This window comes from Pinus tabuliformis, chromosome 8 (genome assembly GCF_031772625.1).
Source record: "Pinus tabuliformis cultivar Carrire ecotype Pingquan chromosome 8, CPIR1, whole genome shotgun sequence".
NCBI classification, from domain to species: Eukaryota; Viridiplantae; Streptophyta; class Pinopsida; order Pinales; family Pinaceae; genus Pinus; species Pinus tabuliformis.
Genome location: NC_142294.1, coordinates 902,271,826 through 902,343,914, shown reverse-complemented (window position 1 = coordinate 902,343,914; position 72,089 = coordinate 902,271,826).

The following is a 72,089-nucleotide window of genomic DNA, read 5'->3' as shown; positions in this document are numbered from 1 at the left end:
AAGGAGTGATATGCATCCAAAGGCCAGACTTGGGAAAATCATAGTTGGTATGTCTTTATGAGGATGTTTTGTTTGATCATGGTGTTTTCATCAATTCCAAAGGGGGAGAATGTTAGAAGAATGTTTTCAATGATGGTAACAGATGGAAAAATATGTCAAAGATGGCAAAGAAGGACACAAGTGTTCAAGATTAGGCACAAGAAGAAGAATGAATATCAGCACTAGTGGAGAGTGGTACAAAGACTTTGGAGTTATTTCTTTGATAAAAAATCATCTCAAACACTAGTGGAACCTAAGTAGATGGATAAAGGTTTGAAAGAGTTTTCTAGTGATATGCAGAAGTCTGAAAATGCCCCCTTGATCATAAATTATGCTCAGTCAAAGCTAAGGTCCCAAAAGTAAAACCTTGAGAAGCTAAAGTGTTTGGAGACCCTTTTGGAGCATGGTTAGTTTTGGATCACAACCAAACATAGAAGAGTAGTTGGTGGAGCTTCTATTTAGAGGATTGGGTTGACTTGGAGTAACAATACAACAATAGGAAGCATGGTCATTTTCCAAAGGTGGAGCGCACCTCACAGCTCAACCCGATGGATGTACCTAAAAGGAAATCTTGAGCAACACATAAAGGATAAAAGAGATGATTCAAGAATTGAGTTCAACAACATACAAAATTGGAGGCAAAGTGGGTACCACACATTCCACATCGGTGCATCAGAGGAATTGCATGGGTGTCCACATGTTGACCATTAATATGTAGTGTGGTCGCATAATGGATGGGTTTTCTGAGACAACCAGTCGGAGATCAAAAGTAAATATTCATTGAGGGGGTCATGCAAAAACCACAATTGGTTTTCCAATGGACCAAGCAACATGGAAGCAAGAGATAGTTTGGGACTCATAAAATTTTATAAAAGAGAATGGCACAAAAACAAGGCTCATCGACCCTTTCTCTCTCCTCTCTCATAAAAGGATAGGTGGAAAAATATTATTTTTCAGAGATGATGCTAGCACCAATCCACTAAGAGGTTGATACATGGAAAGTATTTTTTACCTTTTTAGGTACCCAAGTGATCCATTTTTGGGTAACACATTAACAACTCCAGAAGCAACACATAGCATGAGTGAGGTTAGCATGATTCCATACTACAAGATAAACCTCAAAAGGTTTAAGCATTACATGTTAGGAAACATGTGGGCTGATTGGGCATTGTGCTAACAAAGCAGTTATCAGAGCCAAATCTGCTCGAAAAAATTGTGATTGGCCCATGGTTCTGATTGGCCCATTGCTTGTCTCTATTTGTTTGATTCATAAACCATAGACGGAGCTTGAAGTTAAGCTAGCTAGCCTTCGAACTGCATTTTCTATGCAAGTGCAAAGTAGATCAATGCTGCTTCAGTCAATCTCCGGGTTTGTTTATGAACTGAACAATTGACTTGCAAACATCCTAAGTGCCCTAGAGGTAGCTTGAGTAACCTCATTAGATCAGCCCCTGTACTTTGTAGTTACTGACTATCATTTGCTCGGCCTAAATCCCTGAACTAAACTGCAAACTGTGACCAAAAACCAAGTTAAAGTCTCGTCCCTGGACCATTGCACCCTGTCTTCTTGGAAATTTGGATGCATCGCACCTCCCGTGTGCAGTAGGTGGGATGCATCCCTGTTTCCCTGTGTTACAGGTGCGATGATCAGACAAGACTAAATCTGCCTCTAGATTTTGGTTTTTTCTTCACTCTCTTCAGTTTTATTCAGGAGTTTTGTTGTCTGTGATCAGTAGACCACTATTGAAACCCCCTTTCTTTGCATCATCCAACCTCCATTGTGCAAAGATTTGTGAATGTTTTTATGTATTTTTCGCCATTCACAGTTCTCATTTACAAAATGGTAACTTAATCGAACTATCATCTTTGGATTTGAAAGTGTCGCAAGTGTCGTTTTCAGTCAAAGAAAAGAATACTTCTATTTTTGATAGTCACTTACACTGTTACTCTTATATTTGATCTCAATATATAAGTATTTCAATTGTCGAAAGCAGTTTTCAATTCAAAATCGCCAAGTGTCGTCTTGCCTTTCTGTTGTTTTTTGAAAAGAAAATCGTTAGTACTGTCGCTTTGAAAGAAGAGATAATTCAGATTTGTATTTAGCATTCTTTTTTTCATTCACACATTAAGAAAGCGGAAAACAAATAAATGCACGTGCATTTGCATTTAGATTGCTTGTTGATTTTGGTTTAGGACAGTGCATCTAGTGTGTGCTCTCTGCTCTATGTTGAAAGAATCTCATTTCTCTTTCCTTAGTAGCTAGGATTTTCATTGCAACAAGAAGATTAAACGACTGTTTATCATCTTAGATTGCATTTTAGGAATTGTATATCTACATCACGCAGTGAACCTGGAAGGAAAATTTCTTAAGAAAGATCAACTGTAAAATAAATTCAATGAACATAAAAACGTGTTGGAACCTAATGCACAACATCTAGAAGTCTAGGCTAGAGACGTATTCCAGTGTCGTAAAGCCTGGTAACTGTCACTTTCATCGTAGGTTGGGTGGTTCCTCCTCTTTGAGACGACAAGTGCCAGTACAGACTTGTGCTCCCACGTACCATCGAGTATATATTAGGAGACCACAATAGGATATATCCTTTATCCTTAAGAAGCTGTGTCTATCGCCCTATCGATTGCAATGTACTAAACATAGAATTCGGGAAGATTGACTGTCGTACCGTAAAAAGTATTCTGCAGTTTTGCGATTGGTTTGGTAATCCCTCTGTCTAGATTTCCAGAGTAGTCTCTTTTGTTCCTTTTCAGACTCCTTAAAAGAAAAGGTCCATTTGAGCACTTGTCACTTCAGGCTCATTAAAGATCGAAGGCGACTAAAGTCATCTTTAGCTTTTTCTCGACTCTTAAAAATTGAAAAAGCAAGTTGTGTCAAAGCGTCTAAAATTTATTTTAATCAGAATAATGTCACTGTTCCCTCATTGGTCTTGGGTTGAGAAAATGGAGTCCACCAACCAAGGATTTCCCCTTGGGGGAAATCCTAGTCCTTTCTCCTCTTGGGGAGATGTTGGTGCACCTCATATGGCCACATTGTCCCTTCCAGGACTGACAATTGGCCTGCCGGTATGGCTTTTCTCGACTTCTGTCGTTCAAAGCACCATGATTCTTGAACAATCAAATCAGCAACTAGATGATACCAGGGTTCCCCCCAAACCTTCTACTTTGTTTGTCTCTCCCTCTCCTTCTTCCTCTTCGCTTGGTGAAGATAGTAAAACTAAAAACCAAGTAACTGAGAAGAAGAAGAAGGGGAAGGAGAAGAAGAAGAAGGAGCCAATGACAAAAAGGGCTAACTATGCATCGTCTAGCGAAAATCCACACACTACACCGTCCAAACCTAAATCTCCATGTGTCATCTACAAAGGAGACCACTATCACCGAGATTGTCGTTGCATCCCACGAATCCTAATGGACTGGTCTCCCCGCTTGCATAATCTGGTGTCGCCAACCTCTGACGATCATGTTGAAAGTACACCATCAACTAGTGAAAGCGAAGTCACCAGACAGAAAGGAAAATCTAAATTTACCTGCAGACTATGCGAAGGCGATCATGCCCTCCACCGTTGTCCCTTCCTGGATGAAGCTAAAAGAGTCTTGGATAATTGTCCTGCATCACCGTAACGACTCCCTCCTAGGTACAAGAAACTCTTGCCGAATCCATTGCTAGTTGAAAATCCGAATGACCTATCTTTGGTGTCGATCAAAGCACCTATTATTGAAGATAAACCCTCTGAGTCCACATCAGACCAAAGTCAACAGGTCGAGACCATAGTCGACCCCATCTTGACTTCAAAAGATTTACCTTTAGATGATACAGTCACCAAAGAGAATGAGAACGACACCGTTCAAATTCTTTTCGTAAACACAGACTCCGATGAACATGGGGGAAATCTGCCCATTCCTTTACCGCGGGAAGGAAATTCGTCAGAGTTGTATCCAGCTGTTTATTCGGTCCCACCTCCAAGAAACCTAGTCATTTCCTTCGATTGGAATCTACTAGGCAGACCCAATTTACCATCTAATGTACCATTTCGAATCATAGTGCAAACTTATAGAATGGTCATGGTTGGTACCATCATAGATGAAGGGGCTTCTCTGAGTATCCTTTCTTCGACTGCTTGGAAAGCACTTGGTTCGCCATCGCTTTTGTCTGAGATGCGAAATCTGACAGGCTTTGATAAAGGAACCAGCCAACTGTTAGGGATCCTTCCAAGTTTACCTATAACTTTGAGAAGGAAGACCGTTTATCTGAACGTAATGGTAGTCCAAGGACCTTTAGATTACAATCTACTCCTTGGGCATGACTACATTTATAGCATGGGAGCCATTGTCTCCTCACTCTTTCGAGTAATGTGTTTTCTGCATGAAGGCAGAGTGGTCCAGCTCATAAACCAGCTTTCATTCCCCGGTTCACACATATCTAATAGTCAAATGCCATCCCTAACAAGTCTTTTTGCACAAGGAATGTCTCATCAATCTCTAGTCCATCCACCTGATGAGCGCGAGTGATTCGATGGCTAAGACTGAAACCTAGGAGGCATGCACCCTGGTCTGTTTCGGTAGGGAAACTTCAGGTATAGGGTAGGTTTCCATAGAGTATATATGACTAGTCTGACACACCCGTCCGTTTAGGAAAATGGGATTAGATTGGAATAAGATACCTCTATTAGAACGTAGGCCTTTGCCGATAGAACAGATGTTTTGTCTGCAAATTGAAGGGTAACCTGAAGAAGGTAGGCCTTTCCCGATAGAACAAATGTTTTGTCTGCAAATTGAGGGGTACCCTCGGAAACTCTACTTCGCTATACCTAGGGGCATGCAAATCGTTTTGCGTGAAAGTGAAAAATGACCATTTATTTTCTTAGTTTGTAGGTTCTTAACCCTTTAAACTCGTAGGATTGGTCGTTTCTAGCTTACATAATAAAAGGAGTCGGAGCATAATTTCGAATGGTGCAAGCTCCCTAAAAAATGAACCTATCGATGAGACATCCTTATTATACAAATGGCACGAGTAGTTTTACGCAAAGTTCAAGCTCGTTAAAAATTAAACCTAGCAATGAGCATATGTTCCACCAGAGTTTTAGCTCATTAAAAAATGAACCCACCTCCGGTAAATAACCATTGTGAATGATTATCATCAGCTTTTGAGCCTTGGTCGTGTTCTTACCATCACCTCCACTATGTTTTAAGCCAATCATTCACCTTCATTTTATTGTTTACCCCATTTGAGGAATAGCTACGACGAGTGATCCTATTAGCCACCTTCTTTACACTGCCATGATTGGAAAGTTCCAAAACTTACCTGGAACCAACTGCTATCTGAAAACATCACTCGTTCCTCAAAAAACGAGTCTCCTTTAAGCTCTTTTCCTCTGACTCATAAAATATGAAAAGATTGCCGAGAAATTGGCCTCTCCAGCTCATTAAAGTGATTGGAAGTGCTATCCTTCCTTTAGATTTTAATATTTTTTGACCTGAGGGATTATTACACAAAAATATCGAGCATTTGTCTTGTTCGGCTCATTAAAACTATCAAAAAGTCATCCCTTTCGCATTATTTTATACTTTTTCAGACTTAAGGGATTATATTACGAGAAAGGAATATTGGAGTTTTCTTTCCGTCTCTTTTCAGACTCTCTAAAATTGAAAAGGACTGAGTTATCCTTGTCGTTAAACTCGTTAAAACAATAGCGACAAAATTGTCCATTTAGACAAGAGTGAGTTTCACTATCGCTAGGCTTGTTAAAACATAGTGACAGGTTTTCCTGAAGGGAAAATTATAGAACAATCATATGTTATCCTCCTCAAGCTTGACAAAAATAAAGAGGTACTGGTCAGAAATGAATGGGGAAAATTGGGAAGAAAACTTGAAGAGAATTTATTGGTAGCAGGTCACTTTTGAACATGACACTTTCACTCCATCACCATGATTGAGTCTGGTTGGGTTATTCCGTTCACCAGTCATATCACCATTGGTCCACCGTACCATCCTCTTTTGGGGTTAATGCTACCAATCCATTTCAGTGTCGGAGATATGTTCAAGAGAAGTCGCTCAGAGAATTCACCTACCTAGCTTGTGTCTCATCTGTTACAATGCCTTCACGCTTCATTCTTTCATGACCGCCACCTCGAACCTTGTATCATCAGATCGTTTTCACCTCTACAAAATAATTTGCTCCGTCTCGTGTCATAGATGTGGGATCCATTAATGCCGTCCTACGATGGGTCACTTCTTGTCGACATCAGCTCATTATCAAAGAAGCCGACCTAGGGACAACCCTTCCAGTACTTTGAAGCTTGCATGCCTCAATGGCAAGTTTTTCACTTCCAGAAACAACTTTACACTAATGGCCTTCGACCGAAAGATTTTGCGTGGTGTTTGACATCGACTCATGTATTTGCACCACGTGAATTGTACTGCAGTTCCTTGAGGGTCATCATCATTATTGGTGATTCCTCTCACGCCTGTTAATAGCTTACATCATTTGCTAGTAATCAAGTGATGTCTTTCCATGTTCGACATCAAAACATCTATTCACATGGGTCGACTTGTACTTCGGGCAAAGATTGAACAAGTTTTTAAGACCTCGGATCTAGTTTCATCCATCCGGGCTGCGAATATTCAGGAAAATAAAGACATCGAATGTACATCATTGCTGCATAGATAATCATCCAAACTAAGGGATGATGGCTCTACCAGAATCATCAGTCTGCACATAGATGGTTGTCTATCCTATGTACATGAAAATGAATTTATCAAGCTGAGCATGGGAATTCCCACCTCAGCTAGATCATGAAAATATTATGAAGATAACGTATTGTATTGTATCTTATTACACGTCACCTTCCAGTGCAAAAAACCTTGGATCCTCATTATAAATCATTTCACTTGACATCAAAAGATTTACGACCTCATGCTTTAGGGGCCAACTGTTATAGACATATTTGGGCACTGCAACCCCAATCACATATGTCCATAAACCAAGGGCTTCTAAGACCCTAAAAGTGTTGTTTCATACCCTAAAGAAGCAAGGTCAGCTGATTACATCATCTCCCAGAAGTTTTCCATGGAAAACCACTCAGAACTGGTTAAAGCAGGACCATACAGACTGCCCAGTGCAAAGGGTGTGATGCATCTCACTTGCCACATGAAAAAAGTGTGATGCATACTGGAAAGCCCTTCTATAGGGTGCGATAAGCGAGAGCAGACAAATGGCACAAGCAGTTTGCTAAGTGGAGAACTTGAGAATCTTCTAGAAGCTGCTCATTTGACACTTGCCTCCTTGAGTTTGCCCAAGGATGAGTAAGAGATCATGAAATATCCAAGTGGAACCAAGAACTATCAGAGAGATGACAATAATCAAAATCCTAGAAGCTGACTCACCCCCTGCAAATATCTATAAATGGATCCCTCATCCCGGAGATCCAAAGGTTGGAATTTGGTAATTTGCAAAGAGGTGTTGTTGGTTTCTCTTTGAAGACATTGTTGGGCGATCTTGCTTTGTGTGAGGTGAAGAGGGCTTTCAAGCTGGGAGGATGGCGCTGGGTCAGACCAAGTGGTTGTAGTCCTCTCTTCTACTACTTTTACTAATAAAGCTATTTGAGTTTTCCTCCATATTCTTGTGTATCTCTGAATATTGTGTTGATATATGCATTTGTATGGTCAATATATATCTGATCCTATATTGTTTACAGTGAAAGATCTTATGCTTTGATGGTATTATGCTGTTGTGAATCTACAGGTGCTCTTTGAAGCGGGACAAGTAAGGAAGCAGTGGCGAGATTCTGTCAAAGGAGAAAGGAAACAAGCAAGGAGACAAGCGGAATACTGAGGTTGGTACTCTTTGCGTCTTTCTCATCTCTCTCTAGTAAACGAAAAACAAGTGACTTTAATCTGTTTGTTTCTAAGATAGCTACCCATCTTAGTGGGACTAGCAGCTCTGAATAGACATTAGATTTCCATATAACACCAAGCAACAAGGAAGCAAGAGACAGGTTGGGACGCATAAAATTTTATAAAAGAAAATGGCACAAAAACAAGGCCCACAGACCCTTTCTCTCTCCTCCATCACAAAAGGACAAGTGGAAACATAATGTTGGAAATAATACTGAGAGGGGGGGTGAATCAGTATTATCAAATCAATAAAACTTTTTCATTTCCATATTCAAATTCATAAACACTACTTCAGTTAAGGCAAACTGCGTGTATACGCAACTGTGATTAATGCAACCAACGTATATCCAGTAAACTTATGATTCAATTAGTTGATCCTTAATGAGTGTATCAAAACATTATTAACCATATGAACATTAAACAAAAGCAGTAAAACAGAATAGATCATCACACACAAGAAGCACACATGAACACCATGATATAAGGTGGAAACCCAATGTGGGTGAAAACCACCTGCTGCAAGTCGTCTCTATCTTCTTTTTAATAAGAAACTTTTTAAAATAGTTCTTGTACTGGTGCAGTCCTATACCAGTACGCAGGCTTCTATCTGCAGAAGGCTACAACCTTCTCTTGTTCTCCACACTCTCCTGAAGGGAGCTACAACCCCCTTATCTCTTGTACTAGCCGATCCATTTACTAGTACATAGGTGCCGGCCTACTAAAATGCTCCAACCTTTACTCGTTTTCCAGCTGCTACTGGAAGGGAGCTACCACCCCCTTAGCTCTTGTACTAGCTGATGTACTAGTACGTAGGTGCCAACCTATAGAAGGCTACAACCTTCTCTTTCTTCCTCCAGGTACCACGTTTCATAAATTTTCAGACTGGATACACCTGAAGCATAACACCATAATCTGAGGGCCACGTTTCATCCAATTTTCATACTGGACCCATCAATACATAATCAATCATCAATCTCTGAATAACCCAATACTAAATCACTGAAACCCTGTCAACAACATAGTCACCAGAACACACAACAGAACTCTGCAACAATAATCAGATCCAACTGCAACTTTAAATATCATATCTCATAATGTATACGCTACTATGATGAACCAAACTGGCGTACATAAGCGCTTTTACCAAAGCCAACCCACGTACAGATCTGCAAATATTTACTCATAATTTTGCAGTTGTTCCAGACATCAGACATACCCAGATCATAACATTCATATAGTAAAACATGCATCAATAATTTAGATCTAGTCTATCCATAATCAAACCATATAATGATAAACATTCCAAGCATTAAGATCTCGATCCATCGTTCATCATCATCCACACGAGTGCATCCTCGGTTCAGATCAAGCAAAGCATCAAAAACCCATAACCAGCGTACTAGATCTCACACTTCATCAGATATTCCTCACTTGCACACTTTCCTTTGCCTAATGATCTTCTTCTCCTTTTATAGTCTTAGGCCTTACTTAAACCATGATCCAAAACCATAAATAATCAATACCCTGGACCAAATACTTGGGTTCAACATTTTAGATGCAATACCAAGGACCAAAACCATAGGTTCAAATATGTCGGACTAAATACCATAGACCAAACATAAGCTTTTCACATGTACGTGCTTTTCTGTGCATGAAATTGCGTGCATATGCATACACGACTTTTGATTAGCAATCTCACGTGTATACGCACCTTTGTATATAGTGAACCTGCATATATACTTTCCTTTCTTCATTCTTGTAATTTCATCATCAATTCCTTGATATTGACCTGTTGCACTATGATTTGACATCTGTGTGAGTTGCCATCAAGGACAACACTTGTCTCATAATGCCAACAATCTCCCCCTTTGGACTTGATGGCAAAGCTAACTTGTCATATTGAGAACTATCATCCTGTCACATCTGATATCTCTTCTGTAGAACCATCTAGTTATATATTGTTCTTCTATGGGTGGGTTTCCATCAAGTACAACACATGCATGATAATGCCAACAATCTCCCCCTTTGGATTTGATGGCAACAACACCAAATCACTCTCCCCCTTTGACATCAAGGGCAAAGGGCGGACCAAGATATTCTCTTTCCTTGATAAACATTCTGTTGTCCATACTCCCCCTGAGTACCTGTTGAAATCTTTGAATGAGCTCCCCCTTTGTATATACCAAGGTGTACCAATCTGACCGTGCTCCCTCTGAGTACATGTTGAAGTCTCTGCTCTACTGAAGTGTGTCATTCATGCTCCCCCTGGCTATAAGCAAGGTCTGCAAAAAGATGTTCTACAAGAAGAACATGACTCTATCATAAATGACCCTCCTATCGCCAAGGACTCATACATACATCCATCTCCCAACCCAGTGGGGATATACCAATATTGACTCATCCACCCAACCAAGTGGGGATATGTCAGATACCAAATGTTTATACATGACTGAACTATTACATCATCCTTCGCATGCATAGAGGGGGTATAAAATACATCATATGACCAAAAGGGATTCATCAAATGACTACAATAGATAGAGACAAACTATTACATCATGAGTCTTGATATGACCTTTACATGACATTTATAATAGAGACCGAACATCTAAATAAGATCATGATAGTCATCAGCAACTATCATATACAATGTATGATCTGCTCCATAATCATCTTACAACAGCATCTAGACCAACAACAAGGTATGTCTGCATCAACTCATCCTTTTGAACAGAATTCTGCATATGACATACAGAATCATTCACATTATATCATATGTGAAAAACACCATAGCCATCTCATCAACATCAAGATCTGCATGATCCAAGTATCATCACATGGGAACATTTGCATCAATCAACATATGTAAGTATCAACCTATCATCATATAGGTAAGAACTTATCATCATCATGTCTCCAACAATGCAACTTTGAGTAAACATTCATGTATCCAACACTATGTATCTTGAGCTCAAGATCATTTGTCAAGACTTCTTGATATCATCAATAGCAACAATCCTCATCCACATGAGCGCCAAGAACTATAGGAATCCTGCATCATAATTGTATTATATGATCTTTATGCATATGACGATAGCAGCATATGAGTGACTCATCATCAACTGTATTCAAGCTTTGTACTTCTCCTTATCCTTATGAAGATCACCATGTAAGCACCATATATGCATCCACAAATTTGATCAAAACACCAACTATGTAAACCCAAGAATCATATGAGATTTTGTTATGGACAAGTCATAACCATATCATAGCAAGATGTATCATTTAGCCATATAAGCATCATCACTAAGGACTACTAACCATAATGCCAACAATGTATTATCAAAAGCATATGCTCCCCTGAACCTGTGCCATCTTGCTTACTGTCAGATCTGATCATGCATATATCAGCAAGAAGTATCATCATCCACAAGTTAAGATCAAATCATTCCTAAACATCTTACAAGTATCAAGAAATTTCCACACAACATCAACGGATTGTAACCATTATGAAACAGAGCAAATAATGGACTGAATCATATCAGGCCCCTTTTCTTGTGCCTGTCCCACTGCTTTTCCTCAAACTAACATATACATGACTGTGCAGTAACCAACTCGCATATATACACGACTTCCCTTTATTAAACTTGTGTATGAGATTTAGGACACTGAATTTTTGCACTTTCAGGTCCCTCTGAGTCTGTTATGTCTGTATATTATGTTGTGCCACATCTTTCTGACTGTACTTCCTTCTTCTTGCATATCTTCAAGTGTGATGATGTTTTCTCCTTTTGGCATGGTGCCCGTACTTTGTTCCTGCATTCCTTTGTTGTATGTCCAAGCTTGTTACATGCATAACATCTTACATGTTTCATATTCCTTCTATAGCAATCAACAGCTCTGTGACCAAACATATTGCAAGAAAAGCAATATCCCTTAAAGTACCTAGAACGTGATGATCTTTCTGAGTGATAGTCTTGAACCATTCTTCTTCTGCATCTGGCTGCAACATGTCCAAGATTATGACATACATAACATTCAACATTATTCATTTGAGGAATTGACCGACTATTATTTCCATAGTTAGGAATAAAATATTTTCTTTGAAGAATTTCTTTCCTTGGTTGTTGATGGGATTGACCTCTCATCTCCTTGTTGAGCATTTCAGATTTTACATTAGAGTCCCTTGTCTTACTTTGTGAACTAGATTCTCCTTCAATAGATTCATGAAAACTAAGAACCGTTTTGATAGTAGGAGACCTTTGATTACTAAGAATATCATCCAAGATCTTAGTACTATCTTGAAATCGTAAGAGCTTATCCTTTTCTTCTAAGTTATCTTTAAGAATATTTACCTCAACCTGATGTTGCTCCTCCTTTTCATGATACTGCTTCTTCATGTTTTCTTCAGCTTTTCTTCCTTCTTCCAACTGATGTCTTAGTTCAAGAACTTCGTTTTCTTGTTTTTCAAGAGCTTGGAGTAGTTCTTTATTCTGCCTTTTTGATTCTTCAAGATCTTCTTTTAGCGAGAGGATCATAGCTTCAAGACTTTCATAGTAGCTAGATCTGTCTCCGAGTTTCTTGATTGTTGTGCTCCTTTCATTGACTTCATTTCTTAATGATGTCACTTCATCTTGCAACTTTTGACATTGATCTTCCTTGTCCTTGAATAACTTCGTTACCTTGTTTCCTTCCTCTAGTTGAGCTTTTAGTTTGGTAGCTTCTTCTTTGAAGGCATATTCCCTTTTGTTCAATAGATCTTGTTGATCTCTAATTTTGTCTGTAAGCCTTTTAAATTCTGCCTCTATTTGATATATTTCTTGCTCACCCATAAGAGCAAATTTAGTTGTTTCACTATCACTTTCATCATCTTCAAAAGGATGGATAAATGTATCACCAGAGTATAACAAATTCATACCTGCTAGATCTTTTGCTTGTTCATATTCATTCTGAAGTGATTCTGAATCTGATGTGCTTCTTCCACATATTCCCCAATCCATTCTCCCACTGTCATAGCTCTTCTCAGATGTCTTCTTCTTCTTAGGCATTTTCTTCTTAAGCTTCTTTCCCATTGATCTACGGATCTCCTTCAAGCGATCAAGCTTCTACCAAAGGACCTGCTCTGATACCAATTGTTGGAAATAATACTGAGAGGGGGAGGGTGAATTAGTATTATCAAATCAATAAAAAATTTTCATTTCCATATTCAGATTCATATACGCTACTTCAATTAAGGAAAACCGCGTGTATACGCAACTGTGATTAATGTAACCAGTGTATATCCAGTAAACTTATGATTCAGTTAGTTGATCCTTAATGAGTGTATCAGAACATTATTAACCATATGAACAGTAAATAGAAGCAGTAAAACAGAACAGATCATCACACACAATAAGCACACATGAACACCATGATATAAGGTGGAAACCCAATGTGGGTGAAAACCACCTGTTGCAAGTCGTCTTTATCTTCTTTTTAATAAGAAACTTTTTACAATAGTTCTGTACTGGTACAGTCTTATACTAGTACGCAGGCTTCTACTTGCAGAAGGCTACAACCTTCTCTCGTTCTCCACACTCTCCTGAAGGGAGTTACAACCCCCTTAGCTCTTGTACTAGCCAATCCATTTACTAGTACGTAGGTACCAGCCTACTGAAATTTTCCAACCTTTACTTGTTTTCTAGCTGCTACTGGAAGGGAGCTACCACCCCCTTAGCTCTTGTACTAGCTGATGTACTAGTACGTAGGTTCCAACCTACAGAAGGGTACAACTTTCTCTTTCTTCCTCTAGGTACCACATTTCATAAATTTTCAGACTGGATACACCTGAAGCATAACACCATAATCTGAGGGCCACGTTTCATCCAATTTTCATATTGGACCCATCAATACATAATCAATCATCAATCTCTGAATCACCCAATACTGAATCACTGAAACCCTGTCAACAACACAGTCACCGGAACACACAACAGAACTCTGCAACAATAATCAGATCCAACTGCAACTTCAAATATCATATCTCATAATGTATACGCTACTATGATGAACCAAACTGGTGTACATACGCGCTTTTACCAAAGCCAACCCGCGTACAGATCTGAAAATATTTACTCATAATTTTGCAGTTGTTCCAGACATCAGACATACCCAGATCATAACATTCATACAGTAAAACATGCATCAATAATTCAGATCTAGTCTATCCATAATCAAACCATATAATGATAAACATTCCAAGCCTTAAGATCTCGATCCATCATTCATCATCATCCACATGAGTGCATTCTCGGTTCAGATCAAGCAAAGCATCACAAACCCATAACCAACATACTAGATCTCACACTTCATTAGATATTCATCACTTGCACACTTTCCTTTGCCTAATGATCTTCTTCTCCTTTTATAGTCTTAGGCCTTACTTAAACCATGATCCAAAACCATAAATAATCAATACCCTGGACCAATTACTTGGGTTCAACATTTTACACGCAATACCGAGGACCAAAACCATAGGTTCAAATATGTCGGACTAAATACCATGGACCAAACATAAGCTTTTCACATGTACATGCTTTTTTGTGCATGAAAGTGTGTGCATACACATACGCGACTTTTTATCAACAATCCCACATGCATACGCGCCTTTGTATATAGTGAACCTGCGTATATACTTTTCTTTCTTCATTCTTGTAATCTGATCATCAATTCCTTGCTATTGACCTGGTGCACTATGATTTGACATCTGTGTGAGTTGCCATCAAGGACAACACTTGTCTCATAATGCCAACAATCTCCCCCTTTGGACTTGATGGCAAAGCTAACTTGTCATACTGAGAACTATCATCCTATCACATTTGATATCTCTTCTGTAGAACCATCTAGTTATATATTGTTCTTCTATGGGTGGGTTGCCATCAACTACAACACATGCATGATAATTCCAACACATAATATTTGTCAGAGATGATGTCTGCACCAGGCCAATACGAGTTTGACACATGGTAAGTATTTTTGGCCATTTTAGGTACCCAAGTGGGCCATTTTTGGGTGACACGTGGACCACTCCAGAAGTAATTCATGGCATGAGTGATCTCGGCATGATGTCATCCTGCAGACCAAACCTCGAAAGGTTTAAGCGATGCATGTTATGGCACACGTGGGATGATTGGGAATTATGCTAATAAAGCAACTGTCATAGCCAAATCTATTCAAAAACATTATTATTGGCCCATGGTTGTAGCAGGAGGACTCCATAAGATAGTTAAGCCCACAAGGTAAAGCTCAAAAATAAATTAAAGGTGAATAGAGGAGAATATGTGGGTTGACTGAGTGTTTGGTGGATGTGGTAGATGTCAGAGCCTTCTCTACTCAGGAAGCAATTTTATTGGTGAGAATTGCAGTGAGCGGACCCCAACGGGGCATCTCATCCCATAAGGAAACCCTAGCCAATTTTAAAGGTGAATAGAAGGAAAGGGTTGGGACAATACAACTAGGACACATCGGCACTAACACCAGGCAGTTGAAAACTAATGAGAAGCAAGCCAAGAGGACCCCACTAAAATTTGATCCTGCTAAATAGAGCCCAAAAGTTTTAAAAGGAGCACAGGATATTTGCATTGGGATAAAGGAACTAGGTTCCAAGTTCTAGAACAAGGTTTTATGCAACAATGACCAAGGGTGTTGAACAACTTATAATGGTAATAATTGCTTGGAGGCCTAAAATAGGCTAAGTGACTAAAAGACAATGGTAGAGGTCACAACACGAGGTCTTATGGGCCAATAATAGATAAGGGGCTAGTGCAAGGGATCAAAAGATAGATTGGCAGCATGGACATGTTTTAGTGGCAAAATTAGCAGACAAGCCAAAGTTGAGAACTTGTTAATTTTAGTAAAGTCATGTTAAACTTTTTAAGCTTCTAGAATAAAAAAAAACTAACAGAAAAATAGAGTTTGAGCTCAGGATAAAAAAACAAAGGTTGATAACTTGAACATTAGTTCAGAAGACTAGAATAATAGGAGAAATCTTGAAATGGAGATTCGTGCAAGAATGCAAGAAAATAAAAGAGGCCAAAGATAACAAAGAAATTTTTTTATAAGCAGAATCGATTAAGCAATTTTGTAAGCTTTTTTGCAAGATTTGGTGCAAGACTTTGTGGTGAAACAAGCTCTTGATGTGATGGTGGATTTCTCAGTAATCAAATATTGTTGAAGTTGTTTTCGTGAATTTATTGAAGGGAAAACTAATTTATTTTTGATTTGGCATTCATGGTTCTATTTTGAAAATGGATGAAAGAGAAATCATTGATGGCAAGCAAGTTGTAGCTTACAGATGATGGGTTGTAGCTCCTTCCAGTAGGTGCTGGTAAATATTTTTGATTGTAGCTCCATTTATTTGTAGTAGATAAATTAGGGAGTTGTAGCTTCCTACTGGTTGTAGCCAGAGAAATTTGTAACAATAAGTTATATGTAACAAACCTAGTGAAGAGTTCATGTAATAAAGGTTAATAAAGGTTAATAAAGGCAAACTAAGACCACGGTTAAGGGACACTTATTCCAAGTTGAATGTTGGGCAAAAATATCCTAGATAGTAACACTAGATGTGTGTTTTGGCTAAGGAAAATTAGAAAAGGCTAAGGCAAAGGCATTAAAAGGAAAAAAGGCAGTTTTGGCACATTTATTTATGAAAATAAAGGAAATTAGGAGAAAAGGAAGTTAAAATGTCACAGGTTTTATGTGAGGAGGAAATTGAAGGAAAATAATGGAAAATGAAGAAATTAGAGTCCTCTTGCATAAAAATGCTTCTGAGGATCAGTTCATGGCTTTTGTCAAGTTCAAGTTTGGATCTCTCTCATTATTCTCTCTCTGTCTCTCATTCTCTTGGTCACTTAGATTTTTCTTAGAGCACTCTAATTTGGAGTAAGGAAATGAAAAGTAAGAAAAGGAAAGGAAAAGCAAGAAAAGATCAAGGAAAGGAAAGCAGGATCAAGTAGATTTAGCAAGAATACTTGTAGGTAACCTTTTTCATGTGTGATTTCCTATTAGCTTTGAACATTTGTGTCTTTTCATGTTGGTGTATGGTTCTCTTGTTTTTGGTGGCATGGTTTTTTCAGGTTACAACAGTGGATTTCAACTTAGCATAACCTTTTTCTAGATGCCACGGTATGTTGGGATGTTTATTTCAGTTTTAGAAATTTGGAATTGTCAGATGGATTTTAGAATCTTGGGCAGAGGTGGTCTCAAGGTTCATTCCCATAGGCCTAGGAATCCCTTGATCAGTTTTGATGGGATACACGGTAAAGGCCAAGGGAACAGTCTCGGTTTAGGGCTCAGTTATCCGGGTTTATATTGCGGTAAAGCCTGAGAGACAAGGAGATGGAAAATTCCTCAAGCATAGTCATGGATTCTGGATGGAATTCCAAGTTATGTTCAGTTGTGATGGAGCACCGGTTTTGGTGTGATCACAGTTGGATGAAGGTGGTGTTGGGTCAAGAAAAAGGTATATTTTCTCCTTAGTAATTGCTTTATTTCATATTTATCTTTACATGATTATCTCTATTTATGAACTGAAATAAAGGGAATTATAGTTAAAGTTTGATGAAAGCACTTGGTAACAATTTAGATAAATATGGCACTAGAAACTGACTTTTTACTATCCTTCTGTGTAGAAGATGTGGATTGGTTAATTGTCATTCAGTTGAAAGAGAATAACCAAGCCATAAAAGGGAAAGACAACGTCCAATGTAGGGAAGGTAGTGAGAGACTAGGTAGACCAATACTATTTCATGACAGAATCAGATTATGTATTGTGAAATCCTCAAGGTATCCTGATCGTGAGGATTCTATTTTGTCTAGTTTTCCCTCTTACTGTTATATATAAGGTCGAAAGGCAAAAGAAGTTCGGTTCAGACTTATGTAATGTATAATCATTCCTTTTTAGAAATATCTAACTGTTATCTCATTGATGATGTAATCTGGTTACTCATATTAATGAAAGATTGTGTTTGATCTTCACTTATATTCTGAGTATTCCTTAGCGGAGGCTTCTGGCGACTTTGGGCCCGGTCAAGAGAAGTTCTACTGCTTCCTTGTGTTATAATATTTCCATTTGAATGTTTATTGATTGTTAATATTCAGTTAATATTATTTTTCTTATTGTGAGGATTGACGATTCCAATTTATATTGTTGTTCATTTCGATTTATATTTAGCCATGTGATGTATCTGAATAATTCTTTGATTTGATTGGTTACATTAGTTTCAGAATAGATTGTTGTTCCTTCTAAGTTATGATACCATAGATCTTAGAGGTAGTGTCAATCAATTTCCATAAATATGCTAACAGAAGCAATTTTTGCTTAGAAGTCATTTATCATATTTGCTTGATTGTCGTTCAATCAAGAATTATCGTTCAATTGAGATTGTTGTTCAACTGAGAATTTCCGTTTAATCGAGATTGTTGTTCAATTAGGATTTGTTGTTCAATTCTGATTTGCGATAGATTAACATTGTTGTTTAGTTGTTACAATTCTCTTTCTTAATCGAATGAGTTAGCTTTAATTCCATTTGAAGATTTCCAAGCGTGATTCTTTGTATTCGCATTCAGATTCATTTAGTTTTGGAGTAAGTAGACAAAATTGCAGAGTGTGTTAAGAGTTCTTTCAAAGTTATCTTTCCTTAGTTATTTCTTTAAGAAGTTGTGTGACTTAAGTTGAAAACATAGTTATTAGAGATTGCAATGATTTACCTTTAGCTAACCTCTGAATTCACTGCATATATTGTGCTAACACTCTTGAGATAAAAATACTTGCCTCAGGTAGACAATTAATGGAGGAATTAAGATTGCTTAAAAAAGACATCTCAGTGAGCCAACATGTTGGCGTCGTTGTTGGGCGGAGTGTTTCAAGTGATTTCCTTTCATATTGATATGAAACAATTGGGTTTTAAAGATGGAAGGTATGGACTTACGTACCTAGCAAGTAAATTGCTTGCTTACCAACCCACTTTCTAGGGAAGGCTTAGAGGTTAAATAAGAATTGGTTTTTAAGAATGACTAGGAATTAAAAGATAGAAAAAGAACAGAATCCTCCACCAAAATCCACAAAACCCAAAGGATCAGTGGACCTTGGGAGAACGACACTTATAAACGAAATCGTAAGAAAAGCAGAGTCTCAAGCGTTAGTAGGATTCTAGGCAATAACTAGAAAAAGTTTTACTGTTATCCCTCAAGTAGTAGGCTCACCATCTGCAGCTTACACTAAGATTCAAAGCCAATTTGGAGGATCATAACAGAGTCTTCAAGCTACAATAAGTTTACATTTTGATCCTCTACAAGAGGGAAAATCTTGTAACTTAAGAGAAGGAAAAAGAGAAACTAGTGGGACTGCTAAGGCAGAACCACAACTTTCTGAACAAGGATATCTTCAGATCCCAGATCTAGGTAGTGCTGCAAAGCCAGCTTGGGTTTCTAACCCTCCACTTACTCAAGAATCACCCCTTGAAGTCCCCGAAGATTATTACTATATCTTTGACCAAATGGTAGATCAGCCACCTCAAGGTCAAACCTTGACATTAGAGTACCCCATAATCGGCCAAGTGACCAATGCCCCCATGAAGGTTATTCCTCTATAAAGCATCCCAACTTTTCATGGGATGATCACAAATAATCCTGATGCTTTCATGTTTGAGTTTGATGTTCTCTGTAGAGGGTATGACTACACCACTCACGCCCAAAAGCTAAAATTGTTCCCTTCCACTTTGAAAGGAGCAACCTTAAGATGGTTTATGGGTCTAGGTGGGCGAACTATTAATTCTTGGGATAAGATGAAAACCTCCTTCCTCAAAAGATACCAGGACTTTTCTAAGACTAGGGAACTAAAAGATGAAATTTTTAAGATGACTACAATAGATAATGAAACACTACAAGAATATGTATAAATATTTAATTATAATTTGTAGAGGTCTCTACACATTGCGTTACCAAAAGAAGTCCTAAGAGCTATCTTAATTAAAGGAATGAAAGAGGAATAGGTAGAAAATCTAAACTTAATGGGAAAAGGAGATGTTTCTCAGGAAAATTATGATGAAATTATTTGCTTGTGTATCATGTGTTCGTGAGGAAGCACACGTATAGGAGAAGGAAGCTGAGATCCCATGAGCAGGGGATGAAAACCACACAGTGGAGGTGTAACATGGATGGAAATCGTTAACCTCCTAGAATATTTTAAGATGGACATCCTAGGCACTCTCACAATGCAGCTGGACATCTTATAGGCTAAAGAAAGCCAAGCCTTAGCAAAACAGAGCTTGGCCATCTTCTATCCATGTTGTTGAAAGAAGCACAACCAATGGGAATACCCATTAGACATGGTACAGACATGCACTATCTGTACTAAAGAGCACACCACTGAACAATGTCCATCATTACCGGGGCTAAAAGCTGTATTCAAGGAAGAAGAAGAAGAAATAGAGCTGGTATATCAAATGAACCAGCGTCGATAGTGGCAGGCTAAACCTACAGGTATGACACAAGACACATCCCAGTTCTTTCCTTCTTCATAGTTTAATTAGCAACAGAACGTTGGGATAGTATGGTAGGGCCAATCACCCTACCCAAGTTGGCAAAGCCCGCCATTCTTTATGACATCCTAACCAACGCAATCATTTTCGGGAAATGGTTGGACAAATCTCCTTTTACTCCTGTTTGGCAGGGAAATCCCTATCAATCCTAGTGGCCTGCCTCTACCTCTCAAAATTCGAATTGGTCTACAAATTGGTAGCGACCTCTGGGGATATCTAACGCACCTATGGGGGCAAGTCCTCAACCTCAACTTGCACTATCAACACCATATACATTACAGAAAAATCCCCAACCTCTTCTATGACCTCAATTGCAAGCTCAACCAAATCCAAATCCTAATAATAGACCAGTTCAATTGGTGCAGATTATTGAAAGCTTAGATTATGAGGTTGAGAAGAAAGAATGTAATGAACTTAGATTGAGGTCAGGCCATATCATCACCCCCAAGGAAAATAGGGATCAGCCTTCAATCAGAATTGAAACCCCACTTGTACATATACCACCACCTATAATTAATACCGAACTAAAACAAGGAGAAGAGAGATCAACATGAAGATCCTGAAAAACTTACGGTCACTTCTCCTCCGTTCCCTGAAAGGTTAATGATACCCAAATGTATTATTTATCCAGATTTCAATCTTGTAGGGGAACTAAAAAGTCTTTGTATTAAAATCCCTCTCATCCAGGCCATTCAAGGCATGCCCATCTATGCCAAAACAATTAAAGAGTTATGTGTAAAGAAGCCTGCGAGGAAAGCAAAACCTCACCCACCATTGACGTTGTAGGGACCTTATGTGATTTACTCTTGGGAGGGGAAACTCCAATAAAGTATGAAGATCCTAGAAATACCATAGTGACAGTTCAGATATATGGCCGCTCTTTTCCCAATATTTTAGTTGATATGGGTGTAACCATTAATATTTTAACAACATAAACATGTAAAGCACTTGGAAATACAGCCCTAGAACTAACCACCACTCTATTAGAACTTGCTAATCATTCAGTGGTAAGGCTAGAAGGAACCTTATAGGATATCACAATTTCTGTTGACTTGTGGGAATATCCAGTAGATTTTCTTGTCATAAACCCAAAGAGTAGATTAGACAGGCACCCTATGATTCTGGGCCGACCTTGACTTGCGACAGTTGATGCTTATATTGGTTGTTGAGAAGGTAACATGACTATTGCAAAGGGGGATGTTGTAAATAATCTTGTGTTATATCCTCCTACCAAGCCAAGCCTGACCATTGTAAAAATATGTAAAAAACCACCAACCTACCTAGAGAAAAGCATGTGTTCCCCACTCACAGTAGCAGAGGCACTAAAATTTAAAGATCAAACTAAAGACAACATTATTAATAACTTTATGAATCAGCCTGCTAATGTGAGCAATGTAAAGTGTTAAATGTTGAAAGAAATCTTGGATAATGAAGCCATGGAGTATCCTCTAAAGGATACTGACGATCAACATATTCAGAGGACTGGTGTTCATAACAACAAACTAGTAGAGATCGAACTTGAAAAAATTCTAAATATTAACGATGGTCTGCATAGCGATCAGCAACAAAAGCTCATACAGGTCCTACAAAAACATAAAGGGGCTTTTGCATGGGATTATCTTCACATGAAAGGAATAGACCCATAGCTATGTACACACCACATCTATACTGAGAAGGATGCATGGCCCATTTGACAGCCTCAACGGAGATTGAATCTGCATCTCAAGGACGTTGTGAAAGAAGAGTTACAAAAGCTGTTGGATGTAAAATTTATTTGTCCTATCTCAGATAGTAAATGGGTCTCTCCATTGGTGGTCATCCCTAAGAAAAATGGGAAGTGGCGTATCTGTGTAGACTATAGGGAGCTAAACAAGGCGACACAAAAATATCATTTCCCCCTCCCATTCATCAATTAGGTTCTAGATACTTTGGTTGGGAAGCAATTTTTTTCCTTTTTAGATGGCTTTAGCGGCTATAATCAGATTCAGATCGTCCCTAAAGACCAGGAAAAAACAACCTTCACTTGTCCCTGGGGTACATTTGCATACAAAGTATTACCATTTGGCTTGTGTAATGCCCCAGCTACATTCCAGAGAGATATACTCAGCATCTTTGTTGATTTAATAAATGAAGGACTTGAGGTGTATATGGATGATTTTACTCCATATGGGGATGACTTTGACCAAGCATTGCAAACATTAGAAAAAGTCTTAGAATGATGCATTGCTACCAGGTTATGTTTAAGCAATGTCAAGTGCCACATAATGATGACCAAGGGTGTAATCTTGTGACACTACATCTCTGAAGCAGGAATATAGGTAGACCCAACAAAAATTCAGGTAATTCTTTTATAGCCTACCCCCTACACTCAGAGAGAGGTACATAGCTTCCTAGGATATGTAGGCTATTATCGTAGGTTTATTAAAAAAAATTCACAAATTTTTGCACCTCTATATGCTTTGACTAGAAATGTTGATTTCAGTTGGTCTCACAAATGTGACAAAACTTTTATAGGTTTAAAGAAACTAATCTCAACAACACCAGTATACCATGGACCAAAATGGGAGTTGCCTTTTCACATATCCACATATGCATCAGATGTAGCTATAGGCATTGTGCTTGGCCAAGGGGAGGACAAGAAAACTTATTCTATATATTATATTAGCAAAAATCTCACTTCTGTAGAACTTAATTATATAGTGACAGAAAAAGAATTTTTAGTTGTTATTTTTGCAATAAACAAATTTAGACACTATATAACTGGATACCCACTCCTTTTGTACACTGATCACTCTACCATTCAGTATTTAGCTAATAAACCTATCACAAATGGTTGAGTAACACGATGACTATTACTTTTGCAGGAGTTTGATATTACTATTAAGGATCGTCCGGGGAAGGAAAACCCGGTCGCTAACTTTCTATCACGAATTCCAAAGGTGAATGATCCACTGATGGTAGACGACCAATTTTAGGATGAACATCTATTTGTTGTGGCAGTCAAAACACCATAGTACATAGATGTGGAAAATTATTTGGCAATTGGGAAGCTACCCAGGCATTTGACAACAAGAGAACGAAAGCTGATTGTTCAGCGCAACGCCTGATTCTCTTGGATAGGCGGATATATTTCTCATATAGGAGTCAAAAAGTGTATACGCAGATGCATCCGTGAGGATGAAATTCATGATATACTGAAAGCTTGTCATGACGAGCCTTATGGTGGACATTTTGCAGATCGAAGGACAGTGCATAAGGTATTACAGATGGGCTATTATTGGCCCACTATTTTTAAGGATGCTAAGAAATATGCCTCGGATTGCAATAGCTATCAAAGGATGGGAAGGCCTGGAAAATCTGATGAAATGCCTCTGTAACCTCAATTAGTCATAAAACCCTTCGAAAGGTGGGCTTTAGACTTCATTGGCCCATTCTAGCCGCCATCCAATCAGAAGGCCTATATACTGGTTGCCACAGATTATGTGACAAAATGGGTGTAAACAGAAGATTTAACAAGAGCCACAGAGGAAGTTGTGATTAACTTCCTTTCTGGGTTGTTCGTGCGATATGGGTTACTATACGAAGTGATCACAGATGGGGGAGGGCAATTCATAGGACATAAGATTACTGCCACTCTTAGGAATCAACATATTACGCATAGGATCACTTCCCCATATCACTCGCAGGAAAACAGCCAGGTCGAAAGCACCAATAAGGTCATTGAAGCAATTATGACCAAGACAGCCTCAACATACCGACAAGACTGGGCTGCTAGATTGCCAGAGGCCTTGTGGGCCTATCACACGACTTAGAGGAATACTACTGAATACTCTACATACCAGATCGTGTTTGGCAAATAACCTATTTTTCCAATCGAATTCGAAATAAAGACTCTAAGGACGGCCCATGAAGTGGGGTTGGATCTAATAGAAGCCCAAACCAAGTGACTCCAACAGATTAATGAACTAGATGAGGCTCGACTACTTACTTTGCAACGCACTGCAATTTTTCAACAAAAAAGGGAAAAATGGCATGCTAGCCTTATCAATAAGAAAATGTTTCAAAAAGGGGATTGGGCATTACTTTACCATTCCATATTCCAATATTTCTCAGGCAAGTTGCAAACAAGATGGCTTGACCCTTATGAGATTCAAGAAGTGCATAACAATGGTACTCTTACCTTGGTTACCATTGATGGATCTGGCCATTCTTTTAAGGTGAATGGACACCGAGTACACATATATCATAAACCTCTCACCAAGGAGTCTTTCTGTGAGAAGGCACGTGAGGACCCCTCCATGCAAATTTTAGCTGCGAGAAGTGATGACCCAACAAATTTTCTTTCAAAAAATTGAAATATTGATGGAAGTTGTAAATAATGTATATACTCTTTTCCATTGATTGCAATTAAGAGTAGACATTACCATGTAAATATGAGAATTTTTATTGATTGATAAGTGTTGTTCAAATGATTGAACGATTTTCATTCAATTGATTGAACAACACATTTTTTGTTTCTTTGATTTTGTTGTTCAAATGATTGAATGATTGTCGTTCAATCGACTGAACAACACATTTTTTGTTTCTTTGAATTTTCTGTTCAAACAATTGAATGATTGCCATTCAATCGATTGAACAACACATTTTTTGTTTCTTTGAATTTGCTGTTCAATTGATTTAACATCACATTTTTTGTTTCTTTGATTTTTCTGTTCAAACGATTGAACGATTGCCGTTCAATTGATTGAACAACACATTTTTGTTTCTTTGATTTTTGTGTTCAAATGATTGAACGATTGCCATTCAATCTATTGAACAACACATTTTTTGTTTCTTTGAATTAGTCGATCAATATATTTAACATCACATTTTTTGTTTCTTGAATTTATGTTCAAACAATTGAACGATTGTCGTTCATTCGATTGAACAACACATTTTTTGCTTCTTTGATTTTTCTGTTCAAACGATTCAATGATTGTCGTTCAATTGATTGAAAAACACATTTTTTTGTTACTTTGAATTTATCGTTCAAACGATTGAAGGATTTTCATTCAATCAATTGAACAACACATTTTTTGTTTCTTTGAATTTACCATTCAAACGATTGAATGATTTCTGTTCAATCGATTGAACAATTTTTTTTCTTTTTTTCTTTGATTTTTCTGTTCAAACAATTGAACGATTTCCATTCAATCGTTTGAACATCACATTTTTTTGTTTCTTTGAGTTTTCCATTCAAATGATTGAACAATTGTCATTCAATCGATTGAACAATACATTTTTTTGTTTCTTTGATTTTTCCGTTCAAATGATTGAACAATTGTCGTTCAATCGATTGAACAACACATTTTTTTGTTTCTTTGATTTTTCCATTCAAATGATTGAATGATTGTCGTTCAATCAATACAAAAACACATTTTTTGTCTCTTTGATTTTTCCATTCAAAAAATTGAATGATTATCATTCAATCGATTGAACAACACATTTGTGTTTCTTTGGTTTTGTCGTTCAATCGAACGAACAACACTTTTTACGATTTTTTTTGCTGTTCAATCGATTGAACAACACTTCTATTTGCAATTTTTGCTATTCAATCCATTGAACAACCCTTTTTTTGTATTTTTAATAAAATAAATTGTGCATTTTTCTTAATGATCATGATGTCATATTTTCTTTCTTTCTCCTTTGTATTGTGAATAAAAACCATTTGAATGGATTTGTGCTTGATGTATGAAAAAAAAACATAGTAATAACAATATCATTATGACTCATGCAACTGTTTGATGGTTATCTTTGTTCCAAAGCTGATATGATGTATCTTTATAATGACTGACTAAAAATATCTTCTCTGGACACATCATAAAATGACTCATTTTTTTCAAACCATGCTAGCTTATCTTTTTACACTGTCAATTGGATATATCTCATTAATATGATGATATGGGGATAAGAGTATAAACTTTAATTGGCATCTTTTTACTTCTTACACCATCCCTAACTCTTAAGGACCAAATGGGCCTCCCTCTCTTTAATAAATAAAAATTCCACTTAAAAAAATGGACATAATGAAATGAGAAAAAGAATCAAACATTGTCTTAAAAGGGATAGGGGGTCTCATGATGAGCCAGCCTACCATGATCATCAGGATCTAACAAATGACATTCCAATTTGGCTACCAAACCAAGGTAATGACCTTCTTGATACTTAAAATTGTTAGAAGGGCAGGGTGTCTCATCATGAGCCAGCCTGATCACTTTGTTATATCTTGGTGAATGGAACTATGGTTATGTGGTCACCTTGCCAGCATAGTGGTATTTTAATGACAAGAAAAAGAAGAGCCATCTACATTCTAAAAGGAGGACTCTGGCTCATTTGTGGGATTGAAAGGCAACCCCGTCGAAGCTATGAATGCCTTCTGGCAACAACGGATCTGCTTATGGTATTGAGGTATCATCTTACACTGCCAAATGTTCTCTAAGCTCTTATCACCTATATATTTGTCTCTAAAGGGAATTTTCGATTTGAACAACATTCTTACAAGCCAATCTGCAGAGTAAACTTATATCATATATTCATTATATTCTAAATTATCCAATCATTTTACATCCATCATTAATATATACCACAAATTATGTCTTTTTCATTAATACCATTTCTGGCTAAAATCTTTTGACATAATGTATTAAAATCTCTATTTGAATTTCTTTTTGGCCATGTCCCATTGAATGACGTGTCTTGCTTTAATTTCTTTATTGATTAACATGTTTTTCGAATTGGTTGCTGGCATTTATGTCTTGTTAATGATTTCGATTGCTTTTCACATGCTGGAAGGATGTGGATGCCCTTTTCTATTCAGAAGGGGGATGGCCTGCGTACACACAGCATGTGTGACAGTTAAGAGCAATTGTGTAATAATCATTTGAATTAACTTTCGGGGAAGGACTGAATGATGATTATGAATGAGTAATAATTAGCAAGTATTTCTGATTGGGGGAAGGATGGCAGCCATTATGGCTAGCATGCAGACTCATGATCCTGTGTTAAGTATGGTTGATGAGACCGATGCCTTAACTATATATGATATTAAATCCCAAAATATCGTCATTTCCCTATTAATTGTTGTAACATTTTTTGTTGATGTTCTGAATTGTAGAAGTGTAAAGAAATTACATACAAGTGAACCAATTACAGGTACAACATCCATGGGAGGAAGAGCTATTAGGAATGAACCGCCACTACTTATGGCATCAGATTAAGCTCGTGCAATTCTCGAGTGTGCAGGATGGCTGCAATATCTGAATTAGTTGCAGGATTTTCATGAGGGCTGACGTTGGAATTTTTGCAGAATTTACAGAATGGTAGCATCACAATCAGAGGCAGAAGTATAATCATTTCTAAAGTAGTCATAGATGAACGCACTGGACTTCCGACTGAAGGAACCAAATGGGCAAAAAAACATGTCCTTCTGCACATTGCAATTGAAGTATTCCAGGATCTAGGAGAGAAACTGGTGCATGCAAGAAAAGGGTTCCATCCTTTGACGTTAAGGCAGTTGTGGCAATAACTGGTCATCATCGTGTAAAGATACATTACTTGCAATGGTCGACACAATGTGGTAAAGCCCCGTCAACTGAAACTTTTAGCCATTTTAAAAGAGAAAATTTCAGTCAATTTGTTCTTTTACTGGAATTCTCTATTACATGATGTTGTTCTGTTGAGTTAGGACAGCCAAGGACCCACACAAAGTAATCAACCATCACCGATTGATTAAATTAATCATTATGAATGGACTGGCCCAACAGAGGTTAACTTGGGATAATGTTATAAATCCTACCTTGGCTCGACCCCCTAAAAACACATTAATGAAGCAACAAGGGCTAAGAACCATAGATCCAAAAGGAAACACTAAAAGTAAATAATTCCTCTGTGCCCCTAAATCCAGCAAAGCGTAGGTGCTTTGTGCGAGTGAAATCCCAACGAATCATCCCAATTCAAGTAGATGAGGCTCGACCATCCCGCATGTTAGTGTCGGTATCTTCATCCCTCCATCAGAGATCAAATTCTCTTGTTGCATTGCATAGTAGGTGTCTCGCTCAGTCAACTACATTCCATTAGGAGCATGGATCATTTGACGGTAGTGGCTTCTCCTATAGTTTCCCTCATGTCATTTACCTGTTGGCTCATGTTTACTCATTAATATCATGTACTGTCACTTTTTGTCTTAAAAATTGCAAAAGTCTTTTCTAGGGTTTCATTGTCATTTAGGTCTAGGGTTTCATTAGGATTTCATCAAAAAGGGTTTCAAAATGTCCAATAACAACCAGTAGGCACATGAGGAGGTTCCAGTACCAATAAATTCATAATCACTTGCTTAGAAATGTATTTTTCCTCAAAACTCTGTTTTGAGGAAAAACAGAGTATTCTAGGTTTTTGTTGTATAAATTCATGTAATTTCAGTTCTCTTGTATGTAAATCACTTCAGTGGCAACCTTGGTCACCTTTCCAAGCTTCAGCTACTCCATCCGCTACAAGGAAAACAAAAAGTTAAAGCATTCAGTTCATCACAGGCAAAAATAAAGCAAATGCCCAAAAATAGAGTTTGAAAAGTAAGTCATGTTGCAAACATTGTAAAAGTGGGTTTTATGAAGGAAAAATCAAAAGCTCTTGTATATAAATCATCTTTACAATTCAAAATCTCATTGGCACTCAAAGAAGAAAGATTGAGCAAAGTGAAGGTCATGTTGGAGAAAGGAAGCAAAATCGCAGCAAAGAGTTCCAGTTTTGGAGGCGCGGCGCATTGGGCAACTGGCGCGGTGCACATATCAGGCGCAACGCATAGAGCCGCGATCTCCAGTTCAAATTTACACAGGCGCGGCGCATACACAGGGTGCGGCGCGTTGGGTTTGAGGCGCGGCGCATAGAGCTGCCAAGCCCGATTTGCTTAAAAATTCCCTCAAATTGCCAAAATCACTCAAGTCTTCTAGTTTGCAAGTAAGTTAAGCCCTCTTCCTTGCTAGTGAAGGAGTTTTTCATACAATTTATGGTGGTTATGTAAAAGAAAAATCAAACCCTACTTCCTTGCCATTTCTCAAGAAACTATTGCCTAGGGTTTGTATTGGTTATTTTGGCTGCCAAGTTCATTCTACCACTCCCTCACTTTTCACTCCTCCATTTATTTTCTCACCTTATTCACCCATTCCCCAACTTCCATATTCAGTCATCCCTATCCCCAATTCCCATTTTTCCCAAATCCTAACTATAAATCCCCAAACCCTAATTGTTGTCCCAAGAGCTTCATATCACCATTCAGCTGAGTGTACCATCATTCAGAGGGTTTTCATCATCATGTCAGGTTCCAATGGGTCATTTTACACCTTGTTCATGCTTCAGTTGTGCGTAGCTAAGGTTCATTCCCCTCTCCTAGGGTTTTGAAGGTAATTTCTCTTGGATGGCCAAATCATCAGAAAAACTTGTATCCTGATGTTCATACACCTTCCCCTATCCTTAATGTACCTTATTAAACACTTCCCATCACTAAGATCCCCCAAATTCCTCATTTTTCCACAAACCCTAGTTTCTTGCTACAACTTGACAATTTTCTAGGTTGGGCCTGTGTTTAGCCATTTTGGACCCCTTCCCCTCACTCAATCTTTGAAATTCCACTTTCCCCTACTTACTAACATCCCTCCCTACTTCCCATAATTTTCTCAAGAATTTAGAAGCCCCTTATCTCCTTCATTTCCCTTCATTTCGACAAATCCCCTGTTCCACACATCAGGGTAGGTTTTACTCAAATGATGTTTTTGAGCAAGGAAAGATGAAATTGGAAAAAATGAGATATTTTTTTGTTTAAAATAGGCCAAGGAAGAAACCCCCCGTTCAATTTTTACACAGGTTACATGGTTTTAGAGAAATATGAAAAATACAGTTGCCTCAGGAGAATTGATGCACCTCTAAAGTGACCTTGGGAAAAGCAATTTTTATCCTAGCTTGGTTGGCCAAATGACTTGTATGATGACTAAAATGATAATTAGACACAAATATATTTCCAATGAGCTATCATTAGCTCAATTTGGGGTTGAGGAAGACCTTCAAACGTTGACTGCAACAGCACTCTGCCTTTAGGCAGCCTCATTTTGCACATTTTGACCAGTCTTGGGAGATTTCACTTTTGATAGGGAAAATGAACTCCAAATTGAACAATTCAAGTTGTGTTGGAAATTAGACTCAATAATATTTCCAACGAGCTATTTCACACCTAATTGTGACATCGGGAAGGCCCTCAAAACGGGTCTGCAAAAAGGCGCTACGCATAGAAATTTTTAACACAGGGTTTTCTGCTCTATGCACCACGCCACGTGGCGCTCGCTTTTGCTAGGAGCCTCTAAATCACAAAAAATCAAAATTTTTGGATTTTTCATGGAAAAATATGCTTTCCTACCAATTTCCAAGAAATTTGGACAGGTTTTGAGCCCTCAAAACGGTCAAAAACACTCAAAAATGACCTCACTGCCCCTATTTTGACACACATGAAGCAGTGTTGGGAGAACTACATTTGGGAGGGGACAATGGTGGCCAAATTGGAAAATTCTACTTGGGTTGCAAAGTAGACAGGTAGACCTTTCCAACAAGCACACTTGTAGTGAACTTGGACACTGGGAAGGCCTCCAAAAGTGGGTCCAAACAGGCGCTACGCATAGAGAATCAAGCGCGGCGCATAGAGGAAAATTTGCCAGTTTGACCAAGTTTTGCTCTGTTTTTCACCCAGCTTTGGCTATTTTGACTTTTTCACTTTCCTAATGGAAACTTTGTGATGTAATTTGATGTAAATTTATGGATCATGATGTAAATATTTTAAATTTTCACTTGTAGAGGTATATTCAGCAGTTTAAAGGTTGTTTGAAACTGAATGAATCAATTCCCTTGTTTCTAGAGGCATGCTATTCTGTTGCCTAATTTCTAGTTCTTGGTTTAGAATTAGTTGAAACAGCTTCTAAACATGTGTGCTTGACCCCCAGAGGCAAGGATGAGCTATTTTTTTCTATATTATGTTTTTTTTAAGTCATTAGCATGGTTGGACTTTTGAGAAAGCCTTGAGCTTCATTGTACACTCATATCAGCATTTTGGCTAAGGAATTGAGACCAGGGTTTGCAGCACTCTTTGGGATCCATGTGGAAATTTGTCTTGGTATAGTGCTTTCCTTTGTAATTGTGAATTTATTTATGTGATTGTATTCCATTATCTCTCTTATTTCTTCTCAGCTAAATCAAACAAGAATGTAAGTAGAATCCATTGAAATTGCAGTGCTCTACTTGAGGTTTGCTTCAGTCTTTGATGTTTTCAGCTGTTTGGAGAGGATCCATGAGTTTTCTTGCCCTCTTCAGCTCCTCACCTGTCTAATCCTTCCATCTCATTCAATTTGAAGTGCTAAAAACATTTGCCTACCTTGCCCCATTGAGATCTCTGCAAGGCTGAGACTCAATCCCCGCACCCAAAATCTACCTTTCCATCTGAGCCAACAAAAACATCATTTCATTCAATCAAACTCTTTCACACATATACCTAGCCCAAGATCAGTATTTCTATCAGTCATCTCAAGCCCTCATCGATCATAATTTGCTGAGATTGACCCGGAGAGAGCCCTCTCTCGACCTGGTAGGGCTAGCTACCAGGTTCAACATGGTTTGATGTTGGCCCTGGATCCTACCTTCCTCATCCTGAGGTAGATCTAGGCACTAACACCGCACACCACCTGCAATTCTACAAATTTCTCCTTTACAAGACTATGAGGAAGAATTGGCTAGGGTATTGGAAAACAAGGGGATATTTGGAGAAGGTAGAGAAAAATCTGGGAATGCTAAGGAACAGAATTGCGCTCCCAACCAGTCTACCCATGTTGACAACCTTGGTCATGAGAAAAATCTACCATGCACTGATTTCATGGAAGAATAGAGGGAACCAATTCATTTTGTGGAAAAACCTCTTGAAGTAGAGACACACTAATGGAGGAAATCGGGGAAGAGACACCGGTCTAGTGGACCCCCCAGCTGAAGAAAATCATGTAAATGGAAACCCAGTAGATGAAAATCAACCAGGTAACACTATTTTTCCTAAGTCTCCTGAGGACTAGGCCTACCCAGAAGAAAATCCAGAGAATGAAAATTGTTCAGGAGACACCGTTGTACTGGGATCTCCTGAAAGAGAAATCCATGATAAGGCAGAATTAGAAGATGTAGATCCCTCAGGAGATATAGTTCCAGATAGAACCCTCCATGATGCCGACACATTACCACCTATACAAGAACCATATGATAATGCAGTTAACCCATCACCGGTCAAAAGTCACAAGATAAAGAATTCCTACAGGGACAGACTCAAAAAAGCACTTAAGAAGTATAGGAAACATAAGCTAATAATTGGGTAGCTAAGGCAGTGGTTATAGGAAGCCATTAGAGCCAAGAATTGGAAAGTATAAAAAGAGACCACAAGCACACAGATAGAACATTGTTCAGGAAAGAACACTGAGACCCAAACTGAGGATCTTTGGCTTTTCAAAAGAAAACTCAAACAGAGCCATGCCTCATAGAAGATGCTGAAATGCAAATCGAGAACCCCTCTATTTTCTCACGAGACACAAACACACCATCCTACCATGGATATTGTTGTTCAAACAGATGCTGAAGAGAAAATTCCAATTGGTCATTGCATGATTCAAGAGGCAGCTGAAGCTATTGTTCAAAGCAATCCCATGGAGACCCAAGAAGCAGAAACGCCAACCAAAGAAACCCCTGCTTATACTCCCTTAACTAGGGAAGCACTTATTACCAAACTACAGAATGAAGTACTAAAGGTGCAGTAGGAATTAGATGAGTACAAGGAGGAGGTAGTGCCCCTAAAGATACATCAAGAATTAAAGAAACAGTTTGCGACACTAACCATAACTGAGGATGAAACCTTTGCTCAGTTCAAGGCTGAACAAAAAAAGGTTGAGAAAGCATGGGAGAAATTACAAAAGGCTCAAGAGCAGTTGGAAATTGTCTGCTCTCTCTATTCAGACACCTTGTCATGTAGAGCCCCTACTATGAATTATGCCCTCTACCTCCTAGAAAGGTTCCTACTGCTAAAAATCAAAGCTGCTAAGGCTGGTAAGCCGGTGGAAATCAAAACCACCCTGGATTTTGTCAAATTCTTTAGAGAACAGAACAAACAGGTACAACACCTCCTTTGTGAGTTGTATATGCACAATTTCTTTCTGGAAGATGACAGGGACAGTAACAATGGCCCCTTTATAAGGGATGTGCAACTCCAAGTTTTTCTCTCTTTCACCACTAATCAGCTCAAGTGGGTCAAGGCCCATAATAACTTTAGTAGGTGTGAAGAAGGAATTTACTTATGGGTGAGAGGAGAACGAACCAAACCCCTACAGCTCTTGATTAAACACAAGAAATTCATGAAACAAGTCGGTGTTATAGGCCAACAAGGGCCATTCCATAGAGATGTTATACAAGATGGAAAGGAGTATTTCCAAGAGATTAAGGAGGAAGCCTTGTTTGTAGATAGACAAAGGTGGGAAGCCTCCAGCATTACTATTAGAAATTGAGAACCATTTGGATATCAGAATTTTAAAGTTGTCACCTCTCATTTCTATAAATACAGTAATATGATTTTGACTATCGGACTTGAATGGATAGGATGTGGGTAGAGGACTCATATGGTATCCTCTAGATAAGTATTGCTATGATTACACCTTGAAGGATCGAAATGTTACCTAGGCTTTTATTATATTGAAGAAGAAAAATGGCTTCAAATATTATAAGGAATAGGTATATTCTACCTACTCCCTAACTCAGCTACACATCAACTATTTAATTGCATGAGAACATGCAAGAAGGTATGCTGGGGAGTATGTTGGGTCAAGAAAAAGGTATATTTTCTCCTCGGTAATTGCTTTGTTTTGTATTTATTTTTATCCGATTATCTTTGTTCATGAACTGAAATAAAGGAAATTACAATTAAAGTTGGATGAAAGCACTTGGTAACAATTTAGATAAATATGGCACTGGAAACTGAATTTTTACTATCCTTGTGTGTAGAAGATGTGGATTGGTCAATTGTCATTCAATTGACAGAGCAGCACCAAGTCATAAAAGAGAAAGATAGCATCCGATGCAGGCAAGGCAACGAGATACCAGGTAGACCAATACTATTTCATGATAGAATCAGATTATGTATTGTGAAATCCTTAGGATCTCCTGATCCTGAGGATTCGCTTTTATCTAGTTTTCCCTCTTGCTGTTATATATAAGGCCGAAAGGAAAACAAATTTCAGTTCAAACTTATGTAATGTATAATCATTATTTTTGAGACATATTTGACTGTTATCTCTGTTATGAAACCAGCTCACAAAAAGATAGAAAATATAGATGAACTCCTTAGAAATAAGCCTCCTCGAGGGGGCAACCTCCTTTACATTACACAAATGAACAATTCTTCGATGATACAAATGACAAGACGTCATTTCCATATATAGGAGTCTAAGGGGTCATAATATAATCATAGCCGACATAACAATAATAATGTAAGGGCACAATAATAACAATATGGGGACTATATGGGCACAACAATATAATAAGAGGTTTGCACTAATAATAATAAGGGGTTACACTAGTATTATAGGGACCTAACATGCCCCTCTCCTTCTAAAATTGTTGTCCTCAACGCTTGAGTAGTTCTTGATGCTTTTGTATAAATTCTTGTCCTCCCATGTGGAATCTTCAATGGGTAAGTTCTTCCACTTGATGAGATACTCTGGAATTGATCTATTTCATAGCTTTCGATTTCTCGGTTCTATGACTACTTCAGGTTCCAATATGATTTTTCCTTCCTTGTCAAGTTCTCATAATACTATTTGATCTGGGATCTTCTACAACTTTTGAATGAGTTCCCACTCCTTTGGGCATATGGATATGTGTAAGGCTTGATGTTTGCAGGAACAGTTCGTGGAATCAAATGAATAACATGATTAGGATCACAAATAGGTGGGAGGCCTTTAGGAGTTTCAAATACCTTGGAATGATTGTCCAAAACATTTTGTAGATCTGGAGAAATGCATGATTTCGATGTGGGATCCTCTAGTGAACATAATTGTGCAATTACACCCTGTTGTTCTTTATTTAGAAGATTTTTCATGCTATTAGACTTGATTATATTTCTAGGTTTTCCTTCGATACCCCTCAATTCAACTTCCTTTCCTTCCCAAAAAAAATTCAAGAAAAGTTCTTGAAAATTAAAAGCTATCGTACCCAAAGATTGTAGCCATTGGATTCCTAGTAAATCATCAACACCACCCATTGGAATGGAAAGCATTGGGCTATTCAATACATATTCTCCCATGGATAGCTTGATATTATGGCAATTTCCAAAGAAATTTGTGGTTCCTCCACTTGCAACCATCACTTGACACTTCGGTGCTGGATATAGGAATTAATTCAATTCCTTGGATATCTTACAATCAATAAAATTATGGGTACTACCCAAATCAATCAAGACTCTTACCTTTTTCTTCTTGATATGTCCTTCTATCTTGATACTTTGAGGAGCGGTAATTTCTTCCAATGCATTACAAGATATGGTTGGATTGATTTCTTGAGACTCGATGTGATCTTTCAATTCTTGAACATTTTTCTTTTTGATATGTCCTTCTATACTAATAGTTTGAGGAGTGGTAATTCCATTCAATGCATTACAAGATATGGTCGGATTCATTTCTTCTTTCTCGATGTGATCTTTCACTTTTTGAACCTTTTTCTTCTTGATATGTCCTTCTATCTTGAGAGTTTTAGGAGTGGTAATTCTTTCCAATGCTTTACAAGATATGGTCAGATTCATTTCTTCTTTCTCTAGGTTTGGTTTCTAGTGTATATACTCTTCTTTTGATTTTTCTTGATCCTCTTCTTCTTCCTCTCCACAATCAATGTAAAATAATTTCTTCTCAGCACACTTATCACCTTTAATCTATTTGTTATCATAATTGTAACAAAGCCCTTTTTCTCTTTTTCCTTCCAATTTTTGTGCTGTAACCCTTGTAAGTTGTGGGAGGCTAGGAGAAACAACACTTCTATCTTTATAGTTGTGAGGGGTAGACTTCCTTGTTGCCATAATTTTGCTTTCCACTTTGTAACAAAGCCCTTTTTCTCTTTTTTCTTCCAATTGTTGTGGTGTTGCTCTAAAGAAGGTGTTTCTCTTTATAGCCTCATAATGTGCTATCATTTCCTTTGTGAAAATTGACCATGTAACAAGTTTTTTATGAGAACAAAGCCCTTTATACCATAAAAAATGATCGAGTTCTAAATATAAAGATGCAATACATACCTTTTGTAACAGTGGTACACCATGTAGATCAAAATATTGCTCCATTTGTAGTATCCAATTTACTTGATCCTTTCCATCAAACTTCCTCATATCACCTTTTCTTGATTTCAGTAGCTCAATCTTGAAATGACTGTAACTTTGTACTTTCAGATCTCAAAGTTTTGAAATTGTCTCTTGCAGTATCCCTTTGAGTCCTCTTTCTAACCCCGCAAGTCTAATTAGAATTTTATTCTCCATGAAATAGTTATCCCAAATCTCCTAAGATGACTTGATTATATAATTTTTTAGTAGAGAGAACTTGTATGACGTGCCACGTGTCATTGTTTCGACCTTCGGATCTGGAAACTATGCATAGAAAGCTACAGTCCGTTCTCTTTTTGTAACTTCTTACAAAATTTTCATTTGTTGCTCAAAGCGAAAGTTATGACGATTTTCGGAAGGTCACCTATTTAGGATGTAATTTGGGAGTCTGCAAAAACCCTAACTTCCTCAGATTCTATATCTGAAAATATAGCGATACAAGATCTGAAATTCAGACCCGAGATTCAAAACGATTTCTTCTAAAATGGGTTTTTTATTTAGGTTCTGAAACTTTGTAGCGAAAAGGTTATAGAAAAAATACCACGATGAACTATTTTAGATGAAATTCTAGAGCTTGTGAAAACCCTAACTTCCTCATATCATATCTCAGAAAATATAACGAGAAAAGATCTCAAATTCAGAAGCACGGTTCAGAAAGATTTCCTCTCAAATGGGTTTTTTTTTAGCTTCTGAAACATTGCAAAAAAAAAGTTATAGCGAAAATACCATGATGACCTGTTTGGAGCAACGAAACCCTAGAATCCAAAGCTCTGATACCAAAAGTTAGGAAACCAACTCACAAAAATATAGAAAAGATAGATGAAGCCTTAGAAATAAGCCTCTTCGAGGGGCAAACCTCCTTTACATTACACAAATGAACAATTCTTGGATGATACAAATGACAAGACCTCATTTCTATATATAGGAGTCTAAGGGGTCATAATATAATTAGAGCTGACATAACAATAATAATGTAAGGGAACAATAATAACAATATGGGGACTACATGAGCACAACAATATAATAAGGAGGTTGTACTAATAACAATAAGGGGTTACACTAGTAGTATAGGGACCTAACAATCTCATTGATGTTGTAATCTGGTTACTCACATTAATGAGAGACTGCATTTGATCTTCACTTATATTCTGAGTATTCCTTAGCGGAGGTTTCTGGCGACTTTGGGCCCAGCCAAGAGAAGTTATACTACTTCCTTGTGTTATAATATTTCCATTTGAATTTTTATTGATTGTTAACATTCAATTAATATTATTTTACTTATTGTGATGATTGGCGATTCCAAATTATATTTCTTTTCATTTCGATTTATATTTAGTCGCGTGATGTATCTGAATAATGCTTTGATTTGATTGGTTAGATTAGTTTCAGAATAGATTGTTGTTCCTTCTAAGTTATGATACCATATATATTAGAGGTAGTGTCAATCAATTTCCATAAATCTGCTAATAGATGTAGTTGTTGCTTAGAAGTCATTTATCGTATTTGCTTGATTGTCGTTCCATTGAGAATTGTTGTTCAATCAAGATTCTTGTTCAATTGAGAATTGTCATTCAATCGAGATTGTTGTTCAATTAGGATTTGTTGTTCAATTCTGATTTGCGATGGATTAAGATTGTTTTTCAATTGTTACAGTTCTCTTTCTTAATCGAATGAGATAGCTTTAATTCCATTTGAAGATTTCCAAGCGTGATTCTTTGTATTCACATTCAGGTTCATTTAGTTTTGAAGTAGACGAAATTGCAGATTGTGTTAAGAGTTATTTCAAAGTTATATTTCCTTAATTATTTCTTTAAGAAGTTGTGTGACTTAAGTTGAAAAGATAGTTATTAGTGATTGAAATGGTTTACCTTTAGCTAACCTCTGAATTCACTGCATAGATTGTGCTAACACTCTTGAGATAAAAAGACTTACCTCAGGTATAAAATTAATGTAGGAATTAAGATTGCTTAAAAAAGACATCTTAGTGAGCCAATAGGTGGAGGTGGTTTAACCTCTGGATTCCCTTGGTTGTTCTTGGATTGGTTGTTCTATGAGATCCCACATTCATGCTTGGAATATGGCACGGTGGTGACTGGCTAAAAGAGAGATTTGGTTCATCCATGTCTATGGTCGGGTGGTATGTGGAAGTCCCGAAATTGGTCAGATTTTCCTATGATTAATAAAATCTAATTTCTCTCACTTTTGAGTTGATTTATATGTGGATTTAATGGTTATCCTACCTTTGACATTTATATGGTTTTATGTTGGTTATAAGCATGGTGTAATGAGTGGTTCATGTCATGGTTATTTCATATATTTACATGTAACTGTTAAATGGATGGATGCAAGGCCTAATTGATGATGTTGTAGTTCAATGGATAAGGACTAGTGATCCTTCTGGTTATCTTTCATAAGTTGTTTCAGTCATTTCTGCTCTTTCTTATATCCTAGACCTGTAGGTTGCATTGATGCCAAGTGTTTGGTAAAATCTCAATCCTGTTTGGGGATGCTCAGGCTTAGTCTTGAGGGTGATTTTTGATTGATCAACATTGTTATTATGTTTTTAATGAATTCTAGAAGTTACAACAAGTTTCGGGAAGAGGCCGGGATTATGGGCTAGAAAAGTGGCTTAAATCTCGAGGTTGCTGGTACAGAACTAGCAATTTTGGTCTAAAGTGTTGGCTTGTTGGGGCCTGACCTAGGTTCAGAGGTGATTTAGCCAAACAAATCCTGGAATTACTGGCCCTTTCAGCGATAGCCCACGGAGCACGGACTGAGGTCGCACCTGAAGTATTATGGGAGGGTGCTAGAACTAGGTTTCCACAGTGTGGAGATGTCGGATGAGTTCAAGTGATCCGCAATTTGAGCCTGCACGCATGTCGCTACGTGCACTTACCCGTACCTCACAACCTGAGATGTTGCCTTCACATAGCCCTAGTCAGGGGTTGAACGCTATTATTACCCAATAATTTAATAGTATTCCGCTATTAGTTGATTAACTTAGATTACTTGCATGCGTAAAGTATACTTAGCAATATAAATCATTCATACAGGTGCGCAAAGTAAATAAACAATATATTTGCAATTTATATCAAACATGCAATAACCCAAGAACAGATACACATCATTAAGATAAAACTTCTCTTTATTACCTTCTTCCTCTGTTACAGACTCGACTCCACCATGCGCACTCAGATGCGGACTACTAGGCCTCTGTGCACTCAGTTGCAGAGCCTTCTCCTACTCTACAACCCAAAGACACACTTTACAGTTGCGACTCAATCACTTAGACTTGTTCTCCCCTTTACACATAGAGCCTCGCTCTATTTATACAATCCCATGGTCCGCAGACCATGGGTAGGCTGACATTACACTACAAACTAGGGCAGACAACCCTGTGACTCTAACATACTTCCACGCCCACAATTCGCGGGGCTTTACAACATCCTTCGGTCAAAACATGGGCTTTGAGCCCCAAAAAAATGCCTAGGGGGGATTCCATGCCCAACAAGCTCCCAACACAAACATCGTGACTCGCCCTCAAGTCACTCTGTCGACGAGGCAATCTTAGCATGGAGTTCCCCCAATTGTCCTCGAACTGTGATGATGTCAGCAGTGCATTGAGCTGCTACTTGCTAAATATGTTGCATCCTTTGTTCTGAGACCTCCATTTCTGAATTGTTTCCATACATCTGTATCGGTATATGCTACATATGTTTATAGTCCTACGCCTTTGTCCATCTCCTCGGAGTGCGAAGACTATGCTTTGGCCAGCTAGTCAGATAGTTGGCCCACCCGTGTAGGGCTTCAAGTGGCTACCATTCACTTTGCCTGGGAAGGGTTCTCCATTTAGTTTGACTAGCTGGACCACGCCTCCGTTTGTAACCTCTTTAACCACGTATGGTCCCAGCCAATGCATTTTGAATTTTCCCAGAAATTTTGCAAACTTACTATCGTACAACAACACCAAGTCATTTACCTTAAAGGTGTGCAACTTGATATGGCGTTCATGCTAGGCATTTTCACACTGATTTTGGACCTGCTGATGAAAACCAGCCATGAATCGTTCCTCCTCAAGTTCTTCCAATTGTGCGAGCCTTTCCTCCAGAGCTTCACGGTTCGTCATCCCTATGAGCGCTACTATCTGCAGACTAGGTACGATATATTCCATTGGCATGACAACTTCGACACCATAAACTTTAAACCGAAAAGGTGTTTGTCTCATCAATTTCTTGCACATTTTTCGGTAGGCCCATAGCACTGAAGGTACATGCAGGTCCCAATCGCTTAGCTACGCGTTGCACACTTTGGTCAGCGCAGTCTCCAATATTTTGTTGAATGATTCTATAGTCCCATTGGCTTGTGGTTGATACAGTGTACTTTTATGATGATACACCTAGAACTCTTTTGTGAGCAAAGTAATGGTTTCATTCAGGAAATGTGTTCCACGATCACTCATTAAGATTTTCGGACAACCAAATCAAGTCAACATGTTTTCAAACAAAAACTTCATAGCCGTAGTGGCCATGCAGTCTTTGACCGGCTGCATTTCCACCCATCATGACAGGTACTCCATCGTGGTGATGATGTAGTGTGCACCCTTCTTTCCCTGAGGTTTAATAGGTCCCATAAAGTCAATTGCCCATTTCTCAAACGGCTGTTGTGTTATTTGTGGATTCAATGACATCTCATCCCTCTGCGATGGTTTTTCGGTCCTTTGACATATATTGCAGGCCTTACAGTATGCTTTTGAATCCCCATGAAGGATTGGCCACCACAACCTTGCATGAAGAATCTTTTGTGAGGTTGCGCATCCTGCATAGTTTCCTCCTACAATGCCCCCATGTGCTTCCATAAGGATCTGACTTCATTCAAATTTAGGTACATATCTTCGCAGTATCTTATCATTTCCCATTTTGTATAGGTGCCTCGCGATGACAGAAAAATACACCATGCGCACCACCAATTCCTTCTTTTTTTGGATGGAGTATTCCTTCGGCGCAGTCCCTGTTGTAATAAAGTGGATTATATATTTGAAGTTCTTGTCCACGACGTGCACCGCAAAAAGTTGTGCGTTAGGTAATCCTTCTTCCAAACTAGTAGGTTCCTCACCCATCTCAATACATGACAAGTGATCTGGTCCTACGTTCAGGTGTCCAGGTTTTACCACGACCTCAAAGTCATATTCTTGAAACAATAAGAGCCAGCTACATATGTGCCCCCCCAACACAGGCTTATTGACCAAGTATTTTAGCGCAGAATGGTCTGTATACATCTTGAAATGTCTTCCTAGCAAATAGTGTCACTATTTTTGGACCGCATACACCATCGCTAACCCCTCACGCTCGGTTGTGGAACAGTTCTTCTTAGATTTAGACAATCTATGACTTGTAAATGCAATAGGGTGGTCCAAGCCTTCTGCACCCTCTTGTGTGAGCACTACTCCCAACACGATACATGACGCATCAACATGGACATGAAACTCCACATCCCATTTTGGGAAGACCAGGATTGGAGCAGAGGCCAATTTCCCCTTTAGGACATCTAGATGTAATCCTCATTCCAGCAAAATGTGACATCCTTTTTCAATAGTTTTTCCATCGGCGCGGTGATTTGGGCATAGCTTTTGATGAAGTTCCTGTAGTACCTTGTGTGTCCCAAGGTAGCACGTAGCTGTTTAACACTTCATGGTGCTTCCAAATTTAGAATCATTGCAATCTTTGCAGGGTCCACCATCAGTCCTTTTTTGTAGACCACATGTCCCAACAGGTTCCCAAAGGGAACGAGGAATGTGTTCTTCTTAAGGTTTAGCGCAATCTGGTGTCGTCAGCATGTATCTAGCATCAAATGTAAGCTTGCTACATGGTGCTTAACTAATCCAAAGACAGTCCAATCATCCAAATAGACCTCCAGGAACTTATGGATATATTCTTTGAATGTGGCAACAATGATGCACGAAAAGATGGTTGGCACATTCTTCAACCCAAATGGCATAACAGTCTATTGAAAGAAGCCCCATTTCGTTGCGAAGGTCTTCTTGCTCCTATTTTCCGGCGCGATTTTGATCTGGTGGTACCCTGAGAACCCATTCGTGAATGAGTATGCTTCTTGTTTGCCAACATTTTCCAATACTTCATTTCTGAACGGTATCAGGAATCAGTCATGTACACAGGCATCATTCAGCTTCCTAAGGTCCACTCATATTCTTATTTCACCCTTCTGCTTTTTCTCCTATATTACCATAGGGCTCACCTAGTCGAATTCTTCCACCGGCTCAATAATTCCAACTGCGAGCATTTTGTCTTATTCTACCCAGACCTTTTCATTATACTTTGGATTCAAGCGGTAACGTCTCTGCTTGACCAGCTTCGTGTTGGGTTTTAGGGTAAGGCTTTTGCTTCATCATCCCTAAGTCACCAATGATCGCTTTTAAATCCATAATTTTCGCCGGGAATAAGTATTGGTACTTGCAGAGTAACTCAACGACCTTATCCACCGTGGCATCATCCCAATAGTCACTGAGCATTGCATACTTTGGTTCTGCCTCCATCCCAATGTTTACCTGCTTTGTTTTTAGCAGCGTGGTGATGTCAGGATCCTCAATCAATGGTCCTTGAACCTTGCGACAACCTTCAGTTTCTGGAATGTTAATATTCCATGGATCCTCATCATCCTCCTCAATATTTACATTGTAACACTCTAGCGCGCAGCTTAGTTAGGTAGCCCATTCCGACTAAAGCACTTGCATTGGCTCCTGGGGTATTTTGAAGATAGTTTCTTTTACTGCTTGTAGCGCATCGTCAACAGTATCCCACCAACGATCCTCAAATGTGAAGGTTAACAGCAATCCTTCACACAAGATATCCCATTCGCTCGTGCCATGGCAGAGCTCTGTCTCAGTATACCAATTCATGGGTATGACATCTAGGGTATGACAAAACAAATCCACCCATTCAGGTTGTGGCTCTTCCCTGTAAACCGTGGTCCATCTCGCGAGGTGTGTACATGGATCATCTCGTCCATCATACTTGTCTGTTAGTCATATCTGTGGTTTCCCAAATCATAGGCGCATCATCCTTCTGCATCCCCACCAGTCCTTAAAATTCCGCTGGTTCATACCCCACCACCTTGTGGGTGTACCGCACAGTGCCCATTTAAGAGTGTCAAAATGCTGCTGTTCTGGTACTTCTCTTTCAAACTTTTCTAGGAAATCATCTACCTTGCTCAACCTGTCATACATAGGTATATCTCTCACCTGTATTGTCATAAAACGCAGTGATCTTACCATCATGTTGTAATTGAGCTTGGTTACCTTGGGTAACCAGTTTCTCCATCGTTCTATTTCCTCATCCGAATCTGATGTGTCGGAGCTTTCACGCTCCCACGAAATCTTGCCATCTACTGTTGGATTCAGCCAGTCCTACTCCCATGTGGTTATCTTGTAGATATGGAGTAGATCGTCATCGTGCACTGGCTCTATGTAGCGTGATCCTTCCACAGGGTCTAAAGGTACCACTACACGTAATGAATTTTTCTCAAAAATCATCTTACGCTTCTTTAGATTTATCACTCCATTCATGTTAGTGGCCCAATTTATTCCTAGTAGCGCGGGATAGGGATTGTTGTCATTGACAATCTTTATCACTTCGAAATCTACAAGTGCGCTCACACCTTCGATATCTACCATTATTCCCTACAATCTTCCCATCGGTAGGATCTTTTGTTGGTTCACCATTCACAATTGAATAAGAGAGCATTGCAACACGGGCCTGCCCATGTGCTCCCATGTCTGCTTTGGTAGTAAGTTCATGTCTGATCCTAAACCTAGAATCACTTGATCCATTTTGTATTCCTCGATCTGCGCAGTCAATCTCATCTCCCTTCCTGTCTATGTTGTGTGCTTCTCGAGCTTCCAGACTACGCACGGTTCTCCTAACCCGAGGAATCTAGTGATGAGTTCTTGCAGTCCTTTCATAGCCTTGCTGTCGCACAGCAACTTCATGCGTGTCTCCAGAAAGGTAGTAAGCATTGATGGGTCCATCTCTAGCTCTAGTTTGTCTTTACTACCTGAAGTGGAGGCCTCCGTGAATCTCTTCTTAGCTTCCATGAATGTCTCCTTCACACACTACAAATTGAACTCTGGTTCCTTTGTTGGAGCCTTGTGAACCAAAGCACTCTCTTTGGGTTGCTTACCCTTGTCATCTCCTATTGTGATACCGCTTTGGAGCATGATGTTTACATTCGTGTCCTTTTCGCACAGCTTAGACCTCATCATTTGTAGGTTCTGAGTCGGGGAAGGCTGGAGTGTTCCTTTATCGCGTAACCTCGCTGTTTGTGTGGGGCAGTCCTCCGTCTCATGATCAAACTGGGTACAATATAAACATGATGCTATCGTTGGATTTTTACAATTGCGGACATAATGCCCTCGTACTCTGCAATTGTAACAATTCAACCGTACGTGACCCCTTCCTGGTCCAATTCCACCTCATCCTCATCCGCGCCCCTGAAATCCAGTGCACGTCATCCCTGTATTTTGATCGAGGGCTCGCGTTTCGGTCTGAACTCTATAGGTAGGAGTCTGATCCATCATCAGTTCATAACTTCTACAGGTACATTCATCATGGCCTATTGACCTGTAGAAATTACAGAATAACTATTGGGACATCTGCGTATACTTCTGTAATAGGTGGCAATTATCTATAGCATGCTTCCCTCCTATCTGACAAATTGTGCACCATAATGTAGGTGCCACACTCGGCCCGGATTGTGCCTCTGGTCTCAATGGCATTGGTCCTCCTCCCGCCAGGTAGTTTGCGAAACTGGACAATGGTCCTTGTCATGTCCTTGGACCTTGCACTTTATGCACCATACCTCCTCGTGCGCCTCTAGGCAAGTTGTCCTATCCTGTTTCAAACTCTGCATCTCCATACACAAATGTTTTAGTTGCGTGTGGATCTGTTGGACTCCCAGGCTAGGATCTTGTATCAGGGTCTTGTGCAGTCTCATTGCGATCTCCAGAGCTTCGGCCTGAGTGGATAGCTTCTGCTATGATAGCGCGGTCCTTAGATGCAGTGTTAGTGATGCTAAAAACCATGCATGGTGCTGCCCATCCGTCAAGGTCATGTTGTCTTCGTGAATAATATCCTTCAGTTTCTGATCCAGCTCCCAGGGGGTCTCACCTAGAAGCATCACAATTTCCTTAAACCCGATAATCGACTGTCTCCGATTTTGACCTGCTAAATTCCCTGTTTAGTGCAACTTGGATATCTATGATCTCTAATTTTGGATTGTCATTAGAATGCTTAATGTACCACGTTAGTGTGCGATCCTGTAACGCACTTACCAGCGTTGCCTTCTTTATGTTGTCATTTGTGACTCCTTATGCTTCCCATACAGCCTTTACCACGAACCAGAATTGGTCTGGATCTTTGTTCCATACTCCTTTGAACATCGACAACTTTATTGTGCTCGCCATATTGAATTGTGGCAGTGGCAGAGGTGGTGTGGGCAGAGATGGGGGTGAAGATGGTGAAACTGGTGGTGGTGTAGGTGGGGGTGGTATGCACGGAATTCGCTGCCTTATCAAACTGATCTCACTTCTTGGTGAAACTTTCATGAGCTCTTCCTCACTTTCTCGCCGAGGTGAAATCAAGGGGATAGTTTCTATTTCTATGCTACCTTCGTTTCTATAGATCCTCCCACTTCGCGTAGCCCCAAACATCAATTTATTCACATAACCCACTTTTCACACAGTAGCATTTTAATCCAAGTGTTCAAAGATTTAACGTACTTACCTCATGGTCCTTTGAGGAAGCGTCATTCCACCTCGCTGTAGATGACTGAAGTATCTATTGTGAACTCAGTGATAAACCCTCCTATGATTTGATCGATCCAATGGTCCATAGCGTGTGTGATCTTATCTTCTGAGGCCTCTATTTTGCACAACAAATCGAGAGTCCACATAATCAGTTTTTCGAGCCTACACCTTCCTTGACTATCTGCTAGCTTCGCGATCCACTCATACAACTCAGAGGGGAAGGATGCAAAGAAAATTCCATGGATTTCCGTATATAAGTAGCGCTCTAACCACTGTTCCTTTGATACTCATGGATTTTTGTTTTCCTGCACCACGAACTTGTGAATATTTCTGTCTAGCCACTCTTCAATTTCTGTCTTGGTCGGATTCTAGTGACACGACATAAGACATCTCTTATGTAGATCCCAGTCTCGGCAACAGAACCATTTGTTGGCTTGTTGGGGCTTGACCCAGGTTCAAAGGTGATTTAGCCAAACAAATCTTGGTACTACTGGCCCTTTCGGAAACAGTCCACAGAGCACGGACTGAGGTCTCATCTGAAGTAGTATGGGAGGGTGCTAGAACTAGGCTTCCGCACCCTAGAGATGTCTGATGAGTTCAAGTGGTCCACGGTTCGACCCTGTGCACACATCTCTACGTGCACTTACCCGTACCTTGCAGCCTGAGACGCTGCCTTCACGCAACCCTACTCAGGGGCCGAATGTTGTTATTACCCAAGACTTTACTAGAATTTCGTTGTTAGTTGATTAACTTAGCTTACTTGCATGCATAAAGTGTACTTAGCAATATAAATCATTCATACAGGTGCGCGAAGTAAATAAACAATATATTTTCAATTTATATCAAACATGTAATAACCCAAGAACAGATACACAGAATTAAGATAAAACTTCTCTTTATTACTTTCTTCCTCGGTTACAGACTCGACTCTACCCTACACACCTAGCTGCAGGGGTCCGCACACTCAGCTGCGGACTACTAGGCCTCTGTGCACTCAGCTGCAGAGCCTTCTCCTACTCTACGACCCAAAGACACACTTTACACTTGCAACTCAATCACTTAGACTTGTTCTCACTTTTACACTTAGAGCCTCTCTCTATTTATACAATCCCATGGTTCACGGACCATGGGTAGGCCAACATTACATTACAAACTAGGGCAGACAACCCTATGACTCTAACCTATGTCCGCACCTGCAATTCGCGGGGCTTTACAACAACCTTCGGTCAAAACATGGGCTTTGAGCCCCAAAACATGCCTTTGGGGGATACCATGCCCAACGCAAAGTGACTAGCAGGCAGGCTTGTGAGAGAAACTTTAGGTTTTTGGTCTCTCCCTTGCCCATAGCATGAGAGAGAATATGGCCTAAGAGCTACAAAATAGCAGTGGGACCCGAGAACAGGAAGTCTGAGTGGTTGGCTTGTCTCCTGAGGATTTCGTTGATGATGTGATGTTCCGTCGATTCCACTTACTTAAGGTGACATAGGAGGTCGAATCTAATTGTAGTAACATCTCTCCTCATGTTTACCCCAATTGGCATGGTTACTTTGGATATACCTAGGAAGGGTTGTTACAGATTGGTATCAGAGAATGGTTACGCTCTCTTTGGGTCATATCTGGTGCTACAGATATGGGCTACATCATATTGATCATGGTAGTAGTAAAGTTATCATGAAGAACTTGATGTTGATTTTATGGAATGCATCATCATTAACATATGACTAGTTATCCAATTATATGTAGCTTCATTACATTCTTGTATGTTTGGTTGCATTCTTGATTATTTGATTACTTGTATCAGTCTTGTAGGTTGATTACTAGAATTAATCACTTATTCTCAACTACATGTGGTTATGTGTATGTGTTGTTGATTAGGCATTACTTATGCAAGTGGATAGTTTCATGAGGGAATGTGTCTATTGGATTATTGGTTGTTGTCATGCATGAGGTCATAGCATGCATTGTTGATATGGCCTTGCACATTAATGACTGGACGTAGTTAGTATGATGGTTATGTGTTGATGCACTTATTGAACAATGTAAACTTTAAAACGAGAACTGATATGATTACCTGTTTCGTCGAGGTAGCAAAAAGTTAACTGATTTTGAAAAGTGGTGATGCAGAATACACTCTTTCTTTTCGGAGCATATTTTTGACACTTTAAATTTTCTTATGTATCAAATATAAATATTTCTTTTTAAATGTTAGTGATTTTCATGTTGATTTTGAAACGTGTTGATGCAGCATCAACCCTTTTTTTAGAGGCCTTATTTTTTATACTTTAAATTTTGTAATGTATTAAGTGTGAATATTTTTCTTTAAATGTTACATTTTTTTACACTTTAAATTTTTTTTATGTCCATTGTTTTTTGAAATCATGATTACTTAACAAATTTTATGTTTGTCTTATTTCTCTTTTTTAATATGTTGATTACTTAATAAAATGAATATAAAAATATATGTAAAAAAAACAAAAAAAAAAATTATCTTGCAAACCACAAAAATTTGAAAAGAAAAACAAAATTTAAAAAAACTATAAATATAAGTAAATAAAAATAGAAAAATTTAAAAAATCATTAATAAAAAACTAAAAATATATATAAAAATATTAAAAACAAACTATATTAAAAAAAAAAAACTAGAAAATTAACCAAAAAAACCCAATTAAAAAAAAAAAAACTATTAAAATTACATTAAAAACATTATAAAAAAACAAAAGTATTCAAATTAAACAAAAAAAAAAACAAAAACAAAAAAACCATTAAAATAAAAAAAATAAAAATTCCAAGCTTTATAAAAAAAAAAAAAGAATTGCTCCCCCACGGGCCGTCGGGTGGCTGAAGGTCGATTATGAGAATTTGCCTTCAGCCGCTCATGGGGGCACGACTGGGTGGTTGAAGTCTGATTCTCACACAGCTTCGCCGCCTAGGGTCATGCCCGCACGGGCGGCGGAAGTCTGATTCTCACACAACTTCACCGCCTAGGGTTGGGATCCCACGGGTTGTCGAGTGACTGAAGGTCGATTCTCAGAATCGGCTTTCAGCCACTTGGCGGCCCATGGGGGCGCATTTTTTTTTAAGCTTATATATATATATATATATATATATATATATATATATATATATATATATATATATATATATATATATATATTGGTTTTTTGTTTTTTTTTAATTTTCTAGTTTTTTTGTTAATTTTCTAGTCTTTTTTAAAGTCTAATTTGTTTTATTTTATTTTTATTTTTTTGTTAATAGTTTTTAAAATTTTTGTATTTTTGTTTACTTAATTTTATAGTTTTTTCCAATTTTTTAATAGATAATTTTTTTATTTTTTTTAAATATTTTCTCTCTCTCTCTCTCTCTCTCTCTCTCTCTCTCTATATATATATATATATATATATATATTAGTTTTTTAATTCTTATATTTTATAGGTTAATTTTGTTTTTCTTTTTTAACATTTTTATTATTGATTTTCCTTTTTTATGTTTGATTTTTTTTTAGGCCTTTTTTATATATTTGACTTTTTTGTTCTTTTTTAATTTTATGTTTTGTTTCTAATATATATTTTTATTTACGTTTTGTTATTTTTTTTTCTTTTACTTTTTTTTTCATTGTTTTAATTTACAATTTTATGTTTTCATTATTCTTTTGAAATTTTAATTTTTTTTGGAGTCATGATAAAATCTTTTATGCCATTATTTCAAAATGTTGAAAATTTACCCTAGAGAAAAGTGTTATTTCAGCATCAACACTTTTCGTTTTCAGGGTGTTTTTTACCCAACTTTTGCACAAAAAATTGGTTTTCACTGCCTTTTTTAAAACATGCTGAAAATTTACCCTAGAAAAAAAAGTGTTATTCCAACATCAACAATTTTCGTTTTTAGCACTATTTTTCATGTTTTTTGGGGTTTTTTGGCCAGAGTTCTCATTTTGAGTTTATAGTTCCCGTTTCAAAGTTTACATTATTATTGATATATGTCTATATGTTATTATGGTTAAGTTGTACATGCATCACGCTGATTTGATGATATTGCAGACAAGCTATCATCCCCGATTATGCTAAGGTACATTGATTTATGGTGATTAGGTTTAGCTGACATAGTATGCCTTAGAGGAAAGAGATCAGATGGGTAGCAAGGTGGTAGACTACATAGAATCTCCCTACGCATCAGATGGGAAGTGTGGTGTGGAGCACTCTTCTGACTTGGAAGACGCATTGAGAAGCCTGAAGGGAGAAATAAGGAGTTGCAAAGCAGAGAATGACAAAGTCATGCAAGCACAAGAGAACAACTAGAGGTGAATGTGATATTACTTCGGAGTTTGTTGATTTGCAGGGAAAGGGACCTCTTCGAATCAACCATGGACATGAGGAAAGAACTAATGGGGCATATGGCAGCAGATCTCATAGTAGACATACGTTAGATAGCTCTGACAATATCAAAGATGACAAGATGTTGGACACTTCGGATAGGAGGGGTGATAGAAACATGTATTACTCTAGTTCTAGTTCTGATAGACATCATTATCATCTGTACAGGAGGAATGATAGGGGATACTTGACGGAGAATTCAAGAAGGCAAAGCCACCTACCTTTTATGGAGAGATGAAGAAATCGCAAGATATGGAGACTTGGTTGCTTGGCATGAGGAAATTTTTTAGATTGCATGATTACTCAGAAAACATGAAAGCAAGTATAGCCCTTTTCAATCTTGAAGTTAAAGTGGATATTTGGTGGGAAGATGTGAATAATGTCGAGGTCATACATGAGGATGAGTTGACTTGCCATGCGTTTGAAAGGCTCTTCAAGAAGTACTTGTCTGAGAGGTACTATGATGATAGAGCTAAGGAGTTTTATGAGTTGTGGATGGGTTTTATGATAGATGTGGAGTATACTAGAAGATTTTTGGAGATGTTTAGATATGTGCCTTACCTCATAGAGGAGAAGGCCAAGGTTCAGAGATTCATCAGTGGATTTCTAGTTGCATATAGAGGCTGGATTGAGTTAGATAAGCTTAGATCGTTGGATGAGGCCATCCAAAAGTTGAAGCATTGTTATGAGCAGTCGAAGTGCAAGGTTGAACCAAAACATGACTTGAAGAGAAACGACAAAGCTAAATTAAAATGGCCACTAAAGCGAGGAATACCTCAAGATGCAAGTGAGAAAGATAATGCAGATCCTTACAAGAGATTCAATACAACTGAGAAGGGACATGGAGAGTAGTAGGCTGGAGGTGACGGTAGGGAACCATTGCAGTGTTGGATATGTGGTAAGGATCATTGTAAGAGGGATTGTCCACAGTGTGAGAGTGGTGGTAGACCCCATATCTACAATGCTCAGGGGGCGCATATAGTTGGTGATCTTGGTCATATCATTCCTCAAATTTATGCAGTTGCGGACAACAGGCGGGAGGATCATCAAGCATTGACAATTGAGATGGACGGTAAGATTTTTGATCAAGTTGTTTCTATTTTTATTGATCCTGGATCTAACTATAGTTATATTAATCCTCACCTGGTGGATAAGTGTGGTTTGAGAAAAGAAGTGCATGTAGAATATTGGTTGGTACAGTTGGCTACAGGTACAAAGAAACGAGTTCACCATTGGGTAAGAGCTTGTGCATTTGAGCTAAATGGTATGCCTATAGCAGCGCATTTCAATGTATTTCCATTGGGACCGTATAGTATAATTTTGGGTATGGATTGGTTATACCTTCACATACCTAAATGGATTTCTTCGATAAGGCCATTGAGTGTGTGGATGATAGTGTGGAAAAGAGGACCTTGTAAGGAAACAAGAAGCCTACATCAGTGAGGATGGCTACATCTATGTAGGCTAAACATAGTTGCAGAAAATGTTGTGTGATGTTTATAGTACACATTTCCAGTAACAAGGGTAAGGAGGTTGAGGATGAGGATGTGTTGAGAAGGTACCTAGTATTGTAGGAGTTTCAAGATGTGTTTTGTGAGGATATTTCAAAGTTCCCACCTCACATAGAGGTATACTTTTCTATTGAGTTGGTACTGAGGCTAGCTCCAACATCGAAAGAACCTTACAAGATGAGCATACCTAAGTCGGTAGATTTAAATTTGTAGCTAAAGGAAATGTTGGACAAAGGATACATCAAACCAAGTGTATCACCTTGGGGCACACCAATGTTGTTCGTAAAGATTAAAGATGGTACTCTTAGATTATGCATTGACTACAAGCAGCTGAACAAGGTAATGATCAAGAACAGGTACCCTTTTTTGAGGATTGATCATTTTTTGATGAGCTAAAAGGAGCGACATTGTTCTCTAAGATCAACTTGAGATCAGGATACCATTAGGTATGCATCAAGGATGAGGATATCTTCAAGACTACATTCAAGACCATGTATGGGCATTATGAGTTTGTTGTTGTTCCATTCAGTTTGACTAATGCTCCAACTACATTCATGCATTTGATGAATAGTGTGTTACATCCTTATTTAGAAAATTTTGTTGTTGTATTCATTGATGACATACTGGTATATTCTAAGAATGAGGAAGAACATGCCAAACATTTAGTAGCAGTGTTGAGATTGCTAAGAGAGAGTCACTTGTATTCTAAGCTTAGAAAGCAAAACTTATTTCAGACTAAGGTACACTACTTGGGACATGTTGTCTCCAAGGAAGGCATAACAGTAGATCCAGAAAAGATAAGGGCCATCATGGAATGGGAAGATCCTAAGAATGTATATGAGGTGAGATCATTTATGGGATTGGCAGGTTACTATAGGAGGTTCGGCAGGAACTTCTCACACATTTCATATCCTATCACATCATTACAGTGGAAGGGTAATAACTTTGGATGGAAGACATAATGTGAAGATAGTTTTGAGCAACTTAAGAAGGTTTTGACACATGCACAAGTGCTAAATATTGCAGATCCGAACAAGGAGTTTTTTTGGTGTGTACAGATGATTGCAAAAGGGGACTTCGTGGATTTCTCATGCAATAAGGACAGGTAGTATTCTATGAGTCATGGAAACTGAATGAGCATGAGAAAAAGAATTTGGTGCATGATCTTGAGCTAGAAATCATTATACGTGCATTGAAGTTGTGGAGACATTATCTTCTAGGCAGGAGGCTTACATTGATGAGCGATCATAGTGGGTTAAGGTTTTTGTTCAACCAGCCGAATCTAAATGCCAAGCAACCTAGATGGTTCGCTACCCTTAGTGAGTTTGACTTCGAGATCAGATACATCAAAGGGAAGGAGAACAGGGTTGTAGATGCTCTTAGCAGGAAGGTACGAGTAAATCATAAAGCAACTATAAGCTCCCATGGGACAGATTTACAGGACAAGGTCTTGCAGGTAGGACAGCGGGATGACAAATACATGGCGATTATGCACAGGTTGCAAAATAGTACAGGTACAGGTGATCAGAATGCAGACTATCGTCTCACGACAATGGCTTGGTGAGGTTTTGAGATAAGATATTTGCGCTGAATTGTAGTGATCTCAAGAAGCTTATCTTAAAGGATTTTCATGCGAAACCATATTAAGGTCATCCAGGATATCAAAAGACATTGATGGCGGTGAATAATTTTTACTATTGGCTGAATATAAAGAAGGAAGTGGTTGAGTTCGTGGCTAGATGCTTATACTACCAATAGTTAAAGGCCAAATGCAAGCATCTAGGTGGTCTACTACAACCTATTTCGATTCCGGAATGGAAATGCGAGGTCATTTCCATGGATTTCATTACAAGTCTTATGAGGACAATGAAGAAACCTGAATTTATTATGTTCATGGTTGAGAGTTTGAGAAAGGTAGCTCACTTCATTCCGGTGAAGACTACATATTTAGCTAGTGAGGTAGCACAAGTGTTCATCAGAGAAATGGTGAGACTGTTCCAAATAATATTGTGTCAGATAGGGATGCAAAGTTTACTTCCAAGTTTTGGAAGGAGCTATTTGTAGCCTTGGGTATAGAATTGGCCTTCGGCACAGTTTATTATCTATAGACATATGGTTAGATAGAGAGGGTCAACATGATCTTGGAGGATATGTTGAGGATTTACGTGGTGCACCAACAGAGGAAATGGGAAGAGTATCTACCATTGGTGGAGTTCGCATACAACAATGGTTATAAGGAGTCATTGAGGATGAGCCCTTTTGAGGCATTGTATGGGTGGAGTTGTAATACTCTTATCAGTTGGAGTGATCCAGTGAATAGGTTACTTATTGGACTAGACATGTTAGCGGACATGGAATAAGAAATGCAGGTTATAAAGAAGAATCTAAAGACAACATAGGATAGACAAAAGAGTTATGTAGATCAACACAGGGTGTTCAAAGAGTTTTAGGATGGGGAGCATCTGTATTTGTGCATCAAGCCCAAGAAAATCTCTTTGAGGATTGGTTCATGTGCCAAGTTGGCACCATGGTATTGTGGACCTTTCGAGATCCTTGAGATGATTGGAAAACTAGCATATCAACCTGTAATGCCTCCAATAATGAAATTCCATGATGTTTTCCATATGTCATTGCTTAAGAAGTATATCAAGGATTTTGATCATGTTATTGATCGTTTGTATTGTAGATGGAGCAAGAAGGAGAGTTCCAACCGGAGCCACAGTGCATATTGCAACATAAAAACTCATGCTCAGTAACAGAGCCATAGTGCAAGCTAAAGTGTAGGGGAAGCACTTTGGACCTGAAGACGCTACATGGAATATGGTGGATCAGATGTGGGCCCTTTATCCTTCATTATTTGTTGGTTAAGGGAAGGCAGTTTTGGTTTGATGTTGGTTTATGTTTGGCATACGCTTTGCTGGTGTTTTGATATTTTTATATGTATATATATATGGATGTAAATACCATGACCAACTAAGTTATAAAGCTCCAATAAGTGGTATAATTATTATCTTGTCATGTTGTCATGTTGTTTTTCTTTTGAGCAGGTTCTTCATTGTAAATAATGCAAGGAGCTAAGATGTAAAGCTCCATAGGCAGTAAGTTTACTTTTCAGAGGTTTTGGTGAGGTCTTGGTGTGGTTTAACACCATGGATGGTGTTTCCCAAGGGGGAGGGTTCTGTAACAACCCTGGTGAAAATTTCATGTAATAAAGGTTAATAAAGGAAAAATAAGACCACGGTTAAGGGACACTTATTCCAAGCTGAATGTTAGGCAAAGATATCCTAGTGGGCATCACTAGACATGTGTTTTGGCTAACGAAAATTGGCAAAGGCTAAGGAAAAGGCATTAAAAGGAAAAAAGGAATTTTTGGCACATTTATTTATGAAAATAAAGGAAATTAGGAGAAAAGGAAGGTAAAAGGTCACAGGTTGCATGTGAGGAGGAAATTGAAGGAAAATAATGGAAAATGAAGAAATTAGAGGCCTCATGCATAAAAAGGCTTCTACTGATCAATTCATGGTTTTTGTCAAGTTAATGTTTGGAGCTCTCTGATTATTCTCTCTCTCTCTCTCACTCTCTTGGTCACTTAGATTTTTCGTGGAGCACTCTAATTTGGAGCAAGGAAAGGAAAAGCAAGGAAAGGAAAGGAAAAGTAAGCAAGGATCGAGGAAAGGAAAGAAGGATCAAGCACCTTTAGCAGGAATACTTGCAGGTAACATTTTGTATGTGTGATTTCCTATTTGGTTTGTACATGCATGGCTTTGCATGTTGGTGTATCGTTCTCTTGTTATAGGTGACATGGTTTTTTCAGGTTATGATAGTGGATTTTAGCCTAGCCTAGACTTTTTTCTGATGCCATGGTATGTTGAGATGTTTATACAACTTTGGAATTTCCAGATCAATTTTAGAATATGGGGTGGAAGTGGTCTCAAAGTTCATTCCCAAAGGCCTAGGAATCCCTTAAACTATTTTGGCAGGATACATGGTAAAGCCTGAGGGAGCAGTCTCGGTTTAGGGCCTAGTGATCCGGGTTTGGACTGCGGTAAAGCCTGAGAGATAAGGAGACAGAAATTTCCTCAAGGGGAGTGATGGATTCTGGATGGCATTACAAGTTCTATTTGGTTGTGATCGAAGCACCAATTTAGGTGTGATCAGAGTTGCATGAGGGTGGAGGTGGTTTAACCTCTGGATTCCCTTGGTTGTTCTTGGATTGGTTTTTCTATGAGATCCCACACTCATTCTTGGATTATGGCATGGGGTGACTGGTTGAAAGATAGATTTCATTCAGCCATGTCTATGGTCAGGTGGTACGTGGAAGTCCCGAACCTGGTTGGATTTTCCTATGATTAATAAACACTAAGTTCTCTCATTTTGGCATTGATTTATATGTGGATTTAATGGTTTTCATATCTATGATATCTATATGGTTTTATGATGGTTATAAGCATGGTTGAATGACTATTTCATGTCATGGTTAGTTCATATATTTACTTGTAACGGTTAAATGGATGGATGCATGACCTAATTGATGATGTAGTAGTTCAATGGAGAAGGAGGTGATCCTTCTGGTTATGTTTCATAAGTTATTTCAGTCATTAATGCTATGTCTTGTATCCTAGACCTGGAGGTTGAATTGATGCCAAGTGTTTAACAAAATCTTAGTCCTGGTTAGGGATGTTGGGGATTAGTCCTGAGTGAAATTTTTGATTGATCAACATTTTTATTATGTTTTTAATGAATTTTGGAAGTTACAATAAGTTTTGGGAAGAGGCCAAGATTCTAGGCTAGAAAAGTGGCTTAAATCTTGAGGTCGCTGGCACAGAACTAGCAATTTTGGTCCAAAGTCACTGGCAAGCAGGCCTGTGAGAGAGAATTCGGGTATTTGGTCGCTTCATTGGCCATAGAATGAGAGCGACTATGGCCTAAGATTTGTTGAATAGCAGTGCGACCCAGGAACAGGTTGTCTGAGTGGCTGACATGTCTCCTGACGGTTCTGTTGATGATGTTGGATGATTGTATGTGATGTTCCATTGATTCCACTTCCTTAATGTGACATAGGATGTTGAATCTAATTATAAAAACATCTATCCTCATGTTTACCCTGGTTGGCATGGTTACTTTGGGTAAACCTAGGAGGGGGTGTTACATTATAGCTTGCTTTGCGAAGAAATTGAAGAGAAGTTTGAAGAATTTGTTTGTTCCTTGTGTTACTGATATTATTTCATGTTATGATCATGTGAACGAATTTCTTATGGTGTCCTAATATATTTTCATAAGTCAAAGAAAGTTTTTTAATTGTTAAAAATCCTATAATATTGATTCACCCCACCTCTCAGTATTGTCTTGGTTTCCAACAGAAGGAAGGTTTACACATAATGCATTTGAAAAAATGTATCAGAGATGAAAATGAAGTTTTTTCAAGTGTGATTAAGATAAATTTAGTAGGGGTGTGTGGCAAAGTGGTATCAGAGCTTATTTTCAAATTAGTAAAAAGAAAAAGAAAAAGAAAGGTACAATGTAACCTCTATAAGTCATTGAGGGAATTGTGTATGTGACACACTTCATGAGAGATATGGTTGAAGAAAAGAAGGTGCTAGCAAAAAATGTGGACACTTTAAATAATGTTGCGGAATCATTAACAAAATCCATGAACACTGAGAAGCTCTCTTGTAGAGAAATAATGGGCATTATTTCCCTAGATTGTTGATCATGTACTCTTGTGACCCCCTGTGTGCAAGCAAAAAAATAAGTGGTAGAATGTTGAGTATGTTTTTTGCGTCTCTTTTCTGGTTGTTTTTGGGACATAATTTTGCTAAAATAAATTCTATGTCGCATGGTGTTTCTTCCCATGGTTTTGTAGTTTTGGTTAAGGAAAAAAGGTTGTATTCTGGTTCATGGTAAATGGATTAGCATTTCATGGATGTTGAAAGATATATATGTTGTATTGTAACATTGTGTAGAAGAATATATATCGAAAAAAAAAGACTTGCTAGTTTTCCCATTTTTAGGTTTCCAAGATAAAATATATATGTTAGTGTGTTTTTTCTAGTACATATTTTCTACTAAGGATAAATTGTAGCTTGGAGTCCATTCACAAACAACAAAATTGAGAAATTACAACTAATGTGAGAAAGAATACACCCAATAAGAGGAAATTGTCTCAAAGAAGATGGTATATTATCTATGGTAAAGATTTGCAAACGATAAAAGAGATAAATCTATCCAATAAAAAAAATCAATATATAATCTCCATAAACTATTACAATTAATTGACAATGGAACCAATCAATATATATGAATTTTTTGGCATTCAATAATGGAGGTCTCGTAGATTTTTCAATCTTTAATGGTAGGAAAAGCATAAAGTAAGAAAAAATTGAATGTTCTAGTGACAAATGTTTCTCCTGTATAGTAAATGTGTACCCCTAACCATCAAAACACATACAGTGAAATTTCTAAAAAATATAGCAAGATAATTAACATAGTAAAACACATATGTAACCCCATCCTCCCACATTTACCCACTTAACACTGTTTTTCCCAGGTAAACATGATTTGAGGGTCACTATGATAAGACTCAACCTCCTATATGACCTTAAGGAAAGGGAGCCAACAACTTAAGACTTCATTGACCTCCCTTAGGTGCCACAGAACCTCGAGGAGAAACCCAACCCCTCTAGGTGTCCAACCCCTAAGTTAACTCTTTTTTCACTAACCTAAAGCCTCAGTCAATCCCTTTCGAAGGCATGCAAGTGACTGTAACTCTCCATTCACTCCCATAAGCTTTCTTCCCAGTGAGTGTCGACTTTTTCAGTCAGTTCTATATTAGCGACCCCAGATTCTGAGCCATGTTTTCATGGCTACGACTGAGGCCCCTGCCCAGAACACAATGAAACTTCTAGAAATGATGAATCAAATAGAAGCAAGTCTTCCAAACCAAAACTTAAACCAGGTGTTATAGACATTTTTGTGCCTTACAGCTCTAGGCATGAAATGTCCATAAACCAAGGGATCCTAAGTCCCTAAAAGTGTTGTTCCTACCCCTAGAGGAACAAGGTCAACCAATTACAACTTCTCCCAGAAGTTCTCCACCAGAAACTGCTCAGAATCAGTCAAATCAGGATCATTTCAGCTGCTCCACTAGCTAGCTGCGTTGCATAGCACCCCAGTACACTAGCTAGGTGTGTTGCAACGCACCTAAATGCACTACCAGGGTGCGCTGAGCGGGAAATGACAAATGGCAGTGTCATTCCACGAGGTGGATAGACAATGGAAGCTTCCAGAATCTTCCACCAATGACACTTGCCTCACTGAGTTCGACTAAGGATGAGTAAGAGGCTCTCAGTCTCCAAGTGGAAGCAAGAACTGACAGAGAGAAGCCACAAGTCAAATCATAAGCTGACTCATCCTCTTTGCATACATCTATATATGGATCCCTCATCCCAGAGATCCAGAGGCTGGAATTTTGTACTTTGCAGAGAATTGCTGTTGGTTTTGAGATAGAGATCAGTGCATTGGGTGATTTATGCTTTGTTGGAGGTGAAGAGGGGATTCCTTTGATGGGGGGTTGATGCTGGATCAAGAATCATTGGTTGTAACTCCTCCTAGACCTTCTTGTTATATCAATAAAACTATTTGAGTTTCTCCTACATGCTTGTGTATCAATGATGTTTTATTATATTTGCATGTTTAGCTTAAATCTGATCCTAAGCTATTTATGAATGTAAATCCATGCCTTTGTGTAGTTTTCCTCTTCTGTGATCTTGCAGGAACTTGGTGAAGCTGGGCAAGTAAGGGAGCAGGTAGCTGGAAGCTGTCAAAGAGGAGAGAGATTGGATCAAAGGACTAGCGCAAGACACAGGTTGGTTCATCCTATTCCTCTTCGTTTACAGTTCATAAAGAAGAATACGAAAGCAGTTTTCCTTGTTTGTTGCTAAGGTACTGTCACACCTTAGTGGGATAGGGGCGTTCTGAGTAGACACTTTTCCCGTCAACAAAATGGCGACTCCGCTGGGGAATCATGTCTAGTTAGTTTGTTTGTGTTTCTCTTGTTGTTTGTTTCATAAACACAGAAGTAGCAATTGAACTGCATTTGCCATTATCAAATGCAAAGTAGACACCTGCTACTTCAATCCACTCACTGGATTTGTTTATGATTTGAACAGCTGATTCACAAGTGATCTGATTACCCTTTGTGATAGCTCTTAGACCTCCTTTAAATTCACCCTCTGATTGTGCATTACTGATTGCTTTTACTCGACCAAAATCCATAGATTAAACTGCAAACCGTGACCCAGAACCCGGATAGAAGTCTCGTTTCTGCCCCAGCGCAGGCACTGTGAAGAGACTCTGCATTTCAACGCAGTTCCCGAGAGGGCTACCTACGCTACAATTCAGTTTCTCTGTGTAACAGGTGCGCTGATCAGCCTAGCCCTGTGCAGCTGAGGTTCTTTGCTTCATTTTTTCAGTTTTGTCTCTGATTTTGCAGCCTGTGATCAGTGTGTCTCTGTTTAAAAACCCCTTTTCTTTGCCTTAATTCCGCCTCCTTTGTACAAAAAGACTTGATCCGGATTTAAACAGGAACGCAATAGATTACAGAGATAACCATAAATACAGAGATGCAGCGGAAATAATACTTCATTTCATTAATGGAAAATACCGAAATATGCTTACAACCAGAAATGGAAATAAACCAGCTAGGGCGATGGTAGCTTATCTCTGAGAAGAGATGTGCGGCTACATGCCTCTGAACTGTTCCGAACTGTGTTACAATGAGGCTCGAAGGCCTATTTATTGTTGAGAAATAATGGAAAACCCTTCACATCCCGAAACCTAACCCTAGAAGATGAAACACCAAATTGTGGGCCTCGTTTGGGTAAATTGGTACATCAATTTCCCGGGGTCGTAACTTTGGCATACGATCTCCGTTTGACGCGTACGATAGCTCGTTAGAAAGATCTATCTGAGTACTACCACTTTGGGAGGCAACATGGGTCCATGGACCCATGTTGCCCCAGAATCCCAAAAAAACGTCGTTTAGGGCCTCAAAACGGCTCCGGAAGTTCAGGACCCGAAAAACTGCTAAAAATAGTAAACTGTGCTACAATTTAGGAAACTGAAAGAGCTGAAAGAGACAGTTGTGGGGGTCCAAATGGGTTGGTGGGTGGCCACCAACATCCACCTGGATCATTCCTCCCCCCTTAGGAAGCAATGGTCCCCATTGCGTTGAGTTCCTCCTTGAGATGAGGAAGCTTCTTCTGAGCTGGGTCTCTGGTGAGCTGTTCTGCAATCTCTGATGTGTCCAGAAATGGTGGAAAGCATGGTCGACGATGGTCCACATTGAATACTCGGTGCAAGCGAAGGAATGGAGGAATGCTGTGCTTCAAAGCATTGTTGCCCATAGCCTTGGTACTGCTGTGAGGACCATGTCGAAGTGATCTGAGCTTCTGATGGGTTCTGGTAGGGCATTCTTTCTGTCGATGCAACCAGACTTTGTTGCCCACCTGAAACTTGTGTGGTACCCATGTGGGTGAGGAGAAGTTGTTCCTGTGTTTTGTCATGACCGTATCCCTTTGCTGCTACTGCTGCATGGAGGAACCCTTTGCAGGGGTCATGGATGTAGCAACGATCTTCCCCTTATTTTGGGAGTGAACCAGAAAAATGAATTTCCTGGTCTGTGATATGAGCTTGCTGCCTTTTTTGGTAGTGATCAAAGATGTGGCAGTAGGTGGGGCTACCTCCGGTATCCTGTATAATGAATTATTCAAAGAAATAATGACAGCACGAGGCCTTGACTTATACACAGCATGTCGCCTCCACAAGTATGGTTGGCCTAATAATACATCGCAAACATCCAGAGGTGTAACATCACATAATACCTCGTCGGTGAAGGGCTTGATGTTGTAGGGAAGGCGGCACTGCTGGCGAACTTTGAGATCACGTCCTTCATGAAGCCACCCGATACTGTATGGCTGCGGGTGTGGTGTAGTCGGTAGGCCCAACCGCTTCATGACCTCTGCTGAAACCAGGTTCTTTTGGCTACCACTGTCGACAATGAATCGCAGCGGTGAACCCTTCACCCACATCTGTGAGTGGAAAAGACGCTCCCCCTCCTCTGGATCTTCGGGCTCATTTTTCTTGATCTTGGCGGTGGCAACAGTGGCACTGGGATCCGCATCAATGATCTGCTTCCCTTTGCCATTCCCCTTGTCGGGTTCTGGCTCAGGGTCAGAACATGCATCTGATTCGGAAGCCTTCAATTCAGCCACCAGCGACTGCTTGGTCCGACACTCACTTGTGTTATGAGTGGGACTCTTGTGGAACTCACACCACTTTCCTGTGTCCTTCTTCGGCTTCATGGTGTTGTTCTTTTCTTGCGGCTTCGACGGGTTGTCTTGGGTCACCCCGCCTTGGCTTTGTCCTTTGGGCTTCGGATTTGTAGATCCAAAGTCTCGCTTCTTCTGTTTGAACTTTTGCTCGATTTTGACAGTGTATCGGTACGTTGTGCCGAGTGAGGGGATGTTCAAAAACACCATCTCTTCCTGGATGTATCTGTGTAGGCAGCCGCGGTACTTGAGTACCAGATGCAGCTCAGAATCTTTGATACCCAACTGTGTGCAAAGGGTATGAAAAATGTTTGTGAACTCCAGCACATCTTGGTCTCGTCCCTGCCGCAGTGTGGTCCATTTGATGTATTTGTCCTCATAGGTTCCGACAGGGTAGTACTGCTCCTTGATGGCATCCCGGAAGTCATTCCAAGTGGGTGCGGCTAAAAATAGTGAGCCTGTACTTTCATCCTTCTGCTCGCAGTAGGTTTCCCACCAGTCCTTGACGTGGGGGGCTGCTTTGAGAAGAGCGAAAACAATCTTTTCCCGACTTGAAAATTCATGAACAGAAAAGTACCCATCTAGCAGATTTAACCATTTATCTACAACATCTGCGTCTATTTTACCCTCGAAGATGGGGATTTCAAAATTAACTTGTACCTTAAACGGCGTAGCATTTCCAGAGTCGCTGTTGGAAGCCGATGCGTCGCCTCTGGGTAGTCGCTGAAGAATTTGCGCAAAGCTATCCATCATCGCGTTCCTTTGCCGCTCGAGCGCTTCTTCGAGCAAGATTTTGATAGGATCTCCTGCCCCCTCGTCTTTCTTCTCATCCGCCATGGGAGGCCGTCGGGATTTGCGAGGCTGGTCTTGCAAAGGTTCGACCAGTTCAAGCCCTAACTCCTTATATCCCGACCTCGTTGGGGACATGCAAAGAAAAACAGAGAAAAAGCAGACTGCTCTGATACCACTGATCCGGATTTAAACAGGAACGCAATAGATTACAAAGATAACCATAAATACAGAGATGTGATAACCATAAATACAGAGATGCAGCGGAAATAATACTTCATTTCATTAATGGAAAATACCGAAATATGCTTACAACCATAAATGGAAATAAACCAGCTAGGGCGATGGTAGCTTATCTCTGAGAAGAGATGTGCGGCTACATGCCTCTGAACTGTTCCGAACTTTGTTACAATGAGGCTCGAAGGCCTATTTATTGTTGAGAAATAATGGAAAACCCTTCACATCCCGAAACCTAACCCTAGAAGATGAAACACCAAATTGTGGGCCCCGTTTGGGTAAATTGGTACATCAATTTCCCGGGGTCGTAACTTTGGCATACGATCTCCGTTTGACGCGTACGATAGCTCGTTAGAAAGATCTATCCGAGTACTACCACTTTGGGAGGCAACATCGGTCCATGGACCCATGTTGCCCTAGAATCCCAAAAAAACGTCGTTTAGGGCCTCAAAACGGCTCCGGAAGTTCAGGACCCGAAAAACTGCTAAAAATAGTAAACTGTGCTACAATTTAGGAAACTGAAAGAGCTGAAAGAGACAGTTGTGGGGGTCCAAATGGGTTGGTGGGTGGCCACCAACATCCACCTGGATCAAGACTGTAGATGTTCTTTGTGTGTTTGTTAGATCATTTACAATTTTCCATTGAAAAAGTAGAATAGTCATACTGTCGTCCTTGGATTTAGATCTGTCGTAAGTGTCGATTTTGATCTTAGGAGAAAGTTTATTTGCTGTTGACAGTCGATTATGCTTTTACTTTTACCTTTGGTTTGAATTTGTCACTTTCTAGTGTCGAAACGAGTGTTTATTTCAAAATCATAAAGTGTCGTAATCTTCTCTACCTTTTGATTTCGAAAAGAAGCTTGTTTGTGTTTTTCACTTGAAAGAAAATTCAGATTTGTACATCAACTTTCTTTTTAGGCATCAATATTAAGAAAGTTAAAACAAATACATGCATATGTGCATTTGCATATTGATAGTCTGTTTGGCTTGATTTAGGAAAAGTGCATCTACAGTGTGCTCTTTGCTCTTTGAGAAAAGATTGTGTCTTTCTTTTCCCCTTGTAGCTAGGATTTTCATTGCTGAAAAGAGATAAAAGCTTGCTTATCATCTTTAGATTGCATTTTAGGAATTACATCTAAATCTCGTGGTGATCCCAAAAGGAAAACTTCTAAGAAAGATCAACTTAAAATAAATTGAATGAATCTAACAACGCATTGTAACTTAATGCACAACATTTAGAGGTCTAGGCTAGAGACGTATTCCGGCGTCGTAAAGCCTGGTAACTGTTGTCCTCACTGATGGTTGGGTGATTCCTCCACTTTGAAACGATAAGTGCCAGTACGGACTTGTGCTCCCACGTACTGTCGAGTATATATTGGGAGACCCCTATAGGCTTAAAACCTTTTATCCATAGGAAGCCATGTCGGCCGCCCTACTGATCACAATGCACCGAACACAGCATTCGGGAAGATTGACTGTCGTACCATAAAAAGTATTCTGTAGTTTTGCGATTGGTTTGATACTCCCTCGACCTAGATCTCCAGAGCAGTCCCTTTCGTTCCTTTTCAGACTCCTTAACGGAAAAGGTCCATCTGAGCACTTGTCACTTCAGGCTCATTAAAAATCGAAGGAGACTAGAGTCATCTTTTGTTTTTTCTCGACTCTTTAAAATTGAAAAAACAATTTGTGTCCAAGCGTCTTAAAATTTATTTTAAACGGAATATTCATACCCTTTTCCTACGTTGATCTTAGGTTGAGAAAATGGAGTCTACCAACCAAGGAATTCCCCTTGGTGGAAATCCTAGTCCCTTCTCCTCTTGGGGAGATGTTGGTGCACCCCATATGGCCACATTGTCGCTTCCAGGACTGACAATTGGCTTGCTAGTCTGGCTCTTCTCAACCAATGTCGTTCAAAACACCACTATTCCTGAACAATCGAATCAGCAACCAGACGAGTCCAGAGTTGCCCACCAACCTTCTACTTCCTCTAATTCTTCCTCTCCCCCTTCCTCTTCGCTTGATGGGGCTGGCAAAGCCAAAAGTCAAGTTCCTAAGGAGAAGAAGGAGAAGAAGAAGAAAGAGAAGAAGAAGAAGGAGCCAAAGGCGAATGGGGGAAAATGAGTGTCGTCTAACGAAAATCCACACACTGCACCGACCAGGCCTAAATCGCCATGTGTCATTTGCAAAGGAGACCACTTTCACAGAGATTGTCCTTGTATCCCTCGGATACTAAGGGACTGGTCTCCTCGTTTGCACAATCCGGTGTCATCAACCTCTGATGATCATGTTGAAAGCACACCGTCAACTAGCGAAAGTGAAGCCCCGGGACAAAAAGGGAAAGGTAGATTTCCCTGTAAACTGTGCGAAGGAAATCATTCCGTCCACCATTGTCCCTTCTTAGACGAAGCGAAGAGATTTTTGGATGATCGTCCGGTTTCACCGTTACAACTTCCTCTTGGATATAAAAAACTCTTTCCGAGTCCGTCACTAGTTGAGAATCCAGCTGGCCCACTCAAGTTGTCGGCTGAAGCGCCTATCATCGAAGATAAACCATCTGAATCCATAGCAGACGAAAGTCAAAAGGTCGAGGCGGAAGTTGACCCGGTCTTTCCTTCAGAGGTTTTATCTTTGGATGATACAGTCACTGAAGAGAACAAGGATGACACCGTACAAATTCTCTTCATCAACATAGACTCCGACGAACGTGGGGGCAATCTACCCATTCCCTTACCGCAGGAGGGAAGTTCGTCAGAGCCGTACCCGGCCGTCTACTCGGTCCCACCTCCAAGCAACCTAGTTGTCTCCTTCGACTGGAATCAACTAGGCAGACCTCGTTTACCAGCAAGCATATCATTCCGAATTATCGTTCAAATATATAGAATGGTCATGGCTGGTACCATCATAGATGAGGGGGCTTCTGTGAGTATCATTTCCTCTATTGCTTGGAAAGTGCTTGGTTCGCCATCGCTGTTGCCTGAGATGAGAAATCTGACAGGCTTTGATAAAGGAACCAGTCGACCTTTAGGGATCCTTCCCAATGTGCCCATAACATTGAGAGGGAAGACAGTTCAAATGAACATAATGGTAGTTCAAGGACCATTGGATTACAACCTACTCCTTGGACGAGACTATATTTATTGCATGGGAGCCATCGTCTCCTCACTCTTTAGAGTAATGTGTTTTCCGCACGAAGGAAGAGTGGTCAAGCTCGTGGACCAGCTTTCATTTCCCGGATCACGCATAGCAAATAGTCATATACCATCCCTAAATGGTCTCTTCACGTAAGAAATGTCTCAATCTCCAGTCCGTCCTCCCTATGAGCGCAAGTAATTCGGAGGGATATGACTGAAACCCAGGGGGCATGCGTCCTAGTCTACTTCGGCAGGAAAACTTCGGGTATAGAGTAGGTTTCCGCGGGAGAATATGACTAGTCTGTACCCCGTCCATGATTGGAAGAGGGGTTATTCTAGAACAAGATTCTTTTGTCAAAGTTATGTGAGTTGATAGAACTGAGTCAATCACCTTTGTTTATCTTGGTAGACATCGCCGAAGAAGTGTTTTGTTTGCACCGTGAATAGAACAATCTTTGGGTAACCTGTAAGAGGTAGGCCTTTCCTGATAGAACAAATGTTTTGTCTGCAAATTGAGGGGTAATTTTGAAGCCATATTTTATACCTCGGGGCATGCAAACCTTTTGGAGTGTAAGCAAGGGGTGGCTATTTATTTTTTAAATTTTTAGGACCTCTAACCCTTTAAACTCGTAGGATTAGTCGTCACCTAACTTGCATAAAGAAAGGATGTGGGGCAAAAATCTAAAATTTGCCATTTTTATATGAGACATTCTTATCATATGAATGGATTAATCGAGTAGTTTTAGCACATAGTTCAAGCTCGTTAAAAAATAAACATAAGACATGAGCAAGTGTTTCCACCCACGTTTAAGCTCATTAAAAAATGAACTATTCCCCGGTAAATAACCACCATGAATGAAGATTTCAGCCATTAAAGCCTTGGTCGTGTTTGCACTGTCACCTCCACTTTTCCATTGGCCGATCATTCACCTCCATTTGATTGTTTACCCATTTTGAGGAACAGCTGCGAAGAGTGATTTCACTAGCCATCCTTGTGACACTGCCGTGATTGGAAAATTCCAACCCTTACCTGGAATCAGCTGCTACCCATTTTATCACTCGTTCCTCAAAAGACGAGTCTTCTTTAAGCTCTTTTCAACTGACTCATAAAATATGAAAAGATTGCCGAGTTTTGGCCTTCCAGCTCGTTAAAGCGACCGGAAGTGCTATCCCTCCTCTAGATTTTAATCTTTTTGGACCTGAGGGATTATTGCACAAAAAGATCGAGCGCTTGTTTTGTTCGGCTCGTTAAAACTATCAAAAATTCATCCCTTCTGTATTGTTTTATACTTTTTCGGACTTAAGGGATTAGATGACGAAAAAGGAATTTTGGAGTTACCTTTACGTACCTTTTCAGACTCTCGAAAAATGAAAAGGACCGAGTTATCTTTGTCGTTAAAAAGATTAATAGTGACAAACTTGTCTTTAGACAAGAACGAGTTTCACTATCGCTAGGCTCGTTAAAACATAGCGATGGGTTTGCCCGAAGGGAAAATTATAAAACAAGCATATGTTATCCTCCTCAAGCTTGACAAAAATAAAGAGGTACTGGTCAGCAATGACTGGGGAAAAATTGGGAAGAAACTCAAAGAATCTTTATTGGTAGCAAGTCGCTCTTGAACATGACACTTCCACTCCGTGCCTGAGTCGGGTTGGGTTGTTTCATTCACCGGTCACATCACCATGGTCACGCCATACCATCCACATTTGGGGTAAATTCTACCAATCCATCACATAAGTGTCGCCGACATGTTCAAGAGAAGTCATCCAGAGAAGTCACCCGTGTTCCATCCACTACCATACATTACACTTCATTCCTTCATGACCGCCATCCTGAACCATACATCATCAGATCGTTTTCACCTCCATCAAAATCATTTGCTCCGTTCCGTGTCATTGATGTGGGATTCATCAAGGCCCTCCTTTGACGGATCGCTTCTTGTCGACACCAGCTCATTATCCAAGAAGTTGATCTAGGAACACCCCATTCAGTACTTTGAAGCTTGCATGCCTCAATGGCAAGTTTCTCACTTCCGGCGACAGGTATACATCAATGACCTTCGACCGAAAGATTTTGCATGGTGTTTGATGCCAAGTCCTTTATTCACACCACGTGAATTGTACTGCAGTACCTTGAGGGTCATCATCATTATCGGTGATTCCTCTCGCGCTTGTTAACAGTTTACATCATCGACTGGTAATCAAGCGATGTCTTTCCATGTTCGACTTCGAAACATTTCTCACATGGATCGACTTGTACTTCGAGTGAAGATCGGACGAGATTGAAGACCCCGGATCTAGTTTCATTCATCCGGGCTGCGATATATATTCAGGAAAAATAAAGACATTGACATGTACAGCATTACAGCACAGATAATCATCCTACCAAAAGGATGATGACTTCATCAAAATCATCAGTCTACCATCAGACGATTGTCTGTCCTGTGTACATAAAAATGAATTTATAAAGCTGAGCATGGGAATGCCTGCCTCAGCTAGATCATGAAAACAATATGAAGATAATGTATTGTATTGTATCTTATTACAGGTCTCCTCCCAGCATTGAAAGAACTTCGGATCCTCCTAATAAAGCATTTCACCCGATAAACGGCCTCATACTTTAGGGGGCAACTGTTATAGACATTTTTGTGCCTTACAGCTCTAAGCATGAAATGTCCATAAACCAAGGGATCCTAAGTCCCTAAAAGTGTTGTTCCTACCCCTAGAGGAACAAGGTCAACCAATTACAGCTTCTCCCAGACGTTCTCCACCAGAAACTGCTCAGAATCAGTCAAATCAGGATCATTTCAGTTGCTCCACTAGCTAGCTGCGTTGCATAGCACCCCAGTACACTATCTAGGTGCGTTGCAATGCACCTAAACGCACTACCAGGGTGCGCTGAGCGGGAAATGACAAATGGCAGTGTCATTCCGTGAGGTGGACAGGCAATGGAAGCTTCCAGAATCTTCCACCAATGACACTTGCCTCACTGAGTTCGACCAAGGATGAGTAAGAGGCTCTCAGTCTCCAAGTGGAAGCAAGAACTGACAGAGAGAATCCACAAGTCAAATCATAAGCTGACTCATCCTCTTTGCACACATCTATATATGGATCCCTCATCCCAGAGATCCAGAGGCTGGAATTTTGTACTTTGCAGAGAATTGTTGTTGGTTTTGAGATAGAGATCAGTGCATTGGGTGATTTATGCTTTGTTGGAGGTGAAGAGGGTATTCCTTTGCTGGGGGGTTGATACTGGATCAGGAATCATCAGTTGTAACTCCTCCTGGACCTTCTTGTTATATCAATAAAACTATTTGAGTTTCTCCTACATGCTTGTGTATCAATGATGTTTTGTTATATTTTCATGTTTAGCTTAAATCTGATCCTAAGCTATTTATGAATGTAAATCCATGTCTTTGTGTAGTTTTCCTATTCTGTGATCTTGCAGGAACTTGGTGAAGCTGGGCAAGTAAGGGAGCAGGTAGCTGGAAGCTGTCAAAGAGGAGAGAGATTGGATCAAAGGACTAGCGCAAGACACAGGTTGGTTCATCCTATTCCTCTTCGTTTACAGTTCATAAAGAAGAATACGAAAGTAGTTTTCCTTATTTGTTGCTAAGGTACTGTCACACCTTAGTGGGATAGGGGCGTTCTGAGTAGACACTTTTCCCGTCAACACCAGGACTTGACCTGACCTCTCCCAACCAGGATTGACGTTCCATCATACAAATGATGAATATGCAATCTATAGGTCATGAATGCATATCTAAACATAGAGATATGAAAGTTATACGAGGTTTAACAAGAAGGATTTATGCCTTCTCACAATAGTTTTCATAACACAAATTAGGTCACGCATTCATTAAAGAGACATTCATTGAATTAAATGTGATAAGAGCCATACTTACATATGTCATATAAACATATAGCCAAGTAGATAACATTGATAGAAAAAATATTAAATCCATATAATAGGAAGTATAATTACTCATCAAATACAAAAGAAACTTAGCTCTTATTAATTATATGAGGAAGCCAACCAAGTCAGGGACTTCCACGTACCAAACGACCATAGATTGGGCTGAACCAAAATCTTTCTTTCAACCAATCGACCTTGTGCCATATTCTAAGCATGAATGTGGGATCTCATGGGAAAAACCATACCTTGATCTCACCTAAATCGGTCCCGAGATCACAAAACCAAACCGAGCTTGGATGCCTCAAAATTCCTTCAGCATCCCTTAAGGAATTTTCCTTTCTCTAACAACATATTAAGAAATTCCCAGAGAAGACCATCTCCACCCACAACCCTTGGGATTATCTTGAGACCACCTCACCCAAATCCAAAACCTTCCAGCAATCCAGAGCCCAACTGAGAAATAATCCCATCGCACCATGGCTATTTGGGAATGGCAAGCAAACTCTAAAAACCACTTCTGAAAAATCCATGTCACCGATAGCAATGAAACCAAATTCACACATGCACATACCATGCATGTGAAAAGAAACTAGGAAATCATACATGCAACCTGTTTCTTGTAAGTATTCATGTTGAAGTGGCTTGATCCAACCTTTCCTTACTTGATCCTTTCTTTCCTTGCTTTCCTTGTCCTTCATTTTCTTGCTTGTTTTCCTTCTCCTCTTGATGTTGTTCTCCTCTCTGAAAACCAATTCTAAAAATGAACTGAAACTAGGAAAAAAACTTATGTTATGATGTATTTTTATTATTGATTCCTCTAATTTCTTAATTTTTCCTTAATTTTTCTTCAATTTCCTCCTCACATGCAACCTATGAATTTTCACCTCCCTTTTCTCTTATTTTCCTTTATTTTCATAAATAAAATACCAATAGTGCATTGTTTATTTTTCAAACTCTTTTCCATTTCCTTTTCCAATTTCTCCTTAGCCATAATACACAGCAAGTGATGCCCACT